Here is a 71,768-nt window from a genome sequence, read left to right as displayed (position 1 = left end):
GGGTATTTTTAGTAAAAGTCATGGACAGGTCACGGGCGATAAAAATTCACAGCCCGTGACCTGTCCATGACTTTTACTATAAACACCACTAACCAAATCTTAGCTGTCCAGGCCCCTCTGCACTTGGGGGCCCCCCAGGTCCAGCAACACTGGCCGCTGCTCAGTCGGTCCCCGGGGCCAGCTGCACCAGCCACTGCTCAGGCGGTTCCCAGGGCCAGCTGCACCAGCTGCTGCTCAAGCAGTCCCCGGGTCCAGCTGCACCAGCTGCTGCTTGGGCAGCCCTGGGGCCAGCTGCACCAGCCACTGCTCAGGCGGTTCTCAGGGCCAGCTGCACCAGCCGCTGCTCAAGCAGTCCCCGGGTCCAGCTGCACCAGCTGCTGCTTGGGCAGCCCTGGGGCCAGCTGCACCAGCCACTGCTCAGGCGGTTCCCAGGGCCAGCTGCACCAGCCGCTGCTCAAGCAGTCCCCGGGTCCAGCTGCACCAGCTGCTGCTTGGGCGGCCCTAGGGCCAGCTGCACCAGCCACTGCTCGGGCGGCTCTGGGGTCAGCCTCACCGGCTGCTGCAGCTGCAGAATTTCACAGAGGTCGCGGAAAGTGATGGAATCCGTGACTTCCACGACCTCCATGACAAACTCGAAGCCTTATTTAAAGGTGAGTGGGGTGTGTCGCCATGCATGTCAAATAGGTGGGAATTCCCTAGAATAGGAGGACTTTAAATACCAGGGTGTATTTGCAGTAATTTGCCAGGAGATGCTACTGAGGCACCAGCCTTGGGGTATTGACGGTACACTAAATACAACACTGAGGGATCAGTACAGTAAGCAATCCAGCGCGAGGTGACCCAGGGTGTCCTCCCCATGCCCAGAATCATTATTCTGGGAAGTTTACTCCTCAGATCCCTCCTCTGTGCTCTCGAAGGAGAAGCTTCCTCAACCTATCAGAGAAGAGGGGAAAGAAGACAAAGAGGAAGAGATATTGCAACCAGAACTGTCCTGGGGGCCCAGGAAAGAAACTGGACTGGGCTAAGAGTTTGAATTTCAGTAGGACTTTCCCTAAGGCTCTTTTGAAAGTCAGTGGGAGTCTTTATTTACAGACTTTTTTCTGACTTGCAGCACTGTGGTATCTTGGAGTCCCTGACATTAGTGATTTAGCCTCCCTCCACCTCTCTGAGGAAATGTATTACCATTCCTTTTACAGGTGGGGAAATGGAAGCACAGAACAGTTAAGTGACTTGCCCAAGGTCACACAGGAAGCCAGTGTCAAAGCCAGAAATTGAATCCAAATCTTCTGACTCCCAAATGAGCCCATCCTTCCACCTCTGTCTATTAATTTACTGCACATTGGTAAAGATGCTCTGATATTATACTGCACCCATTTCATAGATTCCAAGGCCAGACGAGACCGTTGTGATCATCTAGTCTGACCTCCTGTATAGCACAGGCCATAGAACTTCCCCAAAATAATCCCAAGAGCAGAACTTTTAAAACATCCCATTTTGATTTACAAATGGTCAGTGATGGAGAATCCACCATGAACTTTGGTAAATTGTTCCACTAATTAATTACTCTGGCTGTCAAAAATGTACACCTTATTTCTGGTATGAGTGCCTTATTTCCAGTCTAGGATAAATAAGCTCTTATTGATCTCAAATTAACAGGCTGCCTAGGCTTTGGGTCAGTAACGTGGGTTTTTTCCCTCCGTTAATTTTGAGTTCCAATGTGTCAAAAATCTCTAGGATGATGCACATTGAATTGTTCATGTGCTGTGGTTGATCTTCCTCAGATGAGCCAACCTCATGATCCCTTGTCTCCTCCAAATTGCTGCTGCAACTACCAAGCACTTGATGATAACAGTTGGTACTCTGGAAAGCAGAGATGTCTTGTATTCACCAGAAGTGGTTTTTACCGAGTAAAATAATGTTTTTATCACCCCATGAGAAACTAATTAGTCCCAGTTTAAGTCATTTTCTATTTAAAAAAGAACTGTTTAATTAATGCACAGCACATTACACTTAGCTTTAGTTACACATTCAGAGTGTGGTTACATATGGCTGCTTCAACAAGGTGAAAGGACTCCATTTCTCGTTCAACCCTATTGCAACTGAGTATTTCAATTTTTTGTTACTGCTCCTTTTCAGAGTAACATTAAGGACACTGTGGAATGTGCTGTGCCTGCCCCCAATCAGAAAGCATGACTCTAATATCTTTTGCGCCCATCCTAAACCCCGTGTGTTTCCAAGGCCAGAGTTTTGCCTGCGTTTTAAACCTAGTCTGGTTTAAAACAAAACAAAAATCAACCCCCTCAGTTGCAATGGCAGCCTTTTTATTTCTGTCCAGTCTTTAAAAACAATCTGATGACTGCTAGAGACAAACGTTTGCACCGAGTTTCTAAGGGTGCCCTTGTGTGAGGCAGAAGCGCCAAGGGAGCTGCAGAAGTGGCCGCTCAAGAGCATCCTTTCGCGAGCTGCAGCAGGCAGAGATTTATAAAGGTGTCTCAGTGCAGGACAGATCAATGACAGCAGGAAGGTCACCCTTTGAATTCCTTATGACTATCGCTGCTCAGGGCAATTGCTCTGCACCAGCAATACAGAGGGATACAGCTATTTATGGAGAGGAAGGGATGGGGCAGGCGGCCATTCTTCAATAGCTATGCTCAGCAACGTCTCATTAAAAGAACTTTGGGCGTAAGCCTGCAGAGGATTTTTCCCCACAGAGAGCCAGCCTCTCCCGGAGAGCAAAGCCCAGAGATAACAGATTTCAAAACACCCCCTTTGTGGGGTTTCTTTTCCCCAGGTGTTCCTGTTGGGCAAAGGCACGAGGAGCAGGTTGAACCTTCCCTCTGTCTGGGAGGGACCAGCAGTGGCACCTTCCTCCCCAGCCCCGCCTTCTCCATGTTCTCAGAGAAGAAAGTTGGTTTGTATCCTGTCCCCTTTCTCAGAACGCTTTCTGATTGGCTAAGGGAGGGGGAGCCGCACCCACACTGCAAAACTCCAGTCTAGAGCAATAGAAAGAAAGAGCAGCCCCGGGTCTTCTCAGAGCACCAACCACCTTCCTCTCATGCAGTGGCTGCCTGCCTGGGTCTTTGCAGCAAAACCCAGGCATAGCCCCAGAGACTCCCCTCTGCAGCCGTCATAGGCTAGTACACTCCATTGCAGGGAATGGTAAATGACAGTTGTCAAGGTTTTTTCCCCCACTTTGAACTTTAGCGTCCAAAGAGTGGGGACCTGCATGGACCCTTCTAAGCTTAATTCCTAGCTTAGATCTGATAACGCTGCCACCAACCAAAAATATAGTGTTTGGCACACTTCCTGTTCCCCCAAAACCTTCCCTGGGGAACCCAAGACCCAAACCCCTTGGGTCTTAAAACAAGGAGAAATTAACTTTCCTCCTCTTTTTCCTCCCAGACTCTCCCCTCCCTGGGTTACCCTGAGAGGCTACACTGATCCAAACTCCTTGGATCTTAAAACAAAGAGGAATTAACCTTCCCCCCCTCCTTCCCTCCCACCAATCCCTGGAGAGTTCAGACTCAATCCCTTGGATTCTAAAACAAGGAAAAAATCAATCAGGTTCTTAAAAAAGAAAGTTTTTAATTCAAGAAAGAAAAAGTAAAATATTATCTTTGTAAAATCAGGATGGAAAATGCTTTACAGGGTAGTCAGATTCATATAGACTAGAGGGACCTCCCCCCCCCCGAGCCTTAGATTCAAAGTTACAGCAAACAGGTAAAAATCCTTCCAGCAAAAGGAAAAGCATTCACCAGTTGAGAAAACAAACATAAGACTAATCCGCCTTGCCTGGCTACTTACAAGTTTGAAACATGAAAGACTGATTCAGAAAGATTTGAAGCCTGGGTGTACGTCTCGTCCCTCTCAGTCCCGAGAGCGAACAACGAACAAAACAAACAACACAAACAAAGACTTCCCTCCACCAAGATTTGAAAGTCCCCTCATTGGTTCTCTGGTCAGGTGTCAGCCAGGTTTACTGAGCTTCTTAACCCTTTACAGGTAAAAGAGACATTAACCCTTAACTATCTGTTTATGACACGCCCCCCAAATCTCAGACAGTGTGGAACCACACTGGCAGTGATTTCTTCCTAGAACTTTAGAATAAACAGATTAATAAAACACATGCACCTTTACATATACTACTAATTATGTAAAACTACAAGATTTTCCACATTTCAAGGACAATTTTTTAACTAGTTGATTCTGGGAAACTTTCACGGGAGAGTGCATCAGCTACTTTGCTAGAAGCTCCTGAAATGTGTTGAATTTCAAAATCAAAATCTTGGAGAGCTAAACTCCATCAAAGAAGTTTTTTGTTGTTTCCCTTGGCCGTATGAAGCCACTTTAGCGCAGCATGGTCGGTTTGTAGCTGGAAACGCCATCCCCAAACGTATGGGCATAGCTTTTCCAGGGCATACACAATGGTGTAGCATTCTTTTTCACTGATTGACCAGTGGGTTTCCCTCTCAGACAGTTTCTTGCTGAGAAACACGACAGGATGGAAGTTTTGATCCGGTCCTTCCTGCATTAAAACTGCTTCTACACCATGCTCAGATGCATCTGTGGTTACTAGGAATGGTTTGTCAAAGTCTGGGGCCCTTAGCACAGGGTCAGACATGAGTGTTGCCTTAAGCCAGGTAAAGGCCTTTTGACACTCATCAGTCCACTTAACTGCATTTGGCTGGGTCTTTTTGGTTAGGTCTGTTAGTGGGGCAGCGATTTGGCTGTAGTGTGGTACAAATCGCCTATAATAAATATCCGGCCAAGCCTAAGGAGGATTGGACCTGTTTCTTTGACTTTGGGACAGGCCACTTTTGGATAGCATCCACCTTGCCCTGTAGGGGGTTTATTGTTCCTTGACCCACCTTGTGTTGAAGATAAGTCACTCTGTTTTGGCCTATTTGACACTTTTTAGCCTTAACAGTTAGTCCTGCCTGCCTGATGTGCTCAAAGACTTTTTCCAGGTGTTCTAGGTGTTCTGCCCATGAATCAGAAAAAATGGCCACATCATCGAGGTAGGCAACTGCATATTCTTCCAATCCTGCTAGGACCATCTACAAGTCTTTGGAAGGTGGCGGATACATTTCGCGGCCCGAAAGGAAGCACATTAAATTCATACACCCCTGCATGGGTGATGAAGGCTGACCTTTCTTTGGCGGGTTCATCTAGCGGTACTTGCCAGTACCCCTTGGTTAAGTCTATTGTAGAGATGAACTGGCCACGTCCCAATTTCTCCAATAGCTCATCGGTGCATGGCATTGGATAGTTGTCGGGATGAGTTACAGCATTTAGCTTACAGTAGTCCATGCAAAAGCGTATTTCCCCATCTGGTTTGGGTACCAGAACCACTGGAGATGCCCATGCACTGGTAGAGGGGTGGATTATACCCATCTGTATCATGTTTTGGATCTCCCATTCTATAGCAGCTTGGGCATGAGTAGGGTGGGGTTCTAATTGGGTGAGCATTACCTGTGTCAATGGAGTGGTATACCCGTTCAGTCCGCCCTGGGGTGGCTGAGAACAATGGGGCAAAGCTATTGCACAGCTTCTTGATCTGTTGCCGCTGCAGACATTCCAAGGTTGTGGAGAGGGTCACCTCTTCCACACCACTGTCAGTTGTTCCTTCGTAGTAGACACCTTCAAGCCACTCAGCGTCATCTTCTCCCTGGGCTTTAAACTGACAAACCTGTAAGTCTCTGGAATAAAAGGGCTTGAGAGAATTAACATGGTACACTTTAGGCTTTAGGGTGGAGGTGGGAAATGCTATGAGATAGTTAACAGCTCCCAGGCGCTCTTGGACCGTGAATGGCCCTTCTCATGATGCTTCCATCTTATGGGCCTGTTGCGCCTTCAAGACCATAACCTGGTCTCCTACTTTGAAGGAACGCTCTCTGGTATGTTTATCATAACCAGGCCTTTTGCTTTTCCTGAGCATCCTTTAGGTTTTCTTTAGCAAGAGCTAAAGAGTGTCGGAAGATGCTTTGTAGGTTGTTTACAAAGTCTAGAATGTTAGTTCCTGGAGAAGGTGTAAATCCCTCCCATTGCTGCTTCACCAACTGTAATGGCCCCTTAACCTCATGGCCATACACCAGTGCAAATGGTGAAAACCCTAAACTGGGATGTGGTACAACCCTGTAGGCAAAAAGCAACTGCTGCAACACTAGGTCCCAATCATTGGAGTGTTCATTTATGAATTTACATATCATGGCTCCCAAATTTCCATTAAACCTCTCCAGCAGGCCATTGGTCTGATGGTGGTAAGGGGTGGCAATCAAGTGATTCACCCCATGAGTTTCCCACAGATCTTTCATGGTCCCTGCCAGGAAATTAGTTCCCGAATCTGTTAGGATGTCGGAGGGCCAACCTACCCTGGCAAAAATGTCTGTTAAGGCCTGGCACACAGTTTTAGCCCTCGTGTTGCTTAGAGCTACTGCTTCCGGCCATCGGGTAGCAAAGTCCACGAAAGTCAGTATGTACTGCTTTCCTCTGGGTGTCTTTTTTGGGAAAGGACCCAGAATATCCACAGCTACTCGCTGAAATGGGACCTCAATTATGGGGAGTGGCTGGAGAGGGGCTTTGACCTGGTCTTTGGGCTTTCCCACTCTTTGGCACACCTCACAAGACTGGACATAATTAGCAACGTCCTTGCCCATCCCCTCCCAGTGGAAGGACTTCCCCAACCTGTCTTTGATTCTGTTCACCCCAGAATGGCCACTGGGATGATCATGGGCTAAGCTTAAGAGCTTTCCCCGGTACTTAGTTGGAACTACCAACTGTTTTTGAGGATGCCAGTCTTCCCGGTGTCCACCAGAAAGAGTGTCCTTGTATAAAAGTCCTTGTTCTACAACAAACCGGGATCGATTAGAAGAGCTGAGAGGCGGTGGGGTGCTCCGTGCCACCATCCAAGCTTTCTGAAGGCTGTAATCTGCTTCCTGCTCAGTCTGGAACTGTTCCCTTGAGGCTGGAGACACCAGTTCCTCCTTAGACTGTGGACTTGGGCTTGGTCCCTCTGGAAGCGATGTAGGTGATGGGGTTGTTTTCGTTGATGGTGAACCACTTTCCGCTGGTGCACTACGCGATATTACAGGCTCTGGCTGAGCCTTTTGGGTAGGGTTGTCTGCTGCTTCAGCCTGGTCAGGCCGGCTGGCTCCCTCTGGCGTTGGAGTTGGAGATGGGTTTGCAAGCGCTGGCATCAATGCTGGCAACGGTTCTGGTGCTGGTTGCTTTTCCAGTTCCGGTTCTGGGACTGGATGCACTGTGGCTGTTGCAGTTGTTGGCAGGGGATCCGGGTCCACCACCTCTGTCTGGGTCTCTGGTAGCACAGACGGGGCCCTTGTGGACGGCTCAGGAACAGGGATGGGTGGGGAAGCTTGCCTGGCTTGGCTGCGTGTGACCATTCCCACCCTCTTGGCCAGCTTCACATGGTTGGCCAAGTCTTCCTCCAGTAGCATGGGGATGGGATAATTGTCATAGACTGCAAAAGTCCACATTCCTGACCAGCCTTTGTACTGGATAGGCAGTTCAGCTGTAGGCAAGTTTACAGATTTTGACATGAATGGGGAAATTGTCACTTGGGCCTCTGGGCTGATGAATTTGGGGTCCACTAAGGATTGGTGGATAGCTGACACTTGTGCCCCAGTGTCTCTCCACGCAATAACCTTCTTTCTGCCCACTCTCAAGGTTTCCCTTTGCTCCGAAGGTATTTGAGAGGCATCTGGGCCTGGGGATCTTTGGTGTGATGGTGGTGTAATGAACTGCACTCGGTTGGGGTTCTTGGGGCAGTTGGCCTTTATATGTCCCAGGTCATTACATTTAAAACATCGCCCAGCTGACTGGTCACTGGGCCGAGGTGGGTTGCTGGAGACTGGTGAGGTGGGACAACAGGGTGTCTGGGGCTTTCCTTGGATTGTAGGTGGGGTCTTGGGTTGCCCTCGGTGATAGGGTTTATTTTCTGTTTGCCCCCTGTGATATTCGCTCCCCTTGCTAGTAGCTTTCTTCTTTTCTGCCACTTCCACCCATCTGGCTCCAATTTCCCCTGCCTCGGTTACAGTTTTGGGCTTCCCATCTAGGATGTACCTTTCTATTTCCTCAGGAACACCCTCTAAGAACCGCTCCATTTGTATTAGGAGGGACAGCTCGTCCAGAGATTTAACATTTGCTCCTGATATCCAGGCATCCCAATTCTTTCCAATGTGGTAGGCGTGTCGGGTGAATGACACATCTGGTTTCCACCTTAGGGCTCTGAACCGCCGACGGGCATGCTCAGGTGTTATCCCCATTCTGATTCTGGCCTTGGTTTGAAAAAGTGTATAATCGTTCATGTTTTCCCTAGGCATTTCAGCCACCACCTCTGCTAAGGGGCCACTAAGCTGTGGCCTCAGCTCTATCAGGTACTGGTCTGTCAAGATGTTGTACCCAAGGCAGGCCCTTTCAAAATTTTCTAAGAAGGCCTCAGTGTCATCACCTGCCTTGTAGGTGGGGAATTTTCTGGGATGGGGAACAGTACCTGGAGAAGGGTTGTTAGGGTTGGCTGGTACATCCTGCTTAGCTTGTGCTAAGTTCAGTTCATGCTTTCTCTCTCTTTCCCTCTCTTCCATCTCTATCTCTTTTTCTTTCATCTGTATAGCTCTCCTGTGGGCAGCCGTTTTGGCTTTTTCTTCTGCTTCCAGCCTGGTCAGCTCCTGTTTAGCTGCTTTCTTGGAACTCATTTTTCTGCTTTCTTGTGCTGGCAACGCCTCCCTGCAGTCCACTGACTGGGCACTCAGCTCAGGGTTGCTTGGTTAACAGAGATTTTCTAACTAGAATTTTGAAACATGAAAGACTGATTCAGAAAGATTTGGAGAAGCCTGGGTGTATGTCTCGTCCCTCTCAGTCCCGAGAGCGAACAACGAACAAAACAAACAACACAAACAAAGACTTCCCTCCACCAAGATGTGAAAGTATCTTGTCCCCCCATTGGTCCTCTGGTCAGGTGTCAGCCAGGTTTACTGAGCTTTTTAACCCTTTACAGGTAAAAGAGACATTAACCCTTAACTATCTGTTTATGACAACAGTGACAGGCAAAAAGATTAAAACTGATAGAGATTTAAAGTCACACGGCACTTTGCTAACCAGTGGAACTCATAGACACAAGATATAATTAAGACCAAGTGACCAGCAGAGCGCTCCCCGTGGCATGCCGCCCCAAGCACACGCTTGGCGTGCTGGGGCCTGGAGCCGCCCCTGCTGAAAGCTGAGGGAGTTAACATGTCGTCCAATTAATAATAGCGCATTACTGAGGAGACCAGCGTGCAGAACCACAAAGGATGGTATCTGTAAGGCGCTGAGCACCTCCTGAAAGGAAAAGAGGACTCGACAGCTCTGGGGAGGTGCTCCTCACCTCTCTGAATCAGACCTCTAAGGAATACCCAATGCAACCACTGCAGCAACTGACTTGCAAGCAAAAACTTAGGCTGAAATAAGTCAACAGAAACCAGTCACTGAACAATTTTTACTGATGCACAAATTAAAAGTGCTGGTAATCTGCAAACAAAGAAAGGGGCGAAATTAATGGAACAAACAGTTCTCTGCTAAGTGCTATCACATGTAGCACCTGTTCCTAGGCATCAGTACAGTACCCCGCACAATGGGATCTCTGTCTCAGCTGGGGCCTCAGGCCCTACTGTAATGCCAACAAGTGTAGCAGTTAACTGCATCCCAGTTAAAATGAATGTGTTCTGCGATCTTTAGGAGTGTTTTAATGGGAACGCTGTCACTGCTGTTTGGCAACATGTTTAAGGAGCTATAGCAGCACTCAAGTACTCGTGTAATTACTCGGCGACTACATGGCATGTATCAAGTGAGTAGCTTTGTAATTTCATTCTTGTCCATTACAAGGGAATTACATTTGAAGTTTTCAAGTGGCCATAAATAACATGGGATTTGCTTCCGCGCTCATGACAGGACATTTTCATTTGTCTGGAAGAAACGACCCCTGGGTTACCTTTTAACTTACCATGCAGCATTTCAGCTATGCACTTTAAAGAGCGATTTGATCCCAGGCTATTTAATCACCACTCCTTTGGATTCAGTGCAGACAGACCGACCCCTCCATATGGCCATGCATTGAGCATGGTCATACTTCCTGCTTTCCAAGGGCTGTATCCTGACGTTAGTTTTTATCATGAACTCACCATTGAAATCAATGAGGAACTAATGGCACACTGAGGCCAAGTTCTGGGCCGCTAGCCTTGCATGACTCACGCTGTAGCCTTCTGCCCTCCTCGCCCCAGCCGTGCAGATCTTCAGGACATGCCAGTGGACTCCATATACAGTAAAAGCTTTGTTATCTGGCATGTTGGAGGAGTGGGGGAAGGGGGCAGTAAGTTAAAAATTCTTAACTAAGAGGGAGGGAGTTTGAGCAGGGAGGGTCTAAGGGCTGGGGGCGCAGGACGGGTGCAAGGCATGCACTCTGGGAGGGAGTTTGGGTGCGGGAGTGGGCTCGGGGTTGGGGTGCAGGAGAGGTTTTGGGGTGCTGGATCCAGGTGGGGCTCACCGTGGGCAGCTCCTCGCAAGTGGTAAGATGTTCCTGCTGCTCCTAGGTGAAGAAGAGGTCACGGGGACTCCATGTGCTACCCCCACCCCTCCCCAACTGCTGGCTCCGCAGCTCCCATTGTTTGGGGACTGTGGCCAATGTGAGCTGCAGAAGTGGCACCTGCAGATGGAGGCAGCATGCAGAGTCACCTGGCCATGCCTCCGCCTAGAAGCAGCAGGGGCATGTTGCCTAGAGCTGACTGAAAGTAGGAATTTCCATTCTGTGGGAAATTCCAAAATTGTGAAAAAAGATTGCTCCCTTTTTGGAACAAAACAGAAATTTCTCAGTTTCCCACTAAAGGGGTGTGTGCAAAGTTTGTCATGCCGGGTGTCTTCGGAAGGCTCATGATGCACTGAGCATTGTTGTCATAGTAATGTTATAGGTTGTAATTTCATGTATATAATTATGAGGCTGAAAATGTGTCCGCATGGCTTAAAACAAGCCCAGGTAAAGCTCTCCAGGAGCAGAGAGGCAGTTCACACCTCATCAGGGCATGTATGGGACAAACCCAGCCCAGCCTCACAGGAACAAAGGACACTGGCCTAGGCAGCAACAAAGAATCTCTTGGACTCTCGAGTGAGTCACCCCCCTTCCCTTGGTCAGTTTGGGACTACGATGAGCTAATGCTCACCTGACTCTGAAGTGGGGGACAAAGTCAGGAGGGAAGAAAGAGCATGATAAAAGGGAGAGATGTTTGCCAAGTTCTTCCTCTCTCTCTTCCACCTCCATCTAGAGACACCACCAAGTGACTGAAGTGCTGATCAAAGGGGAGATCCTGGCTGAAGGGCAACCAGCCAGCCTGTGGTGAGAAGCATCTAAGTTTGTAAGGGGATTGAAAGTGTTCAGATCAGCTTAGAATGCGTTTTGCTTTTATTTCAATTTGACCAAATCTGACTTGTGCTTTGATTTATAATCACTTAAAATCTGTCTTTTGCAGTTAATACATCTGTCTGTTTATTCTACCTGGAGCAGTTCATTTGGTTTGAAGCATGTCAGAGACTCCCCTTGAGATAACAAGCCTGGTACATCTTAATTTCTTTGTTAAATTGACAAACTCATATAAGCTTGCAGCGTCCAGCGGGCATAACTGGATACTGCAAGATGGAGGTTCCTCGGGTTGTGTCTGGGACCGGAGATATTGGCTAGCGTCATTCGGTTGCACAATCCAAGGAGCAGTTTACATCCAGTGGCTGTGCGTGAACATCCCAAGAATGTGGGTTCTCACAGTGGAGCAGGGTAAGGCTGGCTCCCAGAGTCAAAAATCAGAGTGATCTAGCAGATCACTGGTCCAGATAACACCAAGGGAATGTCACAAGGGAAATCCACCTCCCCTCCTCCCCGCAACTCCTTTGTTTCCAAATAATGTTTTGCTTAAAGAAGTTGAGCCTAGGAACCCAAACTCCAAGGCTCCCAGATTCTCCATCGCAGAAGCCTGAGCACCCTTGTTTCTGAAGCCTGCCTGTGTTTCACTGGAAGTTCCCCAAAACATTTTGGTTTCAACTAATTGTTATTTTCTGCTGAAAGACTGTTCAGGCAGGAGATTCCTGACCAGCTCTAGACCAGACATAGCAGGCAGATGGAGGGCCAGACTGTCTTGATTAGGTGGGGGCAGGGACAGTTAGGAAGGCCAGCAGAGCCAGTTGGCTGCCTTTAGAATTTGATCATTTGCATTAATAGCCTAATTGACAGAATCAAGCTATTCAGGGAGCTCTTCCCACAGCAGATTGCACAGTGCAACAGAGTCATTTAAAAGGTGTGACAGCTCTGCACACTCTAACATCACGCAACACTTTCCCAGCTTCTCTGCCTCCAAAGCACCTACATACACAGACCCTGGTTTAAATTGAGATTTTGACTTTTGAATTCTGAACCTTCAAGCTTTGCAATCTTCTGGTTATCAGAAAGTTGCCAGCGTTAGCAATTGTCTCTCTGCCAATGTTTATTACTTTATTGTCCTTTTATGATGCAAAGCCTTGATCTTCTAGGCTTTACACCACATGAGCACAGTGAGTGTTACACAGCACAGGGGAGTAGTTCATTTTCTTGAGTAATTTTGTGGGAGGGAAGGGATCTATTAATGTTTCTCAGTGCTTTGGGGGGATAATATTCAGACTGCTGCTGGTGATCCACCAAAAGGTTTGTGAACTTCAGTACAGATCTGAAAATTTGTACCTGGAGTTTGTTATCCATTATTCTTCTGGCTAAGGAGGCTCAATCATCTGGTCAGGGAGCAGAAATACCACATGGTTTAGATGACAAAGCTACAGAGAAAGGATAATCTAGTGATTAGAGCACATCAGGACTCAGCCCTGCCTGCCACAGACCTCCTGTGACATTCTGGCGAAGTCACTTAGCCTCTCCATGCCTCCATTCCCCACCTATGCAAAGAAGACCATGATAATTATTTCTATTGCAATAACATCTAAGGTCCCCACAGGGGAATCAGGACCCCATTGTAACAGACAACAAACAAGCCACAGAGACAGCCCCTATCCCAGAGTGTTCACAAGCTAAGATTTAGACAAGACATGGTGAAGAAACAGGTGGAAGGACAAGCTTGTAGCAGACATAAGTTAGTCATCCGGATGTTCTCAAGCATCACAAGCCTAACATCGGTTTAGCTCTGATAAAAGCACTTTAGATTCAGATACTTTAAGACCAGAAAGGACCATTCTCAACATCTAGTCTTGTCTAATACAGGAAATCTATACTCTGTATCTAGCTCAAAAAATTGCGGTTGTACTAGTAGAAAGCCATCCAGTCTTGATTTAAAAACTCCACACAATAGAGAATTTATCACGCCCTATTAGCAAGCTGGTTAGAGACCCTCCTTTAAAAATGTTCACATTCAACTCCCAGCAACAGTATCTTGTGATACTTTGCTTTGCTGGGTGAAAAAGCCCTCCAGCACCAGATATTCTCTTTAATAAGCTGCGCACATTGAGCTCCTTCAGTAATGTAAGGTAGCTCTCCTCTGAGCTCGCTAATTTTTCAATATCTGTCTTATTCAGAGATTTCCAAAGCATCTCCCATAGAAAGTGTACGTTTAACGCCTGATAAAGAGGAAACTGAGGCACAGTGAAACTAAACTTGCCCACAGTCACCCAGCTGGTGAGTGGCAGAGCAGGGAACTGAACTCAGATCTTCAACTCCCAGGGTGAGGTCCTTGTTGCCACCTTTGAAAGCAACAGTACATAAATCAGAACAAGACTTGTCTAGTTTCCCAGTGGTCAAATCGATTTTTCCTCCTTACTGTAAAGGTAGAAGTTTGCTGTACGCGTCAAGGTTGTTAATAAAAACTAATCCCTTCTGGTAGGTGTTGAGTTAGCTGCCTCACTTATCTCAATCATACTCCACATGCCCCATTTATAATGCAAGCAAATATCATGGAGATCATGATCCGAGCTAGCTGTGCAATCAGAGAGCCTCTTGCTGCCCACCCCTAACCATACCTTGCTCTTAGACCTGATGGCAGAATCCTCTTTTCTCTCTCTCTCTCACAAGCGTAATCATTAAATCAAACAACTGAAAACCCCAGGCTTTTGTTACCACAAAAGCAGACACTTCAAGGGAGCTCTGTCTTGGGGCTATTCTGAAAACTGAAGCTAATGGAGAGTGCAGCAAGTCATCTTCCGATGGGATGTGCATACCAGGAGCACGGCTGGTGCTCTACACATAGATTAACACAATTTGTTGGGGAAGAGTGTCATGCAGTAGGAAGCGGGGTGGACTGACCTGGGAATGTCTAGTTTTACTGGGACTGTCTGCATGAGGGCTGGGATAGGAGGGGGTGACTTTACTTGAGGGACCATACCTGAGCCTGTAACCTGAGTCGGGAGACGGATGGGGGCCAGGTGACACCTTTGCCCAGGAAACTGGACAAAGGTTGTAGGAGGAGCCAGGGGAAGGCTGGGGGAGTTTCAGTTTGGAGCTGGCTGGGAAAATGGAGGGGAGGCCAGACAAACCTCCTGGCTTCCCCATGCCCCCCAAGATGAACCTGACAGAGGGGGTCCTGTTGTCTGTACCAGAGAGACCTGTTTTGGACTGTGTTCCTGTCGTCTAAATAAACTTTCTGTTCTACTGGCTGGCTGAGAGTCACGGTGAATCTCAGGAAGCCAGGGGGGAGAGCTTTATCTCCCCCAACTCTGTGACAAAGAGTCAACATGGCTTTTGTAATGGGAAATCGTGCCTCACCAATCTGTTAGAACTTTTTGAGGGGGTCAACAAGCATGTGGACAAGGGTGATCCAGTGGATCTAGTATACTTGGTATTTCAGAAAGCTTTTGACAAGGTTCGTAACCAAAGGCTCTTAAGCAGGGCCGGCTGCAGGCACCAGCTTAGCAAGTAGGTGCTTGGGGCAGCCACTCTGGAGAGGTGTGGCACGTCCAGGTATTTGGCGGCAATTCGGCAGATGGTCCCTCGCTCCTGCTTGGAGCGAAGGACCTCCCGCTGAATTGCCGCAGATCGCAAACGCGGCTTTTTTTTTTTTTTTTTTTTTGGCTGCTTGGGGCGGCAAAACCCCTGGAGCCGGCCCTGCTCTTAAGCAAAGTACGAAATCATGAGATAATAAGGAAGGTCCTCTCATGGATCACTATCTGGTTAAAAGACAGGAAACAAAGGATAGGAATAAATGGTCAGTTTTCAGAATGGAGAGGTAAATAGTGATGTTCCCCAAGGATCTGTACTGGAACTAGTCCTATTCAACATATTCATAAATGATCTGGAAAAGCATCCAACGAAGTGGGTATTCACCCACGAAAGCTCATGCTCCTAAACGTCTGTTAGTCTATAAGGTGCCACAGGACTCTTTGCTGCTGGAAAAGTGGGTAAATAGTGACTTGGCAAAGGTTGCAGATGATACAAAATTCCTTAGGATAGTTAAGTCCAACCTTTGGGGGTGATGAACCTTTTAAAAACAGATTCATCATCCCCAAAGCAACAGTGCTCCTCGCCTCTGCCCAGCAGACACCAACACCCTCCGCTGTTGTGTGTTCCTCATTTTGTATTATTGTCTCCCTGCATTTGCCTTGCTCTGAAAGAAGAGCTAGCTGGATTTTCATCTTCCAAAGCTGCACTGTGGGAGGAGAGTTTTGCATGGGTCCTTCAGTTATGTACAGTCTGCAAATACAAGAGCCCTTGACAGTGCAAACAATGGACCTGCCTGTGCTTGTCCCTTCTATAATACAGAAAAGAAAACCTAAAACAATCCTCATTTACAGTTGTGCATGAAGCGTTGTATGGGGAGAAAGAAAAGTCTCTCTCCATAGCCGTGTCTGAACTGTTTATGTGTGAAAGCTTCAGAGGCCAAGTCCCTTCCTAGAAGCAGATGCACAGCTGAGTACTTCAAGCAGCTGGAGGAAAGAAACTCCCCTGGTAAATAGGGTCAGACATCTGTAAAAAGTCAGATCAGGGTCCTAAAGACAGCCTATTTCAAGGATGGCGAGAGGGAGGTAAGCTTGCGAAACCCTGACTGACTGGCCGGTTTTTGTTTATTTCTTTGTTGAGGGCTTTAGAGTCCCTGTCTACTCCCAGAGAATGTTCTTCTACTCACACTTCCTGAAATGGGCTGGCCTTGCTGGTCACAAGATTACCAACCTCTGTACTCACTGTATGTTGCACAACTTGCTGTACTGTAAGACGGTGAAATGCAGGCAAAAGACTTTGTCCCACTTGAGGAAAGTCCTGTGCCGTTTGAATCACACACTTGGTCCAAGATGAAGGTTGAATTTGCTCCTCTCTCTATTCCTTTAGAGAGAAGGCTTCAGACTGCTTCAGTAGTTCATTGGGTCTTCAGTTTCCTGGGACTAGGTAAGATTTATTTTAATGTCTCTCTAGAGAAAAGTGCTATCCAAGCACCTTACAAAGGAAGAAAAAGCCTGTGACCTACATTGCAGATGGGGAAACTGAGGCCAGAAATCACCATTTCACACTCATACAATGGCAGAGCTGGGAATAGAACCCAAATCCACCAACTCCTATTGGCTGGCCACTGCCCAATGCTGCCTCCTTACAGTGTGAGCTGCAATACATTTATGCAGAGAGAAGCTGTGGATGTCTCCCTGCCACCTGCATCTATTCCTTACCAGACTCTAACCATTCTGTAGGTTAGGAAGGCAAGATAGCATATCTCAGAACACATTTAATAATAATGAAGAGGAGTGGAAAGTGAAATCCTTTCTTTGGACACAAATGATGATGCTCTTTATTTGGATACTGTGCCCAGATACGGGTGACTTAGGAAAAGTCGATCTTGCAGCCTGTAAATTGCATTTGCAGCTGCACTCTGCCTTGTTTCTGTTATCACTACCCAAACAGCATAGTCCCAGCATTTACTTAGAGCTACCTTTCTGTGGCTTTCCCTTATTTAGGGATTTATTTAAAAAAATCCCTGCAAGCTAAGAACAGAGACTTGGTGTAGTCTGTATCTCCGAGCCACTCTGCCCAGTCACACTTCACTTCTTACTCAGAGGCTAGCTGGCCTCTGAATGCGTTAACCTTTCACCTCCTTAGGTTTGCCTTTTTGCTTGTCTAATTACACACATGCTCGCTGTTACTCATAAAAATGCAACCCCAATTACCACAATGCCTGGACTCGAGTTAGTCTTAGGAGCATCTACAAAAATGCAATATGGCCAAAGGATGTAGAAGCTGGTCTGCCCACACTGAGCAACAGAGTTCTTTGTTTAGATAAACAACAACAACAAAAAAAGGCAGTTTCCGGGGAAACCCAGCTTGGGCAAGGAACTCATTAGAAAGTTCAGAAGCCCAGAAAACCTATTATCGTGCAGCTAACAGATTAAATTAAATAATAATGGAAACGAGTGGGAGAGACTTGCTGTTTTATTAAGGCACTATTGTCCAACGGACAGAACAGGGCTGTGGGAGTCGGGAGATGTAGGGCCAGATTCTCAGCCGGTGTAAGGTAGTTCTGCTGCTTTATCCCAGTTCAAGATCTGGCCCCTAGGTTCAGCCACAAGAACAGGAATAAACTGGACCACTCTCCCAGTGGCCAAGCCATTTAGCCTCTCTGTATCTCAGTGACAACAGGAAGTGGCTAACTTATTGTGGAAGATGCAATGTAACTGTGCCTTGGACAGAGAGGCACAGCAGAGGTTCTTTGGACAGGGAACTGGGGTCTTGCATAGGGTGACCAGATGTCCCTATTTTGTAGGGACAGTCCTGATATTTGGGGCATTTTCTTCTATAGGCACTTATCCCGATTTTTCACACTTGCTGTCTGGTCACCCTAGTCTTGCAGGGAATCCAGACCTGCAAGGAAAGCAAAGGCTGAGGTTTGGTTTTGTTGATAACCCTCTGGCGTGGCTAGGTTTGGACTCAATACTTTGTGACCCATAGCACTGGCCCCTTTATATTGTGCCAGCCGCACCAAGGGCCCCTAAACCTGCCCTAACTGGACAATTAATCCTTCCCCTTTCCCCTTCAGCTCTGAGGAATGCTTCGGTGGTGCAGAGCTGACATGGCCAGCCCTACACCACCCCACCACATGGGGGGTTTCAGTGCATGTCAGAGCGTGGCTGGGCAACTGCGCCTGCTTTAATTTGCCAAGTGCTGGTTTCATGTCTCTTGTAGCCTGGGGAATCCAGGAATGCAAGGGTGGTGTACAGTTCCCTTTCCCCACTCCGGGTTCTGCACAGAACACAGCTCCACTGGACCCAGTGGGTCTAGGTTCTGTTCAGAGAAGTTCCTCTCCCCATTTGCAACCTCTCTCTAACTGAGCTAAATAGCTCAATGCTTGTAAAGCACTTGGAGCTCCCCCTGGACGGAGTGGTATCTCTGTGGGTTTTAACAGCACACTGGCAGCCAAGTTGCACTTTAAGTGCAAGTGGAGTTCTCTAATCAGTGACAGGAACATGTTTTGCTTTTACTTTACGCTGGTGTAAATCAAGAGTGACCCTGCTGACACCAATAGAGTTATGGTGGTGTTGCCGACATAAAGTGCCCGAGGGGGGGCAACAGCGGGGTCGTTGCCCGGTGTACTTTGCGCCAATAAACACACCAGGGTGGAGAAGCAAACAACGTTTATTTGAGATCTCAAAGCGGTGCAAGGAGACTGATGCCTCAAATCAAGCACCCCTACACAAGTGGCTTTTCCTTTTTATAAGTTTTTTTCTCTTTCTTCTTTCTCCCCCCCACCCTTCCTCGCCCTGTAGCAGTTAAGTAAGCGCAGCTGCATCAAGTAATCTTGGCCGCGGCAGCTCGTTAGTAAGTTTTCCTTCTGCAAGTTATCTTGTCCTTCTGCTAAAGGTGCACAGGCCTTATCACTACTGCTTTAGACCAGTTTGAGCTGTGCTGCAACTGATAACTTACTGTTACACATTTAATTTCACAGCTGCTAGCTTTCTAGATCAAGTAGAGTTCAACATGGAGGAGCTTTGGTTCACTGAGGCCTAGATTTATGCCTAGTGACACCAACAGTGGTTTACACCCAAGTGAACAGAATGAGCCCTTTTGACTCCAAGGAGTTAACTCTGGATCACACGATTGCAAGGACAGAGCTGGTCAAAATTCAAGAGTTTCAATTCTGTGAGAAATGCTGAAGTTTGTTACTGTTCCAAATTCAAATTTCCAGGGGGCAAGAGGGCAGGGAATCAAATAGTTGGGGAAAAAAAGTTGGTTTGGGGTCACACAAAAATGTTTTCTTTAGATTTTCACTTCGTAACTCTTATTATATATATAAATATGCATGCATACACACACACACACACACACACACACACACACACACACGCATCCATACAAAAACCAACGTGTTCCAAAAAAGTGTCAGAAGGGAACCTTTCAACATGGCTGAAATGCCAACAGTTTCACACCCTCCCATTCCCCCCAAACAGAACTTTGTTTACATCAGAACTTTCCGCAGGAACATGTCAGTTTTGTCAAGCCAGCATTTTCCGATGGAAAAATATTCAGCCAGAAATTTTTTGACGGGTTCTATATAAGGACATTACCCCGCAAGGTGCTGTGTGCCCCCAGCCAAGAAGGCTTAGTACCACCCAAATTCACAAGATCAGGCTCTAAATGAGCAGAGTTTGGTCCTTGGCTGCTAATCTCTGCCCTAGAAAGGTTCAAGGTTCGGCCCTGAGATAAGGGCCCTCCAAGGTACAGTCAATCTGTGCCAGGCATTTGCACAAACCTTTAGCTGGAGAGCCAGAAATCAGCCATTCAGCTTTACCTCCTCTGGTAACTGTTGCTATGGTTATGCAAATGAACCAATGGGAGGAGAATGGGGCAGCTGGGAAGTAAGAGGAACCATTCTCTCTCAAGAGGGGTGCTGGATAGCTCAGCACATGAATGGCACAGCCAGATCCCAGGGGCTGGGCGAGCGCTGGGGGCAGAGTCTGCTGCAGTTTCTTTTTCAACAGGCAGACATGATCTGCATCTCCACGAGGCTGAGGCTAGATCCTGGAAAAAGAGAAAGAGAAAGAGAGAGAGGGGTGCACATGAGAGAGAGTGAGAGTGTGTGTGATGAACACTGATGTCCTGCTTGCTCCAGAAGCAGAGAAAGCTTGGAGTGAAGCGTGTGAAATAACAGTTCGCACCTCTCCCATCAGACGCTTAGTCTCAAGGGTTGCCCTAACTATGTGCCTCATCTGCCTGGAGTTTTGCAAGGCTCCATAATCAGCAGAACCCAGCTCCATTCTCATCTACCCCTCTGCCCCTTTCAGCCTGCCTCTGCTCCACTCCCAGGGCCATGGCAGTGGCAGTTCTGCATCTGGACACAGGGGCATCTGCATCATGCGGATCCCCCAATCTGTCCTGACACTTGCCCTTTGACGCAAAAAACTTGGGGGAAGTGGTAAATGATGAAGAGGAAAGGGCACTGATGCAGAGTGATCTGCGTCACTTGGTAAACTGGCAGAAGAAAACAATATTCATTTTAGTGCTGCTAAATGTAAGTGTATACAAAGACTGCAGGCCATACTTACACAATGAGGGACTCCATCCTGGAAGCAGTGGCTCTGAAAAAGATTTGGGGGCCCTGGTGGATAATTGGCTGAACATGAGCTCCCACTGTGATGCTGTAACCAAAAGAGCTAATGTGATCCTGGGATCCAGAAACAGGGGAATCTTGAGTAGGTGTAGAGGGGCATTGTATTTGTATTTGGCGCTGGTGCGACTGCTGCTGGAACTCTGGGTCAATTCTGGTGCCCACAATTCAAGAAGGATGTCGACAAACTGGAGAGGGTGTAAGAAAGAATCATATGACGCTTAAAGAGTTAGAAAATGTGCCTTAGAGTGATGGATCTCCTTGAGCCTATCTGTTTTGCTTAACAAAAAGAAGGTTAGGAGGTGACTTGAGTACACCCTATAAGTACCTACCAAGAGAACAAATAATTCATAGTGGGCTCTTCAATCTGGTACCTTAGAAATGCTTACGATAATTAGCGTGTGACGTGCCATCTGGTGTGTTGGTGCATCACCCCCTACTGGATGGGATTAGAGCTACTAAATGTTGTCTTAGGCCCTATGTGGCTGAGAGATCTTCCTTTAGTTCATGCAGTAGTGCCAGAGAGTCAGCCCCAGCGGACACCAATGTCACTTTCAGAATCTGAAGAGCCTCCATTCACAAGCCACCATTCTTTCAAGTTAAAGACTAAATGGACAGATACTAAAATTTCAGGAGCCGTCGGCATCTGGGTGGCTAGTTTTTCTGGGACATGAGCCCTCCTTTGACATCGACATAAGAGTCTCTCACCTTTGTTGCTTTCACTCCTCAAAGAGGTTGTTTAAAGCCATAAAAAGCCATTGTTGAGGTTTCAAGAGGTTCCAAAGAAACCAGCTGAATTCTGAGGGAATCCACGATGGCGTCCATGGGGTTCATTGGTTCTGCTGGGCGGCATCTTCTCCCCACTGACTCTCATGGGGCCACCACACTTCTCAGCCAATGACACCATTCATCATGTAAATTCTAGTTTGTTAGGCCCAGATCCTCAAATGTATTTAGGCTCCGAACTTCCATGGGGCCTTAATAACCAGCCTCAAGGGGACGCCTCAGGCAAACCCTTCTAGTCAATAGCCAGTTGAGGCTGCGATTCCTGGATAGTGCGTTAATAGCTCTTGTTCTTGCTGTGGAGACAGGGTATTCCTTGATCATTGGACCTCTATCTGTGCTTCATATAATCCAAATTAGACAACCATTAACTTGAAACTTAAAGTGTATTGAGAGCCCCCACTGCCACACTGCCTATAAAGTAATCTGGGCCCAACTGTAGGTGCAAAAAGAAAATGCTCAGCAAGATCTAGCCCTGTGTTTATATATATCCATGCTATAGCAAACATTTCTATAGCACCTTCTATCTTAAGGCACAACCACCTTGTCCCTCTCCTTGATCAGGCAGATAAGCATCAATACCTCCATTAGCCTGAGGGGTTATAGGATTTGCCCAAGGTCACAGAGTGAGTCAGCAGCAGACTCAAGACTAGACCCCAGGGGTGAGATTGTATGCTGTGCCTCTTGGGCTGTGTCTAAACTGGAGCAGGAAGGTGTCATGTTCAGCTTGAGGAGAACAGCCCTGCATCAGCACACTAAAAACTGCAGTGTCACCATGGCAGCACGAGCAGCAGGATAGGCTAGCCGGCCCAAGTGCAGTCCCATCCGAGGCCCTGCACTGGTACACAGGGAAGCCTTATGAGCACATCCACAGTCTCTGCACCAGGGCATCCTCCTCTGGCATGGTATGGAGCTTTTATGGCCCCCTTTCGCCACTCCAGCCTTTTTACCAGGCATAGAGGAGCCAGATCAGGGGTGAGGGTCTCCCCCAGTCTCTGAACTTTTTAATTGCTAGACAATGCTTGCACCGTAAAGGGCCAGATCCCCAGTTACAATGGTGTAACTTTCAGTACTAGGTTTTCATTGGAGGCTTTCGTACGGGCAGTAAGCAGCCAACAGCTTCATGTGATTGAGTCCAGCAGCTCCATATCCTACAGCTCTCTGCATCTCACTATGGCAGCAGTGCCCAAACTTTCCCCGTCATGCCTTCCTCCCCCCTTACCATTAATGGAATCTCTGCCCCCACCCCATTACTACACAGTTGGCTCAGCAAAGGAGTTTGGGCTGACAGCAGAGCAGAGGGCAGAATTGGGGATGGGGGAGGAGCTGGGGCTAGAGATGGAGCTGGCTGGCCAAGGAGCAGAGAGGAAATGAGGGCAGAGCTGGGCTGGGGGCAGAGCGGGACTGGGGGGTGCTCCCTCCCTGCCCCCACAAACATTTCGTCTCGTCCCCCCTCGGGGGCGCATCCCACAGTTTGGACACTATTGCACTATGTGTGCATACCTCAACTGCTAGAAGACAGCCTCATCCTCCCTGATTGAACTAACCTTGTTATCTCTAATGTGATTCTTGCCTGCATATGTATACCTGCTTCTGGAAATTTCCACTACATGCATCTGACGAAGTGGGTATTCACCCACAAAAGCTCATGCTCCAATACTTCTGTTAGTCTGTAAGGTGCCACAGGATTCTTTGTCACTTTTTACAGCTCCAGACTAACACGGCTAGCCCTCTGATACATTAATATGAGTACCATTCACGGAAATATCACAGCAAAGACGATAAGGGATTGGCTTAGCCTTTTACACTTCCCAGGCCACCCCACCTCATCCCCCTACTCTTTTGCCCAGGACTCTGCCCCACTGCTCCAAACCAACCTCCCAGCCTTCACCCTGCCTCCCCCAGTTCCAGTCTATGCATCCAGTGAAGTGGGCTGTAGCCCATGAAAGCTTATGTTCAAATAAATTTGTTAGTCTCTAAGGTGCCACAAGTGCTCCTGTTCTTTTTGTTGGCTGAGGGAAGCTTAAATAAGGTATTTTACACTCAGCACCACCTAATGGGTGAAAAGTTTAATACAGTTTAGTGTTTTATTACAACTGTCTTCCTTTCTTGTCCTCTCAAACCCCCCCATCCACTCCCTTCCCCACTCCTCCTCTGGACTCCCTTCCACTCCCTTACCCCACTCCTCTCTCCCCCCTTCTTCTCGAACCCCCCTTCCACTCCTCTCTCCCCCTCTTCTCAAACCTCCGTCCCACTCCCCTCCCCTACTCCTCTCTCCTCCTTCTCTCAAACCTCCTTCCCACTTCCCTCCCCATTCCTGCTCTGGAATCCCCCTTCCACTACCCATACTACCTCCCCTCCTATGGACCTCCCTTCTACTCTCCTCTCCACTCCTCTCTCCCCCTCCTCTGGAACCCCCTTCCACTCCCCTCCCCACCTCTCCCTCCCTCCCCCTCTTAAACCCCCCTTCCACTCCCCTTCCCACCTCTCCCTCCCCCTCCTTTCAACCTCCCGCTTTCACTCTCCTTGCCCCCTCCTCTTGAACCCCCTACCCACTCCCCTCACCACCTTCCTCTCAAACCCCCCTTCCACTCCCCTCACCACCCCTCCCTCCCAGTCCTCTGCAACCCAGGACTCTGAATCCCAAGACCGTGCCCTGCAAGAGGTGATGGCTAGAGGCCTGAGATCTGACTGAGGTGACCTCAATAAGGCAACAACGGGGGGTCAGAGGTGCAACTGCCTTGGAAGCTATGATATTTCTGAGTAAGTTCTTTCACTACTTGACCCCAGCCAAGCCTGGGTTGCCCATTGACTCTTGTTTTTATCTCAGCACAGTGCTGCATAGTTCTCTTCATCGGCCTCTTCTTCACTCGCTTTTGGCTGGTCAGTGTCCTGTATGCAACGTGGTGGCTTCTGGACTGGGACACGCCAAGCAAAGGTGGGCGACGGATTCACTGCATCAGGAACAGCATCATCTGGAGACACATGAGGAACTATTTCCCCGTCACTGTAAGTGCAACCAAAGGTAGGGTCTAATCCAGTTCCCACTGGAGTCTGTGGGAAAGGAACTCCCGTTTTGTTCTATGGGCATTGGATCAGGCACTTACGGCCCTGAAGAGGGGCCAAGGGATCCTAGCACTGGACCTAATAAGTCAGCACTAGATTTTACTGCTTTGTCTTTCACAGCCTGGAGGGAAGGTTGGGCTAGAGATTAGAGCAGAGGGTAGAAGACCTATTGCTTGACCTTGTAACAGTTGTTTAGCCCAGCATTTTCAGACCCACGGATCTAAATAAATCTGGCTTTAGACACCTTCCTCTTCAGTTTCACTACACCTTGGAAGATAGCGAAATAGTCTCCCCATTTTCCATCCAGGTGTGTTTAGATTCTTGTCCTGCACCCTCTGTGGTATCTGAGCACTTTTAAGGGAGCTGAAGACCCAGTGACGTTAAGTGAAGTTACACAGCAAGTCAGGAGCTGAGATTGGACTTGAACTCAAGAGTTCCTATCTCACAGGTCCTGTATTTAGAGCAATGTACAGATAAGTAGCCGGCTGGAAATTAACTGGCTTTAAGTCGAGACTTTAGCCCGCATCTTCAGGGCTGGGTGTACATTTTAAATCCTACCTGGCGTTTTGTTTTATTGTTGGCCATATAGCACCCTGAGTGCATGTGGCACACTATGTATGTCCAGAACTCATTAGAGGGCCGGCGTCAGAGCGCTTGCAGTCTCCAGGCATAAGCTGGGGCAGTACAAAGCGACGTATTACGGAGAGTCAGGGATCCCGCCGTGGAGCGAGACCAAAGTAGGCTGCAATCTGAGCACCTTTAGGTCAGGCCACAAGCCCTGCCTCTCTTGAGAGCTGCTAAGAGGGGGGTGGGAAGCTGACAAAACTCCCAATCAGCACTCCCAAGAACCAAAGCCAGAGCCTCCAGAAGTCCACTACTACAGGCTGCACCACTCCAGTCTGTTAGCCTGGGAGGCAGACAGATACTACCGCTAAGTACAATAGAGAAGATTGACACAGCGAGAGTCCTACAGGCAGAACACTTCACACAGATGGTTCTGTCAGGAGCTCAGAAAGGGAGGGCCATGGGGCAAACGTTAACTGGGAGGGAGTTTTCCATAGATTCCAAGGCCAAAAGGGACTAGTGTGATCATCGAGTCGGATCTCCTGGCCAAAAGACTTCCCTGAATTAGAATCTTCCATTTAGAAAGACATTCAATATTGAGTTGCCAGTGACGGAGAATCCGCCACAACCTTTGGCAAGTTGTTCCAGTGGTTAGCAACCTTCACTGTTAAAAAACTGCCCCTTATTTCTAGTCGGAGTTGTCTAGCATCAGCTTCCAGCCACTGGATCTTGTCACACCTTTGTGTGCCACACTGAAGAGCCCTCCGCTGCCAAGTTTTTGTTCCTCCTTTAGGTACTTACAGGCTGATCAAGTCACCCCTTAACCTTCTCTTTGATACATGAATCACTATAAAGACACAGTTTGCAATCCTTTAATTGTTCTTGTGGCTCTTCTCTGAATCCTCTCCAATTATCAACATCCTTCTTGAACTGTGGACACCAGCACTGGACACAGGATTCCCAGGGCCCTTATGACCTCTCTAACTTGCAATTCCCCTGTTTATACATCCAAGGATTGCATTGGCCTGTTGGCCACAGCATCACACTGGGAGCTGATGTTCAGCCGGTTAGCTACCTAGCATTTTGTAGTTGTGGTGAATAGGGAGGCATGAAAGGCAGCAAAGAGTTGGGAGGCAGGCACAGGGAGAAATGGTCAGCAGAGAAGATGAGTGGGACAAAGGAACCAGTAGAGAAGCTTTCAGGGCAGGGATACAGGGAAGGAACAGAATAGGTGTAGTGGGGCTGCCATCCTTCTAAGGCTTCATGGGGGAAGAGAAACTTGATCTCCAGTGTCTTTGAATGAAAGATACCCTGAGTTATTAAAGGAACTGGGGCTACCCAGCCTAGGGCAACAAAGGCGGAAGTGTGTTCTGCAGTATATGAGTCTGTCATACATGGACCTTGGTCACTGGCATTCAGATACTGCCTCCCTGTGACAGCAATGGTGAGCAGCCCTGCTTTGAGTCTACAAGGAATATTTCTCTGAAAGAGCATGTATTTAGTGCACTTCTGCAGTGCCAAGGACACGCACACCACGGCTGCTTCTTCCTGTGAGAGAAGTGAAAGGGAAGTGCAGCACTGCAAGTAATAAGATTAAATCAGTGCAGAGATTAGGGGAGGGCAGAAGACAACCCAGGGTCTCGGTTTGGCCAGAACTCACGGGGGGGGGGGGGGCGGGTTGATTTGGAGCCAGTGGGGGGAAAAGGTGGATGCTTAAGTTACACCTGCTTCATTTGGGTCATCTGCCGTTAAATAATCCGTGCAATCCTGGAGTTACAAGATGCAGCCTGTGGCCACCCTCATTTTTTAGGCCTCAACTCAGCAAAGCACTTTAGCACAGGTTTAGAGCACAGTACATACTTTGCCAAGTCAGCACATCCTTAAGGAGGTGCAGCCCATGGAGACAACAGGTTCCAGCCAGTACTGCTCATTTTACTCAGAGCAGCCTTAGGATGAGTCTGCAGGCAGCTGATGGCAAATACGTGCAGGTGTTTGGGGGCCTTGCTCTTCCTACAGCAACAGGATACAGCTGGCTACCCTACCAAGCTGCCCCTTGTCCACACTTGCACGTGGGCACCAGAGAGGCACTTTATGGCTTTATAGGCACGTCTGGGTTTTTTTGGTGTTTTTAAAGTATTCCAGAATGCAGGACACCATCTAGTATTCCAGCATTTTCCAGGGGATGAAGTACCCCAGTTTGCCCCTCCCCCTACTCCACCAACCCTTATTTTAATATTTGCTTCCCCTAAGATGCCCCACTATTGCTTGGCTAGGAGCCAGTACTCATTCATGTACGTTAGTTAATTAAGCCAGCCAGCTTTGCAGAGTGTTATTTGCCCATGTGTCAGGGTTGAGTAATATTTTGTAGGCAAGTAAAATCTCATTTGTTTTTTCATTACCATCATCATGACAGCAATGAGGGAGGGGGATGGGTTGATTTTGTGCCTGGGCCGCTTGAAAGTGACAATTCTACAAGGCTGCATGAAGCCTTCAGCAGACAATGCAATAATAAATCTGCAGTTCTTGCCTATCTGTGAAATGGGGATAATGGGGTACAGCAGGACTAACCTGTAGTCACACAGCAAGCCAGCAGTAGATCCAAAAATAAGTTCTTCAAGTCTCAGTTTACAGTCCCCTGCTCTAACTCTTGGACACTTTCCTGTGAGCGTGTATCATTTTTCCCAACAATTCTTTAACAGACCAACCTCCACTCCTCATTAAGTCCTATCAACACTGCTAAAGTGGTAAAACAATTACACCTCTACCTCGTTATAACGCTGTCCTCAGGAGCCAAAAAAGCTTACCGCGTTGTAGGTGAAAACGTGTTATATCGAACTTGCTTTGATCTGCTGGAGTGTGCAGCCCCGCCCCCTGGAGCACTGCTTTATTGCGTTATATCTGAATTCATGTTATATTGGGTGGCATTATATCGAGGTAGAGGTGGACTTATTATTTGCACTTCGGTAGTATCTAGGGGCCCTAGTGAGGGATCAGGGCCCCCATTGTGCTAGTGTCATAACATTTTTCCCAGATCTGGACCTTAGCGTCCAAAATATGGGTGTCAGCATGAAAACCTTCAAGCTTAGTTACCAGCTTGGACCTGGTAAAGCTGCCACCAGCCAGGAATTATACAGTGTCTAGCTCACTGTGGTCTCCCCAAAACCTTCCCTGGGGGACCCCCAGACTCAGATGCCTTGAGTCCTACAACAAAGGGAAATAACCCCCTCCCCTTGTTTCCTTGTTACTTCCTCCCAGGCTCCCCTCCCTGGACGACCCTAGGAGATTCCCTGCTTCCAGTCCTGGAAATACAAGTACCGAGAGATCTAATCTCTCCCCCTCACCCAGAGGGTATGCAAAGTCAGGCTTAGTAAATCTAACACAAAGAGATTTTCCCCCTGACTTCTTCCTCCCACCAATTCCCTGGTGAGCGGCAGACTCAATTCCCTGGAGTCCCCACTAAAGAAAAACTCCAAAAGGTCTTAAAAAGAAGCTTTATATAAAAAAAAGAAAGAAAAAGACATTAAAAATAGTCTCTGTAATAAGATGGCAATATACAGGGTCAATTGCTTAAAGGAAAAAAATGAATAAACAGCCTTATCCAAAAAGAATACAATTTAACACATTCCAGCAACTACACACATGTAAATACAAAAAAAACAATATAAACCTATTGTCTTACTATCCTTGTACTTACAACTTGGAAACAGAAGATTAGAAAGCCAGGAGACAGAAAGATCACTCTCAGAGCCGAGACGGCCAGACACAAGACAAAGAACTCACACTCAAAACTTCCCTCCACCCAGAGTTGAAAAAGTCTTGTTTCCTGATTGGTCCTCTGGTCCGGTGTTTCAGGTTACTCCTTTCCAGGTGAAAGAGACATTAACCCTTAGCTATGTGTTTATGACAGTTAGGCCGGTATAAACAAGAATAAAAAGACAATCTCAGCTTTGGATAGCAGCAAGTCTCATTGAGCCCCATTCCAGCACAGCCACACCTGCTCTAAACACTAGAACAGAGAGTTTTTAAGAGCCCCCACTGCAAAGGGCTACTGGCTCGCCCCTGCATCCTGCTGCATTACAGCAGCCATGCTCAGCTTCAAGACATAACATTTGAAGCCTTTCTGAAATTGCTCTCCTAATGCCCATTGTACTTTACATTTCCCCTGGGTGCGGTGATCAGCATTAACGATGCCTTTGAATCCAAGTGCCAGTGGCACAGTAGACGTTAGGGATCCCTCTGTGATAAGGAAGGAGCAGAGGCTGCAAGGGAGATATTTATGCTGGGGACAGGGAACAGTCAATGCTGCAGAGCTCTGGACTGGGAAGGATTAATGTTGTCAGCAATGGAACTTGAGCACGGCTACATAAATGCTGTTGTTAAAATGCTGTACAGACATTAGCTGACTGACTCTCACAAGACCCCCGTGCAATAGGCAATTATATCACCATCAAGTGGGGAAACTGAGGCACAGAGGAGTTGAGTCACTTTATGGTTACATAAGGAGTCAGTATCAGAATTTGATTTAGAATGCAAGAATTCCTAGTAAAGGGCCGTGAAATATTTGCGTCACTTCTGGGCTCAAGGTCCGATGCCTCCCACAAACAGGGACGGAAGGGAGACATGTCACTGAAGTCGGAGTTATACCAAAGGTGAGGCTGGGTCAGCACATTCACACAGCTACTAGATTTGTGAGTCCCCTTTCTCCCTCCTGGCAAGCCACTCACCCTCACCAAGGGCCCACTGAAATCAACAAGCGTCTTTCCACTGATTTCAGCAGGCATTTGGTCTGGCCCCCAAGAGATGAAAGTTCTCTCCCACCATCTAAGAGCGAGTCCCTGGAACAGAGTGGCATGCCTCTTTACAGGCCAGAGGCCTGGAGCTGGCCAGCCCCTTCAGTTAGCCCTTCCTACCACACCCAGGCTGGGGTGTGGTGTGTAATGAGTAGAACCTCCTGGGTATGGTGGAACTGTTTTTCCTATGAAGAGTAGCAGGGAGCTGCAGAGAGGGGTATTCTCGGGGAGGGACAAGGAGTGTCATTGGCTGCTGGGAGCCAGCAGGCAAGCCTATGTTTTCAGGGAAGAGTCCTCAGGCAGGGAAGGTCTGGGAGACCCCCCCAGCAGGAAGACAGGGAGCATGGACTTGAGAACTTTTATTCGGAATGGTTTGTCAGGTTAATAAATCCACCCACAGCGAGGGGTGTTGCTGAAGCTAAGTGTGTGTGTGGCATGTTTTAAAGGGGCTATGGAGAGAGGAAACTGAGGCAGGGCTTGCAGAGCTACTCCAGGCCATGAGGGAGCACTCAGAAGGTGGCCAGCCTGTGCAGTCTCCAAATCTTCCTTTCCCACTTCTACCTTTAGATGGCGCTGAGGGGTCCCTGCTCTGATTGTAGGGGAAGGGATTGGCTGGTGATCCCTGGGGAGGAAGAGGAAAATATCCTCTCGAGTTCACCAAACAGAAAAACTTAAATCCTGTAGTATTTGTAGACTCATAAATTATAAATCCAGAAGGGACCACAGTGATCATCTGGTTTGCCCGCCTGTCCAACACACGTATGAGAACTTCCCTGGGGAAAACATCCAGAACAGATCTTTCAGAATCACATCCAATCTTGATTTTAAAATTGCCACTGCTAGAAACTCCACACCAGCCCTTGGCAGCCTGTTCCAATGGTCAGTTACATTCACTGCTAAAAACATTGCAGCTTATTTCTAATCCACGCCTGTCCAGCCACTGGACCATGTTATACCTTTCTCTGCTGATGGAAGAATCCTGTAATACAGTGAGCTCCTTAAGTCCAAGGCACGTTTTCCAACCCTGTCATCGTTTTCACGGTTCTTCTCTGAGCCCTCTCCAATTTTGCAATATCCTTCATGAACTGTGGACACAGAATGGAACATGGCATCTCAGTAGCGGGTCTCATCGGCGCCAGACACAGAAGTAACATAACCTCCCTAGTCTTACACGAGATTCTCTATGTATACCGCCAAGGATCACATTAGCCCTTTTGGCCACAGCATCGCACTGGGAGCTCATGTTCCCCTCATCATCTCCCATAACCCCTTCCTCTCCCCACCTTTCCCTCCCCAAATCTTTTTTCAGAGTTACTGCGTCTAGGAAGGAGGCCACCATCCTGTAAGTATGGTTAGTGTACAGACGGCCCAGAGTTTAACAGGAATTACCAGTGGAGTTCCACAGAAATTACTCTCAAGCCTTACAGACAATAGGACATGCTAAATTGTCTACAAAGTGTTTTTAAGACAGTGCTGTAGCAGCAACTTACCTTCTCTTCACTATAACATGGCTGCTACCTCAGTTTCCCCTTCAAGGCTGGGAAGGTTAGCGTTCCAGCCAAGCCCAACAATTCCTCTTCCAAAATAAGTGAGAAGAATCCAGGCCCTTTGTAGGTCAGTGCAGTGGTGCACCACTCTCATTTTAGGAGTGCTTTGACATTGGACTTGGTCCATGGCCTTATGGTTGAAAACCAGAAGCAGCTCCCATTCTCTCCAGGTCTCTCTGGTTTTCCAGAGCAAGACACCACCCATCTTCCAGAGCCCTTTGACTGTCCACTTAGGCCTCTTCCCAGGACCCTGGCATAGAGAAATCCAGCAGTAGGTCCCACTCCCTTCAGGTAGGAGATCCCAAAATAAATCTTGTCTCTTCTTTGACTGATGTCTTGCCCCAATTTAAAAGACAGCTCTGATATACCCCTGCCCCCTTTTTCAAGGATGCATCTCTGCCTAGCCTACAACTCCTGTAGTCCCTCTGAACTATAAGTCCCAGAATGCCTTGGCTCTGAGCTGACTCAGGAACAGGACCAGTGCTTGACCTTGAACCCCTCTTAAAGGGCCAGTTCACTCTCTGACACTATCCTATAAAATCCTACAGCAGAGAGACACAGTTAAATTAAATCCTATTACATGGCTTTAAAAAAACCCTATAAGTTCTACAGGATTTTTCTGTAAGGCACGGTGCCACAAGTTACCCATCTCTCATAGAGGTAAATGTTTCCCACACCAGGGTCTTGTAGTGATTAAATTAACTAATCTGGAAGATGCCATATAATTCCTAAGCATCATGACTTGCTGTACAGGTCATCATCTGAATTTGAACTCAAGACCTTCCACACAGGCCTCTATCACTTGAGCTAAGGGATCAACTCCATTAGCTGGTAGCAGTAATAAGCTGTTTCCTCTAGTGAGCCAGCAATGAGTAGACAGTAGGACACACACTGTGCTAAAATGGGTTAAGCTTGATGCATTTGATTTCTGCTTCACCTATTGACATGCAGTCAACAACCATCAGACAGAAGTGGTTTTGAGGTGCTTTCTATTTCCTCTTGGGGGTTGGGGAGGAAGTTGTTGTATTTGCACATTCTCCCTCCAACATACTGCCTTTTATAATGGATTATAAAGCCCAATTTGCTTCTCTTAAATACATGCAGAAACAGCTGATATGGCTTAATAATACCTCTCTGCGATGCTCCAGTCAGTACGTCTGCTTATATTTTATTCCATCCTAGGGTATGACTGACAAAAGATGGAAGGCTGAGCAGCTGCAGAGAGGTCTAAATCTGCTAGCAGGCAAGAGATGCTGCTGTGTATGAGCAGAAGAAGGAGCCTGGCAGCTAAGTTTTACCGCAGAGCAGCATTTCAGCACCAATGCCAGGAACATGCAAACAAAATGCAGAGTGCTTGTATAGAGAACCACCAATATGATTAAGGGGCTGGAAGGAAAAGCCCTCAGAGGAGCTATTGAAAGAAATACATATGAGTCGTTTGGCTAATAGGTGATATTGCTGCCTCAAAATATGGGAAGCCTGTAAACACCCAGGAGGGGAATGGATTGTTTAGGGGGTGCCGCAACTGGATAAGATAGTGAGGCGAACTGATCACTAATGTTTTGAATCGCCCTATTGATACCGTTGGGCCTCGCTCCCAGTTGTCCTGCGCTGTGTTGCGCTGTCATTGAGATTTAAAAAAATGACAAATGTTGAGTTGTTTTTCTTTGCTTTCTGGTACCTGGTCCAGCAGGGAGTACTCAGGTCACATTCTCAAGCTTTTTCTATAAGCACTAGACTAGAAACGTACTTTGTTTTTAAAATTAGAGCCAAGTTGAGAGTCTCACCTAATGACAGAATCCCTGGGGCTTTAATGAAAGCACCACATATCCCAGGAGAGTTGGCAACACTGCATTTACACCAGGGAAAACTGGGTGCAAGCTTGTGTTTCCACAACCATTTGGGGGATGGTTTTCTATCTGTGCTAGCAATGAGGCCTGGATCGTCCCCCTGAGATCCCTGTCTGGAACTCCCTGCTCACATGTGGCCGAGGGACTCAGCCACTTCATGGCATCAGCCCCCACTCAACTCTCACCTTCCAGAGGCCGCTCCTGGATTCAGATTTCCTGCTGGGAGAAGGGGCTGGAGATTGGCCGAAATGGGTCACACTCTGTCCCACCCCAAACAGAAGGGTCAGGTCAGAAACCAGTGGCGTGGAACGACTGGCTGTCCGGTATGTCGAGTGTACCAGGGAGATGCCAGGGAGGAATTCCAACAGCAGCAGGGCAGAGTAGGACACACCCCGAGGAAGAATCCCAACCTCCCACAAGGAGATCTCACTTCCCCTCTGCTGCAAGCCTTCCTGATCCCCCCCAATGGTGCCTTCCAGCAGATCGACCCACAGGTGCCTGAAGTCAGCCAGCTCCCACATGTCCTTGTATTGCTTCATGAGGACCTCAAATGTCAAAGTCCAGGCAGCCCCTGTACCTGCACCAAACCAGGGCATATGCTAAAGGAACCCATCCCTCTCCTGCACACAAGCATAGACTCTGGGCTGGTGGTTACCACATGGACCCAATGGGGTTTCCACAGTCTCTTCATCCGAGCCACCATTTTCCACCGTAAGCCCCGGCTCACCTCTCCAGACATTGCTCCATTGCAGCAGTAACTGGAAGGCCAGAAGGCCACACACCTCAGTTTCATTCACACAGGTGTAACTGGACTGGACTGGGGAGATCAGTCCCTGATTCACACCAGTGAATGAGAGATTAGAATTGGGACCCCGAGAGTTTCCTCCAAAGCAAAGCTGCTGTTCTCTAGACGGTCACTGGGTGGTGCTGCAAAACAACAAAGCACACGCAATACAGCTCACTCTGCTGAGCAGAGGAAGAGCCGGGAAAACAGTGGACTCCCCCAAAACCTTCCTGCTCCATACAGCCATGCTTCAGGGCCATGCTCCTCAGCCACACAAACACTTAGCACTCTGCTGTCAATAGCAGAAACAACAATTAGGGTCTGATGGAGATAACCAAGGCCTAAAGGCTAGGAGGCTTGCCCAGGTCACAGGAAGAGTCAGAACTGGAACGAGAGGCTTTTCTTATTCACACTATAGGAGCTACTGACTGGGGCCCCATTTTGCAGGGCAATGGGCATGAAAATATTAAGCGAGAGTCACCTGCACCAAATAGTTCACAGTCTGATAGCAGGCAGGCGAGAAAGCAAAGAGAGGGGAACGCAGACTCCAAGTGATACAGGCAGGTTTTTGCACAGACTGAGGCCATGATTATGGGGAGTGATGAGTGATTTCTCTGGGTAAAGGTTTAGCAGAGCCTGGAGCATTTGGAAACCGGGCTCCTGTTTAAGGCATTTGAAATCGATCACTACTCCCTGCGGAAAATGTTGGCCTGGGGCCAGGGGAGTCTCTTTAGAAACACAAGGTGTTGCATGTCAAAGAGAGAAGCCAACCTAGACAGCACACAAATATCTAAAGAGAACCACTGGACTCTGGGAGCAAAGGGAGCCGGAATCATTCCGCCGGGCAGGGCTTGGAAGGAAAGCGTTCGGGTGCTTCACATTACCCCATGGTACAACTGGCTTCTTTACTTGCAATATGTGGGGCCAAGGCAGGTCCAGAGAGAGGGTCTGGGCCTTGACTTCAGGAGAGCTGGGTGCTATTTCCACTCCTGCCATTGACTTGCTGCCTAGGCTTCACAGGTCTCTCTGTCCCTCCATCGATAGGGTAGGAGGGAGACTGAGCCTTCCTTTGCTTTGCGAAGAGCTCTGCAATCTCTGGAGGGCGAGCATCATACAGCGTAAGTGCTGAGTATTATCATTGTGCGGTTGGCTAGGTGATGGATACCCAAATAGCTAGCCAGCTGAGCATTACCAATCTAATTTACTGAGACAAATGCATCTGGCCTTTGCTCCTCAATCGAGCCCCAGAAAAGCAGCACAGGCTGGCGTCTCCACCCCACTGCAGTGTTTGTGTACAATCAGTTCATTTAACATGAAAGAATTAGTCGCTCCTGGAGGTTTAAACATGGCTTCTAATCCTCCCCTGTCACAGCAGCAAACCTGATATGGAAACCTTCTGTTTCTGTGGGTCAGAAGGTGAAACAAAGCTGCCAATTTGCTCTGCCCTCTGTTATTTTAGGAAGCTATATTGAATGTCCCCTAAAGCTGAGCTATGATTTCGGAGCACGTTTGTTGCTGCAGGAGAAAGGAGGGGAGGGCTGGTGCATGCATCCATTTTCTTGGAGACTGAGTGAAATTAACTCATCATATGCAGCTACTTGCCTACAGGTAATTAACTGGCTGTGCAGTTTTGCCATTGCAAGCTTCAGGCTTGTGAACATGGGCTTGTTACAGATCCACCACTGTAAGAGCTCCCCCTGCTGGTAACATGCTAGCAGAGGTACCAAGGTGTGACTAAAAAAACCAAAAAAACCAGGGACAATTCTGTAAGTGAGGGCTCTAGGAGCTCCCAGGCCCCCGCGAACAGGCCAGCAGGCAGTGTGCGTATCCTGGTGACTTTAGGAGAACTTCTTAGAGAGGGGAGGGAAGGAAGCAGAGAAAAATAAACCTGAAATTCAGCAGGGTGCACAGAAAACTCTTGCATGGCAACCCAACTCCCTTATGTGCAGTTGCTGCCATCTGTAGGGCATGGGGCTGGAAGGTTTTGAATGAGGGAGGTAGCAGCAATGGGCCACTGAGGAGCTGGGCAAGTCCCTGATGAGCGTATCGTGATCAGGGCCAGGGGAACTGGAGTCAGAGGGCCCATGTTCCCCAGAAGGGCTGTTAGGACCAGGGGAACAGGGAGCGGCTCTGGGAGCACCTCGGCCAGGTAGACAGACGAGAGCAGGGCACAGGGTTTAATAAAGTTCCACTTGTTCAGCTTAACCTGCAGTCGGCTTCACTCTTTGCTAATGAACCAGAGGGTTCAAAAGGCACTTGCTAGCTACTGCTGGCTATCCCCACTCAGCGTTCCTCTCCTGTCCCTTCACACAGCCCCTTCCCTTCCACACCCGTCCATTCTCATCCCCACACACCTGGCCCACAAACACTGCGGGCCATCTATTAGGAAGCGCTATTGTATGGGGGTCACAGTGAAAGACTAGATGTCAGGACCCCTGGGTTCTATATCAAGCTTTGGCACTAGCTTGCTGGGAAGCCATGTCACTTTATCTCTTGTTCTGCAGCCCCTCTGTAAGTGCAGGGGTGATAACACTTACCTGCCTTGCAAAATTAATGCTTTGAGATCTTATGGGGAAAGGCCCTGTCAAAACGCAGAAGCCAGAACGTCCCAGGGCTCAGTCAAGCCCGGTGAGATTTAACTTTAGGCCTACCAACCTGAACCTTGCCCCATTACAGCAATTTCTTGTAAACAAACAAACAAACAAACCTCACCTTCAAATTGATTGTTACCTGGTTTCATCCCGACACAATTAGACAAGAACAAGCCGTTAAGCCCAGAAAGCAGGGGGAGAAAATGGAAACCCTGTCAGAACCAGAGCAGAACTGATGCAAACCACAGGGCTCTTTTGTAATCAGCTACTGTATGAGGAGCAAATCCACCTGTTAAATTCTTGACTTCAGGTTCTGGTATCAGGTAGTACAGAGTAACCCCACTGAAGTACTCGGGACAGATAGAAAAGTTTACTTCAATATATATGGCATCCGTTTCTATTTCCCGCTACTTACAAGAGGAAATATCTTGAGTACTGCAAGTACTGAGGTTATCTAACTGCCAACACCTACTTATCTAAGGTGACTGGCAAACTCTGAAAGGCCACCACTCTGGATTGTCACTGGGGTAACTGTGAGCAAAATCTAGCCCACATGTCTTCGGATAACACAGTGTAACACTGTAAAGCTGCCATTCAGGACTTTCCGGCCTGCATCCTGCTCATTCCATTGGTTATGCACCATGACTAGGGTTACTTAACAGAACTGTGGCCCTGAGGAACTGCTGGATTTTTCGGGCTCTGACCGATGCACAAACTACTTTGATTGAAAATGAACGCACCCAGGAATTCTTTACGTAAGCCAGGACCCTTCATTTTGAACTGGATAAAAGGGCGGCATTATTTGCAATTTATACAGTTGCCTGTAAAGTTAACCATGAACTTTTTAAACTTCTAACAGCCTTGGCCATTCGTTTCGTTTTTCATTTATTGGTAGGAGAAGAAAGAAGGGAGTATGAGATTACACAGAGTCAAGGGGCGCAAAGTCATCTCTCTCTCAGCTCTTTCTGTTTCACTGGCATAGGCCCCAATCTCTCTAGGTCATATGGTAACTTTGAAATCTGCCCTGATTTAGGGACAGTACGTTGCTGCATCACTTCAGGAGGAGCCCAGAGAATAAGGGCGGCTCACAGTCACCATTCCTCTCCTGTGCAGCGAGGAGGGTTCAGGAAGCCCAATCCAGGGCCGGCTCCAGGGGTTTGGCCGCCCCAAGCCGCCAAAAAAAAAGCCGCGATCGTGATCTGCGGCAATTCAGCGGGAGGTCCTTCGCTCCGAGCGGGAGTGAGGGACCCTCCGCCGAATTGCCGCCGAATACGTGAAAGTGCCGCCCTGCTCTGGAGTCGCCGCCCTGCTCTGGAGTCACCACCCCAAGCACCTGCTTGATAAGCTGGTGTCTGGAGCTGCTCGATCCTGACTGAATACTCATGTAAACTCATATTTACTGATAGAAGTTATGTGGCCAGCTTGAAGCCTCTTTGAGAGCCATCCAATCTGGGAGACTAAACAATGTCGTGTGACATAGGTGACCAGCCACAGAGTAAATTGCAAAGAGCAAATATTTGAAGCAGTAGTCTTGGGGGATGGCTCTTGAACAGCCCACAGAGAGAAATGTGGTCATGCAAACCATTCCTTCCGGCCTACGCTGGCTCAGATCAGTGATTCATCCAGGCCAGGATCCTAGCTCCAACAGCAGCCAGTATAAGCTGCTTCAGACGAATGCACAACTTTGGAACAAATAGCCCAGAGAGGAAATTCCCTCCTGGCCCCCTCAATTAGCCCCCTATATGCATGAATAATGAGCAGAACGTATCGACACTGAAGCCTGTTTGCAGCTAAGTCACTGACCTCAGCCTATAAACTGCCTATTGTTAATAAATGTATCTATGCCCTTCCCTCGCTAGTACCAAGGTGGCTCCTGCTCTTTTAATATATTTATCCTCATAGCACCCCTCTGAGGTCGGGCACAGCTATTATCCTCATTGTACAAAGAGGGAAACTAAGTGAATTGCACAAGATCACGCAGGTAGTCTGTGGTAAAGCAGGGTCTTGAACCCAGGTCTTCTCTCAGTTACAGCCTAGCATCCTGCTCAGTCTTTCTAATTCAGCTAGCTCCCCCCTTGTTAGCATGTCACTGACATGCTTTGCCATTAAAACATCAAAAAAAGCTCACATTGACATGCAGATGATCAAACATTGCTAATGGGACATTTTCCAATCACAAATCCAATTAAAAAACCCCTAAATGTTCCATGGGAACATGTCGATTTCAATAACATTTCTTTTTGAAAAAAAAAGAAAAAAAAATGAAACATTTCAATGTGGTTGAGACAGTCCATTTCAACCTTATCAGAGCATTTCAAGTTTTCATTTTGAAACTGACTTCTCATTTAGAAATCTGTTTTATTTTATATTATTTTATTTTATTTTTATATTATTTTATTATACCATTTTATGTTATGCAAATTACAATATCAGTTACCAAACTAATTACCAGTTGGATTAGCAAACACAAATGATTATTTTATGTTCATATTATAATTTTAAAATAATTAAATGCTCATTTCAAATTATAAAAAAAAATAGAAAAATAAAGTAAAAATGAATATAAAATAAAATAAAAATATAATGGACAAAAAGAGTCAAAATCAATATTCAATTCTATTGAAATGAAATGTTACAGCTGACCTGAAATACATTTTTTATTCTGAAATTTCACTTTTCGGTGCATTTTGAAATGTCAACTTTTTGTTCCAATCTCGAACAAAAAATTTTTTTTTTGTGTCGGCATTTGCCATGGAACAGAAATCCAGTATTTCAACCAGCTCTGTTTTTTCACTGCAAAGTGCAGATTTTGCTTCCCTGCACAAGTCTGATCAGCCTGGTTTCTGATGTTGTGATCATTTAGCTGTAATCATCAGTTCAGGACGGAAGCATCTTTCTAGGTACTACCATAATAGAACAGAGAAGTGAAATATCAAGATGAGCCTCATTGTGCTGCAACTTCAATCCTGTGCCCGGATTCAAAGGCTCGTGACTTGATGTGCATTGATTTATATGCCCATTTATCATACCGTACTGTATATGGCACACAGTTCTTGCATTTATTCGTTGGTTACGGACTTATGCACCTGATGGTGCGGCAAGAACGCTGATGCTGATACTGCTAAGTGATGCCTGCTTGTTTTGAAACCACCTTTTATGTAACTTTTCATGCTGTACATAGGTCATATGTTCTCCCCCGCCCACCCCAAATATCTTTGAATAACCTAGGAGATAACTCAGTGAGACTGAAATGAGACCAACCAGTCTGGAATTCAATCTTGCTTCATTATTGTCTGACACTGCAGCTGCCCCTGCTAGTTCAGCTGAATGCTGGGAAATCCCAATGGCAGTGAAACCTCCAAACCACGATCTTGAAAAACCCAGCACTGTTCTGACTGGATGGAAGCACAACAGCTCTATCAGCTTTATCTCACCCTGGTCAGCAACTCTGTCCTTCTCTGAGCTTCCTGTGCATATGGATACACCATAGGGGCTTAAGTGTAGGATGCAACAACATGGGAGCAGGCTTGGCAAGTTAATGGCACATCTATGAGATCTAAGCAAAGGGCTAGCCTGAGCCTGTAAGCTCAGCCCTTATTAACAGGCAATGTGTAATGGCTCAGCCCCAGGAAGCTGTTGTGACAAGTCATGATTCCTCCCATCTCCCTTCTTTCTCAGGTGGGTTGGAAGTAAGTTACCACAGCCCTTGAAAGGATGCTGCTTAGGATCTTTGAGGCAGGGGCTCTTTGTTTGTACCGTGCATAGCACAGGGGGGTCTAGGTCCATGACTCAGGGTCTGAGGTACTACACCGCAATATAAATAACAACATCTCCATTTTTTTTTTTGAAATACTGGAGATGTACCAATCTCCTAGAATGGACCTTGAAGAGTCACTGAGTCCAGCCCCCTGCCTTCACTAGCAGGACCAAGTACTGATTTTTGCTCCAGATCCCTAAGTGGCCCCCTCAGGGATTGAGCTCACAACCCTGAGTTTAGCAGGCCAATGCTCAAACCACTGAGCTATCCCTCCCCCACAAAGACCAGAAGACACCCCTCCTTAGCTGGCCATTTGTACCTGGCCAAATAAACAGACCAGTGCATGGACAGGAGAGAGCTATGACTCCTCTCCTTGCCCACCCCTTCACACATAGGGGTTAATATCCCAAGAGCGAGACCTGCATTACACACCAGGCTGTACTCCCAGGTAGGCCAACCAAAGAGGGGTGTCTTCTGCCAGGAAGTCACTGGGAGGTGCGTATGCTCAGCACCTCAGGCCAGCTCTGCTTAGGAGTCTCAATGTGGATTTAGGGGGCCAGCTCGAGACACCCAAGTAGGAACACTTTGGCCTAAAAGATTTACCCAGGATCAATTAGCCTCCGACTGGGGAACAGAACCAAGAGCTCCTGACGCCTTGCCCTGATCACAAGACAGGCTCCCCTGGACTCAGGGGAAGGGGAACGTCTCAGCACCCAGCAGTGTTCAGGAGCTGCCCTGGGATGCAGGGTGTGTGGACCTGAGGGGACTCCACATGGGATCCCAAAGCAGCAGAGAGCAGTGGCCGAGGGAGGGAGGGAGGGAGGGAGGAAGGGGATGGGGAAGAAAGAAGGTTTGCTGTTGTCTAGTTGTTTATTGGAGCTGAGCAGGAAGAAGGACTGTGGCCCACAGCCAGGTCCCCCTTTGAATAATGGAAACAAAACACAAACGCAGCTTGGACGAGTGTGCTGTGTGAAATATTAACAGTCCTCCTTCTCCATGTGGGCTCACCACCCAGGGAGAAAACATGTTCTTTTCCCTGCTTTACTGGAGGCTCCAGGGCCTTTCTGCCTAGGACTGAAGGTTAAAAGGTGTAAAGGGCAATGATTGGCTGGCAAGCACCAGCTCCCTCCAGGCTCAGAACAAAACAAAGAGCTAATGAGCCTGCATTTGAGAACCACAAAGGGTGAGGAGTGGCCACTCCTAAGAGCACTATAGCCAAGGCCAATGTAATGTTTCCGGGTATGTGGGCAGGCACTCAGGAAACCGTTGCTGTGCCTTTTTATAGGGCACAGTGTGTGTACTCCACTGCACTCTGCCGGCTGGTGCAGACAATACCAGGGTCAGTGCTCTTACATCGCTGGTCTGTGCTATGTTCCCCTGGTCCTTGTGCATGGAGGAGAGGGGGATTCTAGCTCCATACTTATGTATTGGCCAAGGAGAAGAGAGCAGAGTGAAAATGGACAAGCCAATGTGATTTGGGTGAGCTGTATCCTGTCACTTCCCAGCTTGCAGAAGTGACCAGGCCTCTAGTACCCAGTGTTATGTGTCATGTAAAGGATTTTGCATCTTCTGTTTATTAAGAAAACAAGCCCTGAAGAAAGGGACATGGACTTGAACTGGACGGTGTCACATGGGCCACGGCTGTGTGCGGAGGGCCACAAGCGGCCCGCAGGCCATGGGTTGAGAACTACTGCTCTACCCACTAGCTTATAGTAATATTTGGAGAAAGAGCAAAAGGGGGTGGATCCAAAATGTAATAGGATGAAATTTAGCCCAGGAAAGTGTAAGATGATCTCATAGTCTCCTAACAGCAAGGTCCACTGCACTGTGGAAAAAATCTTCCAAGGAAAGAGGATAAAGCCCAGTAAATAGAGTAATTTAAAACTACATTGAAAAAAGCACCGGGGATTACTTTTGCAGGGAACAATCTCTCATTGTCAGGAGATGAACTAGAATGTCCTTTGACCTTGAATTCCTCTGGTTCTGCAAATACAGCTGGCGGCAATGTTAACCTGAGACCCAGCACTGCTCAACTTGGAAAATCTAACACGACCACAGCCAAGGTGGGTTCTGAGGCATCTGGATCTCCTGCCATTGGCTTGGAGTCCCTTAGATCTGTTGAATGCAAGAGGCAGGCACATTCAGACAGGATTGTTTCCCAATTACAATTTTCTTTTGCATGTTGTTGTTTTTCTGGAATGGGAAATGGACTTGGGATGGACTGCAGGGCAGGAGCTCACTTTATTTAAAATTTAGCTACATGGACACGCCTGCCCTAGACTCTGGGTGCTCTGACAATTATTAAAGGCACAACTCATCCGAAAAGAACAGATCAAGAGCCCACCCCACTTTAAAAGCAAGCAAACAAGCCAGCCAGTCAGCAAGAGAAGAGGTCCCCACCTTTCTCCCACCCCAAAGGGCCTATAAGACAAGACTGTATTGCATAACAATTGGGCCATGCAATGTAAGAGATTAACTCCCTTCCCAGTATGTGCATATTGTGACCATGACCCAAACTTGACCACTAGTCCGGTAAGAGATTGAACTTTGACAGAGATGGAAAATGGGAATGTCTAAACATTAAAAATAAAACATTCAGGCACTAAGGCAGTAGTTATTGTGTCTAAGAGTTCCCTTAACAAAAGGGAGTCTAGAGTAGAATTGTCCAGTAATTAGGGTGCTAGCATAGGACCTAGGAGATCTCAGTTCAAGTCTATGTTCTACCACAAACATCCTGTGTTACCTCAGGCAAGTCTCTGTGCCTCAGCTCCCCATCTGTACAATGGGGATAATGCATTGCCCTACCTCACAGGGGGTTGTGAAGCTACATCCATTAAAGAGAGTGAGATGCTCAGATACTGTGGTAATAGGGGTCAAATAAGTATCTAAGAAAGTATGACTACCCTCACCTGAGCTTGCAGTATACACATCACTAATCAAACCAGCCTGAAAAGGAGCAGCCTTGGTATGAATGTAAGCAGCTGGTTTATTCAGTGATCTAGATGCAATCTCTGAATGTGGATGCTTGAAGTGCATGTGAAAAAGTTGCTCACACATCCACTGTGTGCAGAATTGCTTATTGTTATTACAGCAACACCCAGACTCCAAACCAGTGTCAGCGCCCCAGTGTGCTAGCTGCTGTAGACACAGAGTAAGAAACATCCCTGCCCACAGTGTTTATAATCTAAATAGGCAAGACACGAATTTCCTTTTCACTCACAATATCCCAACAAAACCTTGGGAATGGAGGCACTGATGTGACCAAAGTCACATAACTTATCTGTGACAGAGTGAGGAATTGAACACTGGTCTCCGGCCAGTGCCCTAACACCAAAGCCATCCTTCCTCCCCAAGCTCTATGCCAGTAGTTCTCAATTTATTACACATTGTGGGCCACATATTCAACCACAATGTGTTGCAGGGGCCGGGTGGCAGGGCAGCACAGCTGCCACGGCCCTTGAAGCTCACAGTGCCAGCCGGCTGCCCCAACCCTGGATCCCCGCCACGCAGCTGCCCCAGACCCGGGGCCCTGACCCCGCCGCACTGGATGGCAGGGCAGCCTGGACCCCTCCGTCCCGGGCAGCTGGGAACCTGGCAGACCCCGGCACACGGACCAGCCTTTAGCACACAGCTGAGCTGGGCCACAGCTGTGTGCTAACTGGGCCGCATGCAGCCTGTGGGTTGAGAACCGCTGCTCTACATGAACAAGGGAACAGCTGATGAAACCATACACATGAGACTGCAGAACCGACCTATGCAGAATGTGGGGTCCTCTTGGCTTCCCTGATCAGCTGACTCCACTTTACCATCCCTCTGGTGTGTCAGCCGGTTGCCAACATTTATGTCTCAGCAGCCTTTGCGCTTGTACCCATTAGCTACTTCCGAGGCTGCTGGGACATACATGTCTATGTGCAACCATATCATGGAGGCTGATCTGTAATTCTCTGGGTTGGCAGAGTAGTAGAGGGGGCACAGGGGAAGAAGGTTTACCCATGTGTTAGTGAATGTGCAGCTGTGGGTCAGATTAGGGGGATGCAATATCAGCTCTGTGGAAGCATGATCCTTTTGCAACCACAAAGGCCTAAAGTTGATACTGTGTACAAGTCAGGGTGTGCCGCTCACCTAGAGTCCTGGACATGCTAAGGCAGCCTAGCCAGGCCTGCCATGGCAGAACCAAGATCCACGAGTTTGCATTCCCCGGTGAGTCTGCGGAATTATGGAACCAGATTGGGAGAGGCTAATGCACTAGGGAGTGGATGCCGATGGGGCTCATTAAGCTGGGGTGAGCTGGTGGGCAGAGAGAGAGGACAGAAGAAGTGAAGAGTATGGCGGGAAAAAGTGGACCCAACTTGAGCAGGGATTTTGGCCTACAGTTTCTACCATGTCCACTGCTTTTGGGTCACACATTAGAGACACCTGATTTTCAAAGGTGCTGAGCACCTGCAGCTGTTGCTGGCCTCAGCTGGAGTCAGGGGCGGCTCTATGTATTTTGCCACCCCAAGCATGGGAGTCAGGTGGCTTTCAGTGGCTCAGCTGCAGGAGGTCTGCTGGTAATGCGAATTCGGCAGCATGCCTGCGGGAGGTGCACCGGTAACGCGGATTTGGTGGCATGCCTGCAGGAGGTCCACCAGTAACGCAGATTCAGCGGCATGCCTGTGGGAGGTCTGCCGGTCCCACGCCTTTGGCGTACCCACTGCCGAATTGCCACCAAAGTCGTGGGACTGGCGGACCTCCTGCAGGCATGCTGCTGAAAGCAGCCAACTGCCGCCCTCACGGCGACCCGCAGGCTGCCCCCCGTGGCTTGCCGCCTCAGGCACGCGCTTGCTGCGCTGGTGCTTGGAGCCACCCCTGGCTGGAGCTGTAGGTGCTCAGTGCTTCTGAGTAACATGACCCCGTCCCTCTCAAATTGGACATCCAGCACTGGAGGCACCCGCAATGAGTGGATGCTGGGTTGACAATGTGGCCCTTATTGCTCTGCTTAGACCCCAAGAAGAGGAGAACTTTGACTGGGCCCTGTGTATAACCCTGAATTACGGGAGGGTCGCTTTACTCTTGCTGCAAGTCATGGGACAGCTGAACAGGTGAGAATACATATTTCTCTTAGGGTAACATCATCTGTATGGGCCCAATCCACAGCCCACTGAGGTTAATGGGAGCCTTTCCACTGACTTCATTGGCCTTTGGATCTGGCCCTCCATGAGGAAACCTACATTGGGAACAGATCTTCCAGCTGATAGGATTATAAAACACCAGGATTTTCATTCTGGTTCAGCTCCTGCCAGAAGGAACCTGCAAAGAAAACAAATGATACGGCAACAGATAGCGCAATTCAAAATGCAGTGGCTAAACACAGACGTGCTATAAAAGTATAATAAATCACGGGAAAACCTAAAAGGAAAGCATTGCAGGAGCGCGATAAGCCACCAGCCATAATGAGAACGCTGTGCAACCAGTGATAAATTAACTGCACGGGAATCAGGATTTGTGGGAATCAGGGATGGAAAAGAACTGTTTGGTTTTATCTAGTCCATGCCTCTGGCTGCTGCGTGTTTGTTCCCTCTAGTGTCTGTTTGTGCTGTGTCCAGTCTTAGGAGGCATAAATGGACTATTCTTGGGGTTCTGGTTGCTCATATTGCAAAGAGGAGTCAGGGGAGGGTATCCCAGAATGGAAAAGGTTGAGAACCGCTCAACTGTTCCACAGTCTAATGTAGCATTTCTCAAATGCAGCCACCAGGGGCTTTTCTTGCAGACACAGCCTTCTGGGTGGTGATCGGGGAACGGCTCCCCTGGAGCCACAGAAGCAGAGGGCTGATGTGAGTTCCCCATCTTCCCCAGGGTGGTGGGGCTCAGGCTTCCAGTTTTAGCCCCACTGGGTGGCAGGCTCCAGCCATGTGGCGGTGGGCTCTGGCCATAAGCTCTGTCCCCTGGCCCCTCATGCATCACTCCAAGTCCTCACTGCCTTATCCAGCCCATCACCCCCAGCCCCACTGCCGCCCTACCCATCTCCCCATTCAAGACTTAATTTGCCTCCCGGCTTGCCAGGGCTGAGTAAGTCTGCTGTGAAAAGTGATATTTTTGTGTTTCTTAATATCACTTTTCACTGCCTCCCAGCTAGCTAACTAGTCTACTGCCGTGAAAAGTAGAAGCAGACTTACTAGCCAGCAAGTCTAAAAAAAAAATGTGTGAGAACGCCTGACATCTCATTGCAATGAAATTCCTCCCACTATTCAGCCTACATAATGCATGTCCTTGGCCCACCATCAGCCCTACTCCTTTCCATCACTGGGGTGAAATCCTGAGCCTATTGAAGCAATGACAAAACTCCGCAGAAGGGCAGGATTCCACCCTTCGTGTTTGCACCCATGAAATGTTTCTACATAACAACACCCTCCTCTGGTCCTTCAGCCAAATATCAAGCTGTTAATCTTTCCTTATTAATCCCTCCAGCTCCGTAATTATATCTGATTTTGCCAGTATCCTTTTGCTGTGGTGATACCTATACTGAATGTACTGTCCAAGGATGGTGTCCTCAAGGATGATGGGAGCAGGACTTTCCTTCAGCTGTGACGTCTCTATACTATGATTTGTATATCAATAGCACCTCAAGGCCCTAAACAGGTCAGGGCCTCATTGCACACACACACACAGACACACGCCCCTTGCCCTGATGTGTTTGTTCTCTAAATAGACAAGAGAGACAAAGGGGCGGGGGGAGGGGGTGTTGTCTGCCCATTTTACAGATGGGGAACTGAGGCACAGAGTGGTTAAATGACTTGCCCAAGGGCACACAGGGAGCCTGTGGCAGAGCTGGGAATCAAACCCAGTCTCCTAAAGCCCAACAGCATCCAAAATTATGCTTTCCACTATCACATCTAGGTTTGTTTTTCAGTATTCCTGCTTCCCAGGTGTCTCCTTCCTATTGAATAGTTCTCTTTGAGATTTGCATTCCCCATCACCAGCTTGTCTAAATTGGATCTCCTTTCAGGAACTATGCCCTGTGTCTCACTGTCCTTCCTTCCCTTATGGTCTGTGATAAAAATCAGTTCTCCTTGCATGACATTTTCAATAATGTTCATTTTGTAGTATATGGGTTAATGAGGAGCCTATGCAAACAGAAGCAATAGTGCTTGTAAGACCATAGTCTTAGTTAAGGGACAGGACTCACCTCAGGAGTGCTGGGTTCAAATCTTAGCTAGGCTATGGATGCTCTGTATTGCCATGGACAAATTGCTTCCAGCCAACTTTTCAGAAATGCTCACTAACTTTGTGTGCCTCCATTTTCAGGTGTGCAATTTGAGACATTTGTTTCTGGTTATCAAGCAGTTCTGGTCCCACATCTCACCCCTGTGAGCTCAGCCAGTGTTATTAGCGATGGGATATAGGTTGCAATATTCAGACTGTGAGCAGCTAAAGTCCAGGAGTGTGTGGAGTTGAGATTTTGATTTGGAGTCATCTCTCATTATTAGAGGGGCAGACCAAGGTCACACAGGACCAGATATGCTAGTGCTCAGCACCCACAAAGGGTCAGGTTTTTAAGAGCTCAGCATCTGCCGAAGCACCTAGATAAAAGGACAGATTTTCAAAAAAAACCTCAGCTCTTATTGCGATGCCTGTGGCCATCCAAATGGTGAAGTCTTCTGAAAGTCTGTGGTAGAACCAGGATTACAAACCAGATCTCCCAGTCCTCTGTTCTAACTACTAGACCACAATACCTCCCTTGGCTACAACTTACCTACCTCCAATATTCCCCTTCAGAGTTGGGGGAAATAGTCTTCATTTCCTCTCCTAAGTTGTTCTCGAGTGTTGCTGTGGCCCATTAAACAGCTATTGAGTATCCCTCCACCCCAGAGGTGATTACACGTCAGTGATGCCCCAAACCCTTAGATCTAGTTTGCCTTTCTATTTAGAAACTAGTTGGGAAGGAGGAAAGGCCTTATATAAATGCACATTACTTATAGAAAACAAAACTAGGCTACCTGAAACTGAGTGAATCATGGACATATCATGGCTACAGAGTGAAATCAGCAATCGGATCCCTTTGCTTGCTCAGCGCCTGTGCTCGGCAGCAAAGGGACTTTTTGTTCACAACCTCACCTCATTAGGAGATGGCGCGTGACTGGGTACATGTGCACTGTCAATAATGCTCCGGGACCGATGGAAAACTAGCCACAGCATAAAAAACCCTCTTATGACCTACCTGCTGCCACTGCTGTGTCTGGCTTTCTCCAGGAGCATTAATTAGCTGTCCTGCCACTAAAATAGCACCATGGAGTGGATTGATGTACTCAGAGGCAGCAGAGTGGATAATGCTTGTGGGTCTTGATTCTCTGTTAGGCAAAAGGCCCTTTAAGCTGCTCTGGGGGTGAAAAGGCTTTATGCTGAGTTGAAATGGACCCCTGAGAATAACCCCTGTGGAGTGAGCTTGCCCAGCTCTGCACCAACCCTGCTCCCAGCCTCCCTGAGTTCATTGACAAGGCATCTACCCTGCCCTGAGTGCCTATTACAGACTCACTCCTCCTGCTGTGTCGCCTGCAGTGGTGTGTAAGTTCCTGAGGCATTTCTTTCCCTGGGGGCTTTTCCTGGTAGATTTTGTTCTGCTCCTATCTTAGTGCAGCAGCCAGACACACAGAGTCCTCTACAAGATGCTTCTTCACTCCTGAAGCTGGGCAGTAAGTAAAGCTAACTGTGGGAGTGGGACTGGATGACTCAGGGAACTGGGAGCAGGCAATTTTGTCTCCAGGTCACTGAGGGTTTGTCTACACTGCAATTAAAACCCCACATACTGGCTACCCCGGGACTGCGGGGCTCGGACTGCGGGGCTGCTTTATTGTGGTGTAGACGTTTGGGCTCACGCTAGAGCCCAGGTTCTAGGATCCTGTACATCAACACTGCAGTTAAACTATCCCTTAATTCCACAAGCCCGAATCCGTTGGCACAGGCCAGCCGCGGGTGTCTAACTGCAGTGTAGACAGACCCTTGGTCAAGTCTAACTCGGGCTGGAAGTGTCCACGTTCTCAAATGGCTCAGACAAGTCAGCTGAGTGCCCAAGGCACAGTCCAAGCATCCTGAACTGCACTATCGTGTCTCAAATCCTATGAAATGAATCTGCTCCTCCCGCAGTCTCCAGATAAAAACATACCCCGCATCCCCAATTCTCCAGATATATACACCCTCCTCCTGTAAAGCCTGGGAAAAAAAGCCAGCCCTTGCAGCGCATCCAGATGGCTATCAAATGCAGGCCAGCTCCAGATAGTTGGGGGCTCTAGCAGTGATAGGAAAGGCGGGGGAGAATGTCCTTAAAGTGGCAGACATGCTGTCCCCAAAAGCTGTCCCAGCTGTTAGGAACTGAATAGCTGAGCTGGGCTGTAACTTTGCAAGAGGTCTTCTTCACCTCATGGAATGCAGCCCAAGAACCTACTGCCAACACTTGCTCACCTCCCACCTCCTGATGGCCTGGCTATTGTGTGTCATGTCCACCTCTGCTGAATTTTATGCCTGTCATTCATATCTGCTGGCCTCGATTATTGCACGTCCTTTCCTTGCAGCGTCTCCAACAAGGGGTGCCCATCTTTTAAAAAAGGGAAGATGGAGGATCCGGGGAACTACAGGCCAGTCAGCCTCACCTCAGTCCCTGGAAAAATCATGGAGGAGGTCCTCAAGGAATCAATTCTGAAGCACTTAAGAGGAGAGGAAAGTGATCAGGAACAGTCAGCATGGATTCACCAAGGGCAAGTCATGCTTGACTAACCTAATTGCCTTCTATGAGGAGATAACTGGGTCTGTGGATGAGGGGAAAGCAGTGGATATTATTCATTGACTTTAGCAAAGCTTTCGATAAGGTCTCCCACAGTATTAATGCCGGCAAGTTAAAGAAGTATGGGCTGGATGAATGGACTATAAGGTGGATAGAAAGCTGGCTAGATCGTCAGGCTCAACGGGTAGTGATCAATAGCTCCATGTCTAGTTGGAAGCCGGCATCAAGTGGAGTGCCCCAAGGGTCAGTCCTGCCGCCAGTTTTGTTCAGTATGTTCATTAATGATCTGGAGGATGGCGTGGACTGCACTCTCAGCAAGTTTGCAGATGACACTAAACTGAGAGGAGTGGTAGATATGCTGAAGGGTAGGGATAGGATACAGAGAGACCTAGACAAATTAGAGGATTGGGCCAAAAGAAATCTGATGAGGTTCAACAAGGACAAGTGCAGAGTCCTGTACTTAAGACAGAAGAATCCCATGCACTGCTACAGCCTAGGGATCGAATAGCTGGGCAGCAGTTCTGCAGAAAAGGACCTAGGGATTACAGCGGACAAGAAGCTGGATATGAGTCAATAGTGTGCCCTTGTTGCCAAGAAGGCTAATGGCATTTTGGGCTGTATAAGTAGGGGCATTGCCAGCAGATCGAGGGACCTGATCATTCCCCTTTATTCGACTTTGGTGAGGCCTCATCTGGAGTACTGTGTCCAGTTTTGGGCCCCACATTACAAGAAGGATGTGGAAAAACTGGAAAGAGTCCAGCAGAGGGCAACAAAAATGATTAGGGGTCTGGAGCACATGACTTATGAAGAGAAGCTGAGGGAACTGGGACTGTTTAGTCTGCAGAAGAGAAGAATGAGGGGGGATTTGATAGCTGCTTTCAACTACCTGAAAGGGGGTTCCAAAGAGGATGGCTCTAGACTGTTCTCAGTGGTACCAATGACAGAACAAGGAGTAATGGTCTCAAGTTGCAGTGGGGGAGGTTTAGGTTGGATATTAGGAAAAACTTTTTCACTCAGAGAGTGGCGAAGCACTGGACTGGGTTATCTAGGGAGGTGGTGGAATCTCCTTCCTTAGAGGCTTTTAAGGTCAGGCTTGACGAAGTCCTAGCTGGGATGATTCACTTGGCGATTGGTCCTCCGGCTTTGAGCAGGGAGTTGGACTAGATACCTCCTGACACCCCTTCCAACCCTGATATTCTATGGTTGTAGTCGAGTGGCTCATGTCACCTGCTGATGATCACATCAATGAAGTGGGACAGGGATGCCCTTAAAAGGGCAGATGCCGCTATCCCTGAAACAGTCCCAGTAGGTGAGAGGAAGAGGGGACTCCTGATCCACCCCCTAAAAGTTAAACATTCAAGGCAGCTGTGTGACATTTACCCCTAAGCCAGCCCAAGAAAGGGGGAAACACTTCCCAGAACCCACAAAGAACACTATGGTAAACTATGCCTGTGTAACACTGAGACACCCTGGTTGTTGTCAGCTGGGATCAAACCTGAGACCTCTGGAGCTTAATGCAAGAGCTAAAAGACACAAGCCTCTTAGCCAAGCCTGTAGCAGGCTTACCACTTGCTGATGGCGTAGCCGCTACTACAGGGGGCAAGAGCACCACATCACTCAGGCACGGGTTACCCTTGCACCTGGTCTGCACCGCCTCTCCCATGGTCACTCCTCCTAGAAAAGCTGCTTGCGTTGGTGCTTTAGCACCAGCAGGAGAATTACTTCCAATTCTCAATGCAGACAATGTGCTTTTTAGCCCAGATGCAGCTGAGCGCCACCTGCTGGTGTCAGTGGCTCTTTCTCAGCCTTCTTCCAGCATATTCAACCATTTCCCTCCTTCTCAAATTTGAGAGCTCCTCTAGCCTGCAGAAGAGTCAGGCAGGCTGAAGTGTTGCTAGGAATTCAGATTGTACCCACAATCCTTTGTCCTCTCATAGCCTTACCCCAGAGGGCCTTTGCCTTAAAGCAGAGCAGGAGCACCACGCTGCTGGGGGTAGGACACGAGGACCCAAATCCTCAAAGGTATTTATGTGTCCACTGATTTCAATGGGCGTGAGTGCTGACATACTTCTGAGGCTATAGGCCTATTGTGCACAAATTCCTTTGAGGATCTGGGCCCAGGAGCCTTCCCTGCATGCTTTGTTTGCACCACAGGGCAGGCACAGCTGCAGTCCCTGCAGTGCTGGTTGAAAAACTGGGGGGCGCAGGATAGGGAAAAACAGTCTCTCAATTTTTAAACTTTCCCACTAGAAAAGGAAGGGGATGTTTAAAAAGAGAGAGAGAGTAGAGAGCCTCTCCTGCCCCCAGCCACACGCCCCCAAATGAAATGTTTCCAAAAACTGCAAAAGGTTTTGGCTGGAAATTTTTGTCAGAAATTGAAAGATAGTGACCAAAATGAAAACAGCAAAGAATCCTGTGGCACCTTATAGACGTTTTGGAGCATGAGCTTTCGTGGGTGAATCCACTTCGTCAGATTTTTCCTAATATCCAACCTAAATGAAAACAGTGAGTGGAAATCTCCCATTTTGGTTAAAAGGGCATTTGCCATGAAAAATTTAAAAAAAAAAATTGGGGAGGAGGAAAATTTTTGAGCATCTCTAGCCTCTGTGAGTGTCAGAGGGTAAGGGCCACTCACTGTTAGCGCCCCCTAAAAGAAAAATCATGACTGTTCTCTAAGGCGAATGCCCAGCCAGGCTTTGGCGGCAGCTCTAGGATTTGTTACAAACTCCCAACTCCGTCTGTGTTATACCTCCTCATCAGTTATTGTGTCTCCAGCTGGTGAAAACGGCAGAGCTGGATCCAAGTAAGAACTACGTGGTCGGCTTCCATCCCCACGGGGTCCCGGTGGCCGGTGCCTTCCTCCATTTCTGCACCGAGGCAACGGGGTTTTCGCAGCTGTTCCCGGGGTTGACCCCTCACATGATGATGCTGACACTCTGGTTCAGAGTCCCCTTCTTCAGGGACTACCTGCTGAGCGGAGGTAAGCAGGGCCGTAGCATGGGGGCAGAGGATGAGGGGCAGTGGTAATGGCAGGTAGGACCTTGGCCCTCTGGGACCGCATGAAAAGATGGAGGTTTTGGAAGAGTTGCACTGGGGAGTCTGTTAGTGGTTTGGGTTCCTATGTTCTTTGCCATAAGCATGTACGCAGCCAAGGAGTGGAGGGAACACAGGAAAAAACCTTTGAACAAGTACAATCAGACCTTTAAATGGCCTGTCCTTCCTCAGTTTAACTTTTCATTGTTATTTATTATCTTGGTTACAGCAGCACTTAGAGGCCTCAATCAAGATCAGGGCCCTGTTGTGTTGGGTGCTGTGCAGTCACATCATATGAGGTGGCCCCTGCTCTGAGGAGCTTACAGTCTAAACAGACAAGACCCTCAATTTGCAGATAGGGAGCAGAACAGCCAGGCTAAGTGACTTGCCCGTGGTCACATAGGGAATCTGTGGCAGAACAAGGATTTGAACCCCCTCATCTGTTGAGTCCCAGCCTAGTGTCTCAGCTACAAGACCACCCTGCCTCTGTTAATTCATTGCTTGTTACAGGACACAGTTATCGAAAAGCCAACACACCCTGACATAACCCCAAACACTCTCAAAGCTGAGGATACAGCTTCACCGCTGCTGCTGATTTCAAAGGGCGAGCGCTGCTCACAAGCAGAGCTCAATCCCCCACGTGCTGGGTGGAGAATTCAGTTCTTTCATGTTCCATTTGCTTACAGGCGAGAACTTGCTCTTACTACGAAAGAGGGAGAAAAAACATCTTGTAGACTCAGATGCTGCTGCTGTTGCAGGGAAACATCTGCCAGGGAGACACGATGCAAATAAACCATCGTGCTAGAGATGTAGCTGCCAAGCCACAGGTCATGCAGGGTACATCTACATTGCAAAAAAACCCTACAGCAGCAAGCCTCATCTGACTCAGATGCTCACTACAGGGCAAAAAAAATAGCAGTATAGATGTTCCCACTCAGGCTGGAGCCCAGGCTCTGAAACCTGGGGATGAGGAAGGGTCTGTTTTTAGCCCTGCAGCATGAGCCTTGCAAGCCCATCAGTTAAACTGGGCTCAGACTCACTGCCTTGTTTTGCAGTGTAGACGTACCCACAGGCAGAGACAGAATCCTGGAGACTGGGGAAGGACCAGGCTGTGAGAAAAAATAAGCTGATGAAAATAATACATAGCACTTTCCATCTGAGCATTCCCAGCACTTTCAGAAGGAGGTTAAGTGTAATTGAAGAGATGGGGAAACTGAGTCTGGGAGCTAATAGGTGCGAATTTCACTGGAGCCAGCAAGAGTTAGACACTCAAATCCCAGTAACATTCAGTGGATGTTTCTTAGGTTCCTTTGAAAATCCCAGCCTAAGTGTCTTGCCCAAAGCCTCTCGGTGAGTCAGTGGCAGAGGCGGAATGGAATGCAGGTCACCTGGCTCTCAGCCTGCCAGCTGAGTCACAGCTGCATCTCCACTGTTGAGAGAGACATAAGAGGGAGGCAGAAACCCAGTGGGCTCACCAGGGCTGGCACCGTTTGCATTGCCTCTACAGGTGACGATAGGGTTTGTCATCCCACCAGGTCACCAATGGGAGCCCAATCCTACTCCCATTGAAGCCAGTGGTCAAACGCCCATTGATGTCAATAGGAATTGCATGCCAACCCACCTCTGTCCTTTCCTCCTCCAAAATGCTGCCCCTGTTTCGGTTTATTCATGACCAGCAGCAAGGCTTTAGGTCCCGGCCCAGTAAAGCCAGATGCATCCGCTTTGCTCTAGGCACACAAATAGTCGCACTGAAGTCAGTGGCGCTATTCGCGCACAAAGTTCAGCACCTGTGTAAGTGCTTTGTGGGATCAGTTCCTGGGTGCTTGCCCAAACCCTTTACACCAGCTGCAGCAGCACTTTCCAAGTGCTGGAGCAACAGATTCGGCCATGCCCCTGGTACCTGGAAGTGCCCATTGTACATGAACTGGCAGAAAGAGCTTTGGGGTGGGAACTGAGTGAGCAGCTGCGAATAGAGTGATATATAGCACTTTCCAGCTGAGCACGCACGGCACTTTATGAAGGAAGAGATGGGGAAACTGAGTCAGGGGAGACTAGGTACAATTTCCATAGGTGCCAGTGAGAGTTAGACACTCAAATCCCAGTAATATTCCATCCAGTGGGCACCTAACTCCGAAAATCCCAGCCCAAGTGAGTTGCCCAAAGTCTCTTTGCGAGTCAGTGGCAGAGATAGAATGGAAAGGTGCAGGAGTGGCCTGTTGACAAAAGGCCACAACAGTTCCCATGCTATCCCATGCTATCTTAATAGCGTCTTTTTAGCAGAGCCGTAACTAGGCATTTTAGCACCTGGGGCGAGCAAACATATTTGCACCCCCTACCGGGGTTTTTTCCTCATTTTTCCACCCCCATGGCTTTGCACCCTGAGCAGCTGCCCCACTCATCCCACCCTAGTTTCAGTTCTGCTTTTTAGCCTTTGTCTGTCGCTGCCTGGTCTCCGGATGCTAATAATCACATATATACCATTGTTTTCCACCATGATGCCTCCTGTACCAGGAACAGTCTCTTTGGCCACATCTGCCAAACACCTTCTCTCACCTCGAAAACCCTCCTTAAAACCCATCTCCCCAGGCAGCGGCTTCCCCTTACTTCTTCCCGTTAGTAACCCCGGACTCGCCCTCTGCAGAAATGGGGCCACAGGTTTTGCCTTGTCTTATTTAGACTGGAGACTTTTCAAGGCAGGGAACAGGCCTTACCTACCGGATACCTCCCCAAGGGAGCTCACTTTGAGGGACACCATTCATTTCAGCCCCAAAGTCATCCACATTCCACGCAAATGTGGTGCCTTCGCATCTGTTGTTGAGAAATTATTGACATTGGTGATACGGAGCCCTGACCCCGACCTTACAGAGAGTGGGATAGATCGCACGCTTGTTCAATCTCCTGCATGGGCCCCACACGTTGGGTCACTGTCACAGGGTGAGGCTGAGCCCAGATTCCCTAAAAGGGACCAGTGCACCCTGTGACTGTCCCCCAGTTGGGGTTTGGAGGGCTGGATCAACTTCTGGCGCTATAGAAGAGAGGAGGATGAGGAGGAGGAGGCTGCACCTTCAAGCACCATAGTGGAGCTGTACAAGTAGTGATGTATGAATGGCTGACCCATGGTAATTGAGGCTCTAAGTGTCGAGTGTCTCTTCTTGTCTCTGCCACTCCCAGGCCTCGTCCCATCTGACAAAGACAGTGCTTCGTACGTGCTGAGGAGGTGGGGAGGCGGGAACGTGCTGGCCATAGCAGTGGGAGGGGCCCAGGAGGCCCTGGACGCGCGGCCCGGAGCCTTCACCCTACTGCTGAAAAACCGCAAGGGGTTCGTTCGACTGGCCATGGAGCACGGGTAATGCTGTGAGCCCTGTCACTGCCCTCACGCCAACACTGCAGCAACGAGAGGGGAGGCAGGGAAACAAGGCCACACGGCCAGAGGAGGGGAGGACGGCCTGCTGGCTGGGCTGTTCCCCTGCCAGTCCCACAGCCGGAAGGAGAGCTGGGGCTGGCCTGAGAGCACCAGGACTGACGCTGGTTGGGGTGCTTCTAACGTCCACCTCCAAACCCTGTTGACGCCAGTGGGCTTTGGTGCAAGTGGTCATTGGCTTTGCTTATGCTTAAGGCCAGCACTGTGTTCGTAAAACCACGCCCTAGACAGCCCTACCCATCCGTGGCAAGGGGGAGCCTGCCTGATCGGAGCAAGATAGAGACTCCTTTGACATACAGGGGTTAGGCTAGCAGAGCCATGCCACTCCCCCGGCACTATTAGCCCTAATGGGCTCTGCACACACTGCTCTCCCAGAGGGGCAGGCGGCGGTGCCTCCGCCTTATCTCCTGCCCAATGGCAGAAGGAGAGTTCTTGCTGAGTGCAGAGCTCTGCTGGCTTCTTACGTGCACTGTCTGCTGGCTTGCTGCACTTGTGCTGCCTGCCCTTTCCCCGTTCTCCCTCCACAGGGCTCCCCTTGTCCCCGTGTTTTCCTTTGGAGAGAACGAGCTCTTTGACCAGGTCAACAACGCAAAGGGCTCCTGGCTGAGGTGGACGCAGCACCGTCTTCAACAAATCATGGGCATCTCGCTCCCCCTGTTCCACGCCCGGGACATGTTCCAGTACAGCTTCGGGCTGCTCCCGTATCGACGGCCCATCTTCACTGTGGGTAAGTTTGTCCTGGGCACATCACCATCTAGGACAAGATGGTGCCTTTGGCCACAGCCCTGTGCCTGGGGAAGTGCTTACGCTACATTAAACCCAGAGCAGCCCCAAGGGGCGTTGTTACTGAGAGACATACAGTTCCTTCCCCTGCTTTCTCCTGGCTCCAGAGTGGAGTTAAGGATTTGCTGCCAGCTTGCACAAACTAAGCCATGGCTCGTTTCAGACAGATGTCTAAGGCACCAGCTCCTGAATACAAAGAAAAGCTTGAAAATGTGACCCAAGTATAACTGATATCTGCTTGAGTCTGCAGACAGTCTGAAACAATAGCTCCAAGAGGTGTGAACTTCCCCATTCATCTGAACTCAGAAACCTGCTGCCTTCTGCAAGGATGGGCAGGGCTACAGCATAGGGATGGGGGCTACAGGGAGCCCCATTTATGGTGTGCATAGGGACCAGGTCGCTTTGTTTCAGCTCTGACCTGAGACTTTGCATCACACTAAACAGATCTGATTATTTCTGCATCCTCCGGCCAGTTCCACAAGCAGATCAGAGACTGAACAAATCTGCAGCCCTACAGAGTTTACAGGAGTGTTTAAAAGGAGCAGCACTAGGTTTAGAGAAGCAGCAGCTGAAAGAGCTGGTTAAGTACCCCAACAAAGACCCAGTAGAAGTTAGGCACTTAAATACCATTGAGGGTCTGGGTCTTGGTGAACAAACTGCAGAGAAAGGCGGTTCCTAGCACACCAGTCTGCGTGTAGCTAGATTTCCGTGGAGCTCAGTGGTTTCAGTAGAATCGCACCTGCTTTCACCGACAGTGGATTTGACCCACTTGAACAGAGCCAGCACTTGTTAGTCTAATTAAAGAGGCTATTTGAAAAGACCAAGGCTGACAGTGCGGATTGGGTTTGACAGCCTGCAATTACTCCTAATTGTTTTACAGTTTGTTTGGATCTTCTCAATGGCTTTACTTGCCCTCACACCCGCATCTTCAGGACCTGTAATTAGACAGATGGACAGCAACCCAAAACAACAGGAACCCATTGCAGCCTGACAAACACAATTAGAGTGAAGTTCAGAAAGAGACAGATATCCCCAAGGCCTTCCTGCCTGATAAAGAGGCAGCCTGTCCCACTGTCAATTTCTTGTTCTCATTGCTAGAGTTACTTAGGCCCTGTCCGCATCTTTCATTGCTTGTAATGGAAGTTAGGAGCCAAAATACCTTGGAGGCATTTCAAAATCAGTTCCAAACCCTGGGAAGGTTTTCAGAGGGTGGGTGGATAGCACTTTCTGAAAATCAGAACCCTTGAAGGTGTCTCTCCAGTCGGGTGCCCAGAAATGGAAGCAACCAAAATGACAAGTGTATTTTGAAAATCTTGACCTCTGTGGATATGCCCACACTGCCGCTGGCCCGTGTCTGCTGGTGGGGCTGGGGGCTATAAAATTGAAGGGTAGACGTTCAAACTCAGGCTGGAACTGGGGCTCTGGGAACCTCCCGTTGTGAGGCCCAAAGTCCTGCTGCAGCCTCATCCCATACACCTATACTGAAATTTTTTAGCCCAGCAACCCGAGCCCCACTAGCATGAGTCAGTGGTCATTGGCCAGTGGCAGGTGTTTCACTGCAGTGTAGACATGCTTCCCGGGCCCCACGCCTTCCTCCTGGGACTCTGTGAATGGCCTCATAGATACATCCAGCTTATGATTAAGGGGGGAGACTTTTTTGGTGATAGCCACAGTGCTCCCATGGCTCTTCCCTGGGCGAGAGCCAAGATTTCAGGGGCCGCTTGTGGCTTCACTGAGATCTTTTCTCCGTGTTTTAAAACAAGAGGTTACAAATCCTAGTTACAGTGAAGGCTGTGTGCGTGGCCTGCCAGGAACTCCAATAAAACATCCCATTTATCTCAAATGGCGACAGCCTGCCTTTGCATCTCATGGTATGCACAGATAATGTTACCTAACTCTTAGCTAGCACTCTTCATCCACAGATCTCAAAGCACTTTACAAAGGAAGGTCAGTATCATTATCCCCATTTTACAGATGGGGAAAACTGAGGCACAGAGAGGTGAGCAGACATGCCCAAGGTTACCCAGCAGAGCTAGAACAAGAACCCAGGTCTAGTTCCCGAGTTGTAGTTCAATGCCCTATCAGCTAGGCCCACCACCTCCCAACTACAAGTCCTCAGCATACAATATTCCAGGCCTGCACCACATGCGACCCGCGGGCCGCTCATTGTGTGGCCCGCGGCGGGGAATCAAAGAGCTCTGAGCTGCCTGCAGCGGCGGGGAGCCCAGAGCTCTTTAAATCTCAGCTGTGGCCAGGATTCAAAAGGCTCTGAGCTGCCCACAGCGGCGGGGAGCCCAGAGCCCTTTAAATCTCAGCCACAGCTAGGATTCAAAAGGCTCTGGGCTGCCCTGCCGCGGGGAGCCCAGAGCCCTTTAAATCTCAGCCGCAGCCGGGATTCAAAAGGCTCTGAGCTGTCCGCAGCCGCGGGGAGTCCAGAGCCCTTTAAATCTCAGCTGCGGCTGGGATTCAAAAGGCTCTGAGCTGCCTGCAGCCACGGGGAGCCCAAAGTTTTTTAAATCTCAGCCATGGCCAGGATTCAAAAGGCTCTGAGCTGCCCGCAGCCGCAGAGAGCCCAGAGCCCTTTAAATCTGAGCTGCGGCCAGGATTCAAAGGGCTCTGGGCTGCCCGCAGAGATTCCCGGTGGCGGCTGAGATTTAAAGGGCTCAGGGCTCCCCAACGCCACGGGCAGCCCAGAGCCCTTTGAATCCCGGTGGTGGCTGAGATTTAAAGGGCTCAGGGCTCCCCGCGGCTGCAGGCAGCCCAGAGCCCTTTGAATCCCGGCCATGGCTCCAGCGGGCTCAGGCTCCCCTCAGTGGCAGGCGCTCTGGGCCCTTTAAATCCCTGCCCCAGCCCCCAGAGCCCCAGGCCCTTTAATTTGCCCCTGACAGCTCCCAGCCACCTCTTCAGCTGGGAGCCCCTGGCTGATTTAAAATCAAGTATCATCTCCCCACCCCCTGCCTTCCTTTTTGGCCCACAGCTGTTTCGGTGAGGCGGCGCTGGGGAAGGAAGGTTTGTTTCTACAGGGCTGGAAGGTGCTGGGACGAGGTGTTTCCGCGGGGCCAGGAGGTCCTGGGGGGGGGGGGCGTTTCCGCGGGGCCGGGGCGTTTCGGTCCTCAGCTGTTTTCTTTGGAGTAATGTGGCTCTCGCCGCTTTACAGGTTGTGCAGGCCTGCAATATTCCATCTTGATCCCTAGCTACAATTCTGTTCAACTGGAACATTGCATACTTGAACCTGGGGCCTCCAAGGGCCAGAGCTTGGCATTAAAAACGAGGGTGGCATATGGATACCCTGGCTCATAGGATGTAGTCTTTCCTAATGTTGGTGTGTTTGTTTTCCAGTTGGGAAGCCAATTAAGGTAGAGAAGAAGCACAACCCATCCCAGGAAGAAGTCGATCGATTACATCAGACGTACATTGAGGAACTGTGCAAACTCTTTGAGGAGCATAAAACTAAATACTATGTCCCAGAGGACAGGCATCTTGAATTTATATAAGCCAGGCTGTCCCATTGTTCAGCTCCACATTTCTCCCCCATCTGGAGCATTAAGAACCTAAGTTTTGGATTCAGCCCTCTATAAAGCTAGGGGCCAGCTACAGATTTGGGGTCTGTTTCCCCAATGTCTGTGTGTGTTTCGATCCAGAGTTGGAATTTAGGCCCATCTCTCGTTTACACTAGTGCTGTATGGTACTTTCTCCAGTTTCCCACACTTTCTAATGTCATGATCACTTGGTAAGAGACGGTCAAATAAAAATCCCAGCAATATTAAAATTCCCCTTTTGTAAAACTCCTATTTCCAATTCAGCCTTAAGAATTACATCACCTTTATTAAATCACCCTGCTATTTCCAGACAGTGACGAACTAGTAAGATCCTCCCTCGCATTTAACTCTAGATGGGTGTTGTTTTCACAGGTTAGCCATGAAAACGTTCAGGCTCAAAGAAGCAGAGGTCATTGCACTCAGCCTCCATATGGGCTATTGAGCCTTTCACCGCTAGGTCGCCTTTTTGGCTTCAACAGAGGTTATGTCTGCACTGCAATCAGAAGGGGAAATTGCAACACCCATGCACATACCCAACTTGGCTTTGATCTAGCTAGCAGGATAACTGCTACTGAGGAAGAATAGCAGTTATGCTGCAGTGGCAGCGGTAGCTCCATAGGCTAGCCCTGCCCGCCCAGGCCCTGACTACATACCTGAATGGCCTTTGCCCAGATATGTCTACACGTGCTGCAGTCACACCTCCTGACTGCCATGTAGACATACCCAGAGTTATTCAGCATTAACACCAAGGCAACAGATAGGAACATCTATCCCAAGGTATAGCTCAAATCAGTCAACAATGAGCTGAGAACAGGCACTGAAAAAAGAATATTTATTCAAATTCTCATCTGTGTAAATTGCTATAATTTTTTAAACATAATTTTGACAGATAAATGTATGCTGGCTAATCTCTTCATCTGGTGCTGGTTCCTGTACCCACACTGGGTTATTTCCCCCTTCCCTGAACTAAATATAATTTACAAAGAGGTTCAGTTTCTCAGTGTCACAGCATGGTCCTGTGTAACAAAGACACCTGTTGCCATCACTGAGTGCTGTATCCCACTGGCATGAAAGAGACGAGGCCCTCTATAAAGGGCAGGGTGAATTTCAAAGGGATTGAGATCCCAGCTGAGGCAGCTCCTGCTGTGTGTTAGCTCTGGATAGTTTAGAAATGCTCACCGTTTGTCATGTTACTCACATTTCATCACACCGTGTTGTAACTGTATAGGGAACCAAGGATTCCCAAGTGCTTTGTTAACATTCATTAACCAGGCCTCGCAACATCCTGATGAAATGGATCATTAGAGACACTGAGACTGTTTCCTTCATATTAGGTAAACTGAGGCACAGAGTGATACATGGCCTAATTGTTCTCAGGCACTGGGCACCTACCAACTCTACTGAAACCAATGGGAGCTACTGGTGTTTAGCACCTTTGAAGAAAAAAAATCAAGTTGTAAGTGACCCTAGCCCTCAGGTCACCTCGCTATTTAGTGACAGAGTGAGGGCTAGATCCCTGGAGTCCTGACTCCAGTTCTACCACCCTAACCACTAGATGAACCCTCCCATCTTTTAGAATGTGCTGGGCCTACTGAAATAGTGATGAATGCAAGAAAAAAAATGAAGCCGAAATTCCCAAATCCCTTTAAAAACAAACTCTGTGAGACTAGAAGACCATGCCCCCTTCTCTCTTCCTCTAGTGCAATCCTACTGATTTCAACAAGGCTGCACCAACATATCAGACAGAGAATCTGGCCCAGAGAGTCAAAAGTGAATGGTGCTATGCACACACAGCTTTTAATCCTAAACTCTTTCTTAAAGGGAGAGTGTGATGGGTTCGGTCACAGAGACCCTCTTGGGACTGTCACCTGATGTGCTGTAATTACCTCTGAGCCTGTTTTCCCTGCCAGCTTGGGACTCCAGAACCCTGACTTGTTGAGACAGACAGGCTAGCCTGCTGCAACACAGACCCAGGTCTGGTCCATGTCCCCAGAGCTGCAGACTTTAACCAAAAACTGCTCAGCAGGTCACCTATCTCTAAGACCAAGACACTCAGTTCCCAATGGGATCCAAACCCCAAATAAACGTTATACAGGGTAAACTCACAAACTGTCCATCCTCTATAACACTGATAGAGAGATATGCACAGCTGTTTGCTCCCCCAGTTATTAATCACTTACTCTGGGTTAATTAATAAACAAAAGTGATTTTATTAAGTATAAAAAGTAGGATTTAAGTGGTTCCAAGTAAAAATAGACAGAACAAAGTAAGTCACCAAGCAAAATAAAGCAAAAACACACGTCTAAGCCTAATACATTAAGAAACTGATTACAAATATAATCTCACCCTCAGAGATGTTCCAATACGTTTCTTTCACAGACTAGACTCCTTACTAGTCTGGGCCCAATCCTTTCCCCTCGTACAGTCCTTGTTACTTCCAGCTCAGGCGGTAGCTAGGGGATTTCTCATGACTGGCAGACCCCTTTGTTCTGTTCCACCCCCTTTTATAGCTTTGGCACAAAGCGGGAATCTTTTGGCTCTCTGCATCCCCACCCCTCCTTCTAAATGGAAAAACACCAGGTTTAAGATGTATTCCAATATCAGGTGACAAGTTCACATGTCCTGTGAGACCCCAGCCTCCATTCTTCCAGGACTGGTCCGTGCACACCCAGGAAGGTTTGCAAGTAAACAGACCATTCACAACCAATTGTCTTAGTCAATGGAAGACATCAAGCTTCCAAACCACCATTAATGCCCCACACTTTGCATAATTACAGTAGGACATCAGAGTTATACTTCATCTTCCTAGTTTCAGATACAAGAATGATACATTCATACATATAGGATGAACAGAATTCAGTAGATTATAAGCTTTATAATGATACCTTACAAGAGACCTTTTGAATAAAGCATATCCCAGTTACATTATATTCACACTCATAAGCATATTTCCATAAAACATTATGGAGTGCAACATCACAGAGAGTATGGACAGAAGATGAGGGAGGGAGAGGCTAATTGAGACAGGAAGTATGTTACTAAAGGTCACGTTTGGCAGATAATCAGAACTTTAATTAGCTGCTTCTTGATACTGAGAACTTTATTAAACACTAATTTAATGGGATTTAGCACCATGGAAGTTATGCTGGGGAATGAGGAGTGATCTTTAGGAGGCCATGAACCATCTGTTTAGATTATTTTACGCTGTCTGTAGCTCCCCAGGGGCTTCTACAACCATCACTTCTCTCCCCACTTCTCCTCCTCCAGCCATATGGAATGCAGTCAGAATTCTCTCAGAGATTTTTATCGTAACAATTATTTGTATTTATGCAGCAACAAGCACCTCTTTCAGCACCAGGGTAAAAATGGGTTGATCAGTTTCTAAATGGGGAATACTAGGACCTGTTGATTTCTAGTGTGCTTGTTCCAAACTCTGCACTGATCACATTGCAGCTGGTATTATTCTGAGGCTGAATAATTCTGCACAAAACTCTCCTCTTTGGAAGGAACAACAGACAACCACATGAAAAAGCAGCAGAGCCTCGTAAACATTTCTAAACACTCCTCCAGTAATCCCACACTTAATCCAGCTGAATAAAGCAGGTCATCTGCCATCATTTCTTGCACTGTTCCTATTAATAACTCTCTCGCTCGGGCCTTAAATAAGGTTGCAGGTGCCCATATGCAGCAGGAAGATGCATCAAGAAAAAGAAATTACTCTCTAGCTCCCCTTCCCCCTCCATTCTCATCCAAGCTCTTGCTAAACCTTGTTGTTTCTTCTTGTATAATAGCACCATAGTCTGTCCTGTGTTTTTTGTCTTCACAGCCATTGTCTATGCCTCAGTGGCTTCTCACCTTGATTGCCGGGACCATCTCCTGCTACCTCTATAGCTACAGATCATCAAGGCCAGTGTCATTGGTGGAGTGGACTCTGAGGGACATACAAAGAGACAAGGTCCAGGATGCAGGCTAAAGCAGTGTTGTGCAGGCCTGAGAAGACAATGGGGAGACGTTTAGCTTTGAAGTAGCATGCCAGGGGGCTAATAGGTGGGGAGTTGACATGACCAGATCCATGAACGAGCAAGATCATTTTGGCAGCTGCATTTTGGATGGCCTGGAGGGGGCGATGTTGTTGCCAGGGTGGCCAGATAGGAGGAGGCTGCAATGGAAGATAATCGGAGCCTGGGTAAGCATTCCAGACATTGGGACAGAGAAAAAGCGCTAGAGTCTAGATATGTTGTGGAAAAAGAAGTGGCCTGATTTAAATATGGCCCGATGACCCCCACCCCTCTTCCAGGCTGCAAGCCCAGGTGGCACATAGGATGGTGGTATCAGCAGACATGGAAACTGGAGGAAGGAGTAGACCTCAGGAGCTCAGTTTTAGCCATGTTAAACTGGGCTAGGAGGGAACATGGGTGAGACAGGCTGAGCTGCAGGACGAGAGGGAGGGAGACAGGTCAGCGGGGGAGAGGTAGATTTGTGAGTCCTCAGTACAGCCAGAATTGCTGAATTCATGTGAATGGAGATGGTCACCCAGGGAGAGGGCATGGGAGGAGAAACGAAGCTGGCCAAGGACAAACCCCATAGGGACACCAGCCAAGAGGGGGAGGAGGAAGAGGAGCCAAAAGTGGCTGTGAGTGAGAAGTTAGAGACAGGGCAGTACGAAGGGTGCACAGGGCCACAGAAGTCAAGGGAAGACAGTCTGGGGGTGGCAGTGAGCAACAGTATCAAAGTGTAGTCTGGTGGGCCGGACACCTGCCTGGGGAGAAAACAGGGAGCCTGGCCCAGCTCTGGCTGAGCCTTCGAAGCAGGCTGTTTTACTTGTCTGCCACACAAACACAGGAAATATGGGAAAGTAACCAGTGTGATAGTCCTGACCTGGGCTGAGATTGCAACTCTCTTCCAGTTGCTCAAGGATCCTGGCCCTTCCTTAGCCTCAGGGGGACAACAGGCCAGCTGCTGCTGCTACTAATCAGGAAAGTGTTTCTTTCTCCCTTACACAGCTGGGTCCCTCTGGAAACCGGGGCCAATCCTTAGCTGCTGCTTAGCTACAACGGCTGGTTTCCAGCACCTGCTTGCTGGGCTTCTCTTCAGGACAGGGCTTGCTACACCTGGCTCTGCAGACCCTTAAAAGGGAAAGACTGCCCTGCTACAAAGGAAACAGCATGGCAGAAGGAGGATGGAGTATAGGCCCTGAGGCCTGGTCAGGAAGACGTAGAGACCTTGAGGAGGGCAGTTTCAATACAGTGGACAGGGCAGAAGCTCTAGATTTGAGCTGAAAGAAAGGAAGTGAATTAAGGCTTTGGTTATAAATGGTTCATTGACAGGCCAGTTTTGTCCTAAAGCCAGGACCGTGCACTTGAGCACCACAGGAACCTAAATAAACACACCTAGCTCACCACTTGTGCTTGCATTGTATTTTTCATGGACATGCTTGCAGCAGGGAGCCATTAATGGATCAAAACAATTCCAGGCCTTATCTCCTCATGGAGCCACCGGTCAGCAACTGAATTATTGTCAGGAGACCAGCTCCTGTGTTAGTTTGGTCCCACAACTGGCTCCTTGACGCATTAAAAGACCTTGGGAAAAAATAAAAATACAAATAATCAACACTACTTGGAACCAGATCTTGAACCAAAATCTCATACTCAAACCCCAACCCCCTCCTGAATGACAGCAACATTGGGATCTGAACTTCATAGCCTGGGGCCCTCTCTGGTTGAACCTCAAGTACTAGAATGTGTGGACCCCGACCCATACTGTAGCCAATGCCAAATCCACATGAGTTCATTACATTATCTGCAGAGGTCATCTAAAAAAATACATTACTTTTTGAAGCTAGAATTACAGAGCTCCCTTTCTATCCCCGCTCCATACACCAGCACTGGGGACTGTCTTTGTTTAATGTGAGGCACAACCATTAACAAGAAATGATCAGTTCAGAGATTGCTTTCTGGTGTAGCTAAGGTAGCTCTAACTGCATGTGCTGTACACAGAGACACACATTCCAATTTTCCTTGGTTTGGAAATATCAGAAGAAACTTGAGAGGCCTGGTTTAATGGCTTGCTCGGCCGCCTGTCCATCTGTCAGATGCTCTTTCTAGCAATTCTCTTAGGAGAAACCCTAATCTGGATTTGTTTTACTTAGCGGATTCAAATGATAAGACTCAGAAAATCACCTCAGACAACTGAAGAATACAGAACACTGATTCCAAAGCGAAAGGAAAGCCAAATATAATAGCAATTTTCCCTTCTGCAGCTGCTTCCCTCCAGAGATTGCAAATTGCTTTACAGATGCCCTTGAATCAAGTTTAAGGTTTGTTGTTTTCATGGCAAGAAACTAGTGAAATTATGCTTTGTCATGGCAAAAAGCCATCACAGTTTGAGCTGAAATCAACCCCACATCTCACAGCATTAATGTTTTTGCCCAGTATATTGTACTTTAAAAAAACCCTACAAATGTATTTGAACAACGCCTAGTGTAACGGGATCCTGGTCCATGACTGGGGCTCCTTCCTAGGTGCTACGGTAATATAAATAACAATTAATAATAAAATCACTAAACTCTTTCGAACAGAAAAAATCCAGAATCCACCTGGTATATTTATACATGTTTATAAAAATGATCCTAGACTTCTATTCAATCACGTACAATGACCTAAAGGTTCAAAAATACTCAGTGATTTTTGGGTACCTCAGTTCTTGGGCTGCCAAACTGAGACACCTTTGTGGGGTTGGACCTTCAGAGAGGGCTGAGCACCTGTCCTCTGAAAGGGGCTAAATTACATGGTTTTCTAGATCTTCTGTCACCTCTAATTGCAGATGCTTCATGAACAGAAAAAGATGCGCAACTTGACGAATTAATTTGTTCTGAATTATTCAACCAGCCCCAGGAACTGATATTCAGGAAAATAACCCATTATTCTGGGATAAACACAGCTTGACATAAAGATGCTCCAGAAACAAATAGTTTGTCGGACCTCAGCAGGCAGCACTGCCTTGGTTACACTTGGAGGATTATCTCCATTATCATAAGCACAAGGAATGGCCAAATATTCAGAAGTAGCCAATGATGTTGCATGTGTCAGGCTGAAACGCCAAGGACTTGATTTTAAAAAGTACTGAGACCCCTAACTCCAGCTGCATGAGATGCAGGCGAACATCAGAAAGTCCATTTTGACTTTAGAATCTTTAGTATCGCTACCGGAATCTTGAGTCTAAGAGCTCATGCAATCAGGGGACAGAAACATGGTGTATGGTATATGAAGCCAATCAAACCAGCTTGATGTTTGAATACTCACAATAAACGACCCATGAGCAAGCTACAGACCAATAAAAATGTCTAGAAAGTATTGACAAATTATTTCAAACCACATGATATTTGAGAAAACCATGATTTACTTGCAGATGCTTCATGAACAGAAAAAGATGCGCAACTTGATGAATTAATTTGTTCTGAATTATTCAACCAGCCCCAGGAACTGATATTCAGGAAAATAACCCATTATTCTGGGACAAACATGTAACTGACTCTAATGCTATCATGGGTTCAGTAAGTACCGTAGTTTTGTGATTGCAAACAACTGAATCATGGGAAAGTGCACACGTGGAGTAATAATAAAAAGAAATTCTACTCCATATCAGACCGCACTTTGAACTCAATGAATAACCCTGCAGTACCAAAGCAAGGAAACAAAGCTATAGAATTCTCCTATATAACACCAGAATAATGTAACACCAAGATTTTCAGAAGGGACCACCTGGGACTAAGTACCTGCTCTCTGAAAATTAAGCCCTGTTAAAGTGTCTCAAATTTGACCACCAAAAAATAGAAACCAGTCACTTTTGAAAAATCAACAGTCACTTTTGAAAAGTTTCCTCTAAATGACCTGCTTTTATCATCCCATCACTGCTGGGACTAAACATTAATCTCCTGTGCCAAAGGAGTTACTTGGGTTGCATAATCCCTTACTGTGTTATTTATCAAGCCATGTTAATATCTTAATAAACATACTTTGCAGCATCAAAGACCGGCGACCTCAAAGCACTTTTACAGATATTTATTAAATAAGCTTCACAATCTCCCTGTATGAGGGATATTACGAGCTCCTGTTAACAGATGGGGAAACTGAGGTACAGCCTAGTCATGTGACTTTTCCGTAGTTACTGAACATGCCAGTGGCAGAGAGATGAATGGAATACAGCACTCTTGGCTCCCCATCTTGTGCTTTAACCATGAGATAAACGTCCTCCCTTTTGCTGAAGGATTGTCATAATCTAACTCTTTAAACAATGCAAGAAGTGATGTACTGAGGAAAAGGTTATTGAATTTAGCTCCTACTCCCAAAGTATCCCAGCCCCTCCCCTTAATATTAATTGGTCCCTCACCCACTGCCCAGATTTATATGGCATGAGATGAGATATGGATGCATGCCACCCACCGCCATCCACATACCCTTAACAAGTAGAGGATAAGATTGTGATAATTGTTGGCAATGGGTAATTTATTAAGGATGACCATTGTAGGTAAACTGAGGCAGGGTCTAGACTAATAATGAGGCTATCAAAATGCTACAGATTTTAGTAATGCTTAATAATATGTCGTTCTGCATTTGTACAGCACCTAGCACAGTGGGGTCCTGGTCCATAACTAGGATTCCTAGGTGCTACCACAGGACAATTGATCAAATAATAGTAAATAATAAAAATAACAAGAAATGCTCCTCAAGCAGGTCCTGGCACTCAGAGCGCGCCACAGTCACTTAAACACCAATAGAGTCTAACACATCCTGGGCTAGATCCTCAGCTGGTAGCGCCAGTGATGTCAGTGGCGTTGACTAGCACTGATGTCACAATCTACACCAGCAGAGAATCTAGCACCATCAAATAGATACTATAAAAAACCTGAAGTGGCATCATTAAACAGCATGTGCACTTTACACGAGCATGTCCTATACAACTGACAGGATGCCCAGCCATAACCCTGAACCACCTGGGCACCTTCTAGGGATTCAAGACACAAGGAGGACCAAACTAGGGGTTCGCTGTGGATGTCTATTATTATCTGATTATTGTTGTGGCTAGAGGCTCCAACCTGTGGTGCCGGGGCTGTACAAACACACAGTGAGAAACAGTTCCCGCCCCAAGAAGCTCGCAATCGAAATAGGCAGGATAGACAGAGGAAGGGTGTGTGAAAGGGAGGATTATCTTCTGCATTTCACATGTGGGAACTGAAGCACAGCGAGATGAGGGGACTTGCCCTGGGTCAGAGGAAGTCTGTCGCAGAGCTAAGAATTGAGCTTGGATCCCAGGGTCTTAACTATAGGACTATCCTTCCTCTTTTCTCTGAACCCCACAGCTTAGGGTAGAGGTGCAGGGGTGGAGGAATGAGTGTCAGATAAATGGGTCTGACCCACCTGTGCTACCAAGCATGTCCCTTGAAAAATCTCCTGCTCTGGGCCTGATCCACCCGGATACAGGGAGGCACTGAGGCCCAGACCCTCAAAGACATTTAAGCATTTAACTCCCACAGATTTCAGTGGGAGTTAGGCACCTATATATCTTTGAGGATCAGAGCCTAAGCACTCCTTTAACGCCTGATCCTGAAAGGTACGGAGCAGCCACACCACCTATCAACTCCAATGGGAGCATTGCAGCTTGCAGGATTGGGACCCCTGAGAGGGGCACAGAGGATAATTCACCGGTACCTGCAGGCCCTCAGGGCCTTATCTTCTCCCAGGACAGGGCCCTAAGCACTCCGCAGGGCTTTCCTGTGCCACACACGCAGCTGCACTGTGGCTGGGGCAGGGGAAGGTGTACACACGGCTCTGGGATTAGAACTGAGCCTTCCTGGCTATTAATTAACAGAAGTGTTTCAATCTAATGGCTCTCTGGAGACAAGTCTGCGGCTAATGCTGCAATAAAGAAGTTGTTACGGCGGCATGGCCTCCAGGAGGAGGCCCTGCCGCTAATGCATCCATCATGTGGTGTTAGATGTTGGAACAGGCTGGGGGAGGTGATCCCATGCAGGGGATGGGGGCTTTACTCCTTCTGCATCTGTGGGTGGTACCAGGTGGTGCAGGTACTTAGCTTCTGGCCCAAGGATCTACTTAACAACCCAGCAGTGACAAGAGGAGGTAAAATTAGAGTGGAAGCAATTTTCACTCTCATAAGGATGGGTGGAGGGTTATCGGCCTGGTGGGTGACAGCCACCAATCCCAGCCCTTCACAAGTCCCCCACAAAGGGAGGAACGTGGATGAAACCACATGATTTGGCCATGTCAATGGGCCTAGTCTCATTTGCACCCTGTTACACTGGGGGCTCAAAGTGGACACACATTACACTTAGCGTCCCCTTTCCATCGCCAGAGCAGTGCAAAGGCGCCTGGGTGTGAAGGAGGGTCAAGCCCAAGTTGTTTTGTATCTAAAACTGGCAAATCTGGGGCACAGGCCCCAACCACTAGATAAGGCTCCAGCACCCATGACTCAAGGCGAGTTCCGAGTACAGCGTGTGCAGGAAGTTAGACCTGAGCTACATATAGTGTTGGGTTTGTATCATTATTTTGATGAGAGGGGGCCTCATCTACTAGCCTGGATGCAGTTATACTAGTCTGAAGGCGCTTATACCAGTACAGCTTATTCTCTTCCCTTCTGGGAATAGCTATATACCCGTCTAACTGCATCCACACTATAGGGCTGTACCACTTTTACTATACCAGAATAGTTAAACTCATGTGTGTAGATATACCCTCATAGCCCCTTACACTAACTTAGGCCTGGTCTACACTAGGGGGGAGGGATCGATCTAAGATACGCAACTTCAGCTAAGAGAGTAGCATAGCTGAAGTCGACGTATCTTAGATCGGCTTAGATTGACTTACTTCGCGTCCTCGCGGTGCGGGATTGATAGCCGCCGCTCCCC

General features: G+C 48.1%; 1 protein-coding gene across 1 annotated transcript; it reads left to right on the top strand.

Annotated features, from left to right (window-relative positions):
* The first annotated feature begins 16,290 nt into the window (after nt 1-16,290).
* Nucleotides 16,291-60,802, top strand: MOGAT2 (monoacylglycerol O-acyltransferase 2). The gene is made up of 6 exons (XM_050930949.1): nt 16,291-16,384; nt 24,199-24,377; nt 52,847-53,051; nt 56,276-56,450; nt 57,053-57,252; nt 60,648-60,802. The coding sequence occupies exons 1-6, from the start codon at nt 16,291-16,293 to the stop codon at nt 60,800-60,802; spliced, it is 1,008 nt and encodes a 335-aa protein (XP_050786906.1).
* The last annotated feature ends 10,966 nt before the right edge of the window (nt 60,803-71,768 follow it).

The sequence above is a fragment of the Gopherus flavomarginatus genome, chromosome 1 (assembly GCF_025201925.1).
Source record: "Gopherus flavomarginatus isolate rGopFla2 chromosome 1, rGopFla2.mat.asm, whole genome shotgun sequence".
Classification (NCBI taxonomy): Eukaryota; Metazoa; Chordata; order Testudines; family Testudinidae; genus Gopherus; species Gopherus flavomarginatus.
Note: the sequence above shows the minus strand (reverse complement) of the source record. Positions and strands in the feature narration are given on the sequence as shown.

Excerpts from the sequence above, each read along its gene's own strand:
- MOGAT2 (XM_050930949.1), top strand. The coding sequence starts at position 16,291 with ATGAAGGTTGAATTTGCTCCTCTCTCTATTCCTTTAGAGAGAAGGCTT. Across the intron at positions 24,378-52,846 it reads GGAACTATTTCCCCGTCACT|CTGGTGAAAACGGCAGAGCT; the intron begins GTAAGTGCAACC and ends TTGTGTCTCCAG. Across the intron at positions 53,052-56,275 it reads GGACTACCTGCTGAGCGGAG|GCCTCGTCCCATCTGACAAA; the intron begins GTAAGCAGGGCC and ends TGCCACTCCCAG.